Source organism: Lolium perenne, chromosome 3 (genome assembly GCF_019359855.2).
Source record: "Lolium perenne isolate Kyuss_39 chromosome 3, Kyuss_2.0, whole genome shotgun sequence".
Lineage (NCBI taxonomy): Eukaryota > Viridiplantae > Streptophyta > Magnoliopsida > Poales > Poaceae > Lolium > Lolium perenne.
Window position 1 is genome coordinate 306565920 of NC_067246.2, and position 72089 is coordinate 306638008.

General features: G+C 45.2%; 2 protein-coding genes, 1 long non-coding RNA gene and 1 pseudogene across 3 annotated transcripts; 2 read left to right on the forward strand and 2 right to left on the reverse strand.

Annotated features, from left to right (window-relative positions):
* Nucleotides 1-17326: 17326 nt before the first annotated feature.
* On the reverse strand, nt 17327-27706 carry LOC127345344 (uncharacterized). Its single transcript, XR_007878625.1, has 4 exons — nt 26598-27706; nt 25247-25304; nt 20410-20551; nt 17327-17940 (listed from the first exon to the last, which is right to left on the reverse strand). It is a non-coding gene; the product is annotated as an uncharacterized lncRNA (long non-coding RNA).
* LOC139838624 (protein ALP1-like) lies at nt 18121-20402 on the reverse strand. The gene has a single exon (XM_071828615.1). It carries the CDS (start codon nt 19358-19360, stop codon nt 18272-18274), a length of 1089 nt encoding a protein of 362 aa, XP_071684716.1. The 5' UTR covers nt 19361-20402; the 3' UTR covers nt 18121-18271.
* Nucleotides 20670-24478, forward strand: LOC139838692 (uncharacterized; annotated as a pseudogene).
* Nucleotides 27707-60388: 32682 nt separating the features above from the next.
* LOC127345345 (leucine-rich repeat receptor protein kinase MSP1) lies at nt 60389-69961 on the forward strand. Its single transcript, XM_051371811.2, has 9 exons — nt 60389-60614; nt 60750-60934; nt 63314-63426; nt 63533-63606; nt 64209-64332; nt 64443-64524; nt 65038-65196; nt 65285-65366; nt 65826-69961. Exon 9 carries the CDS (start codon nt 65847-65849, stop codon nt 69735-69737), a length of 3891 nt encoding a protein of 1296 aa, XP_051227771.1. The 5' UTR covers nt 60389-60614; nt 60750-60934; nt 63314-63426; nt 63533-63606; nt 64209-64332; nt 64443-64524; nt 65038-65196; nt 65285-65366; nt 65826-65846; the 3' UTR covers nt 69738-69961.
* Nucleotides 69962-72089: the final 2128 nt, after the last annotated feature.

The following is a 72089-nucleotide window of genomic DNA, read 5'->3' on the forward strand; positions in this document are numbered from 1 at the left end:
TGATAGAACCCGAGAGAATGTTTATCCTACCTTTAGATGCTCGTTGGGTTCGACACTCTTACTTATCGAAAAGGCTACAAACGATCCCCTATACTTGTGGGATATCACCGCACTACACTCCTTCACCAACAACCTTCACGTGGCCTTCATCTCTTACTGGTTCGATAAACCTTGGTTTCTTACTGAGGGAAAACTTGCTGCTGTACGCATCACACCTGCCTCTTGGGGTTCCCAACGGACGTGTGCTTTACCATCACAAGAAGCTACTTTCTGGCACCGTTGCAAGCCCTGTCACGTGACAGCAGCTACTTTTCTGGCGCCGTTGCCAGGGATCGGAAGGAAAATTACACCACAGAGATTTCTAACTCCCACGTCAACTGCACGCCAGCAAATACTTTTCTGGCGCCGTTGCCGGGGAGATCAAGACACGCTGCAAGGGGAGTCTCTCACACCCAATCTCTTTACTTTATTTATTGTCTTGCTTTATTTTATTTTCTGTCTTGTTTGCTTTCTTTATATCAAAAACACAAAAAAATTAGTTACTTGTTTTACTCAAAAAATTAGTTTCTTGTACAAAAGTATTTCCGCTTTACTTAATTTGGTTTGCTTTACTTATTTTTATTATTGTTAAAATGAATACTCCTGAGAACACTAAGTTGAGTGATTTCACTAGCACCAATAATACTGATTTCATATGCACACCTATTGCTCCACCTGCTACTACAACAACATTTTATGAAATTAAACCTGCTTTACTAAATCTTGTTATGAGAGAGCAATTTTCTGGTATTAATACTGATGATGCTGCTGCCCATCTTAATAATTTTGTTGAACTTTGTGAAATGCAAAAGTATAAGGATGTAGATGGGGACATTATAAAACTGAAATTGTTTCCTTTCTCCTTAAGAGGAAGAGCTAAAGATTGGTTGCTATCTTTGCCTAAGAATAGTATTGATTCATGGACTAAATGTAAAGATGCTTTCATTGGAAGATATTATCCTCCTGCTAAAATTATATCTTTGAGAAGTAGCATTATGAATTTTAAGCAATTGGATAATGAACATGTTGCCCAAGCATGGGAAAGAATGAAATCTTTGGTAAAGAATTTCCCTACCCATGGACTAAATACTTGGATGATCATCCAAACCTTTTATGCAGGATTAAATTTTTATTCAAGAAACCTATTGGATTCAGCTGCTGGAGGTACTTTTATGTCCAACACTTTGGGTGCTGCAACAAAGCTTCTTGATGATATGATGATCAACTACTCTGAGTGGCACACTGAAAGGACTCCTCAAGGTAAGAAGGTAAATTCTGTTGAAGAAACCTCCTCCTTGAGTGATAAGATTGATGTTATTATGTCTATGCTTGTCAATGGTAGATCTCATGTTGATCCTAATAATGTTCCTTTAGCTTCATTGGTTGCTCAAGAAGAGCATGTTGATGTGAACTTCATTAAAAATAATAATTTCAACAACAATGCTTATAGGAATAATTTTGGTAACAACAACTATATATGCCATATCCTTCTAATAATAGTAATGGTTATGGTAATTCTTATGGTAATTCTTACAGCAATAGTAGGAGTGTACCCTCTGGTCTTGAAGTCACGCTTAAAGAATTTATTAGTACACAAACTGCTTTCAACAAATCTGGTGAGGAAAAGCTTGGTAAAATTGATGTTCTTGCTTCTAAGGTTGATAGTCTTGTTGCTGATGTTGATCTTTTAAAACTGAAAGTTATGCCTAATGAAACTAAAGATATTAAGTCATTTGCTACAGCAAACGCTATCCAAGTTCGAATTAATGACAATATTAGAATGATGGCTGAATTGCATGCTAGGTGGAAAACAGAAGAAAAACTTGCTAAAGAGAATAATGTAGCTAAAGTTTGGACTATTAGTACCACTAGTAATGTTGATGCTTCACATGTTGCTAAACCTCCTACTATCAATGGTAAAATAATTGGTGTTAGCAATGTTTCTACTTCTAATACAAAGCATGCAAAATTGCCTGAAACTGCTGAAACTGTTTGTGATAAAAGTGCTGAAATTTTTCAGAGTATTGGGGACAATGATCCCATTGCTTTAGATCATAATGGTTTTGATTTTTATAATTGTCATATCTATGAAGTTATTAAGTTCTTGTAAAAACTTGCTAGAAATCCTAATGCTAGTGCTATAAACTTGGCCTTTACAAAACATATTACAAATGCTCTCATAAAAGCTAGAGAAGAGGAATTAAAACTTAAAGCTTCTATTCCTAGGAAGTTGGAAGATGGTTGGGAGCCCATAATTAAAATGAAGGTCAATGATTTTGATTGTAATGCTTTATGTGATCTTGGTGCAAGTATTTCTGTTATGCCTAAGAAACTTTATGATATGCTTGACTTGCCACCATTGAAATATTGTTATTTGGATGTTAATCTTGCTGATAATTATATAAAGAAACCTTTGGGGAGAATTGACAATGTTCACATTACGGTTAAAAATAATCTTTTCCCCGTTGATTTTGTTGTCTTGGATATTGAATGCAATGCATCTTGTCCTATTATTTTGGGAAGACCCTTTCTTCGAACTGTTGGTGCTATTATTGATATGAAAGAAGGAAATATTAAATATCAATTCCCTCTTAAGAAAGGTATGGAACACTTCCCTAGAAAGAGAATGAAGATTCCTTTTGATTCTATTATTAGAACAAATTATGATGTTGATGCTTCTTCTCTTGATCTTACTTGATTTACACTTTCTGCGCCTAGCTGAAAGGCGTTAAAGAAAAGCGCTTATGGGAGACAACCCATTATTTTATTTCTGAAATTTTTGTTTTATATTTGAGTCAAGGTGCTTGTTACTACTGTAGCAATACCTTTGTATCTTTACTTTATTGCATTGTTGTGCCAAGTAAAGTCTTTGATAGAGAGTTGATACTAGATTTGGATTTCTGCGCAGAAACAGATTTTTAGCTGTCACGAATTTGAGCTGTTCTCTCTGTAGGAGAATCTAAAAATTCTGTAAAAATTCATGAGTAATCCTCAGATATGTATGCAAATTTCATTCAATTTGAGCTTATTCATCTGAGCATGTTAAGTGCCCCGAAAAAATTCGTCTTTACGGACTGTTCTGTTTTGACAGATTCTGCCTTTTATTTCACATTGCCTCTTTTACTGTGTTTGAGTGGATTTCTTTGCTCTATTAAATTTCAGTAGCCTTGGGTAATGTCCAGAAGTGTTGGGAATGATTGTGTCCTCGCTGAACATGTGATTTTTTGATTATGCACTAACCCTCTAATGAGATTGTTTTGAGTTTGGTGTGAAGGAAGTTTTCAAGGATCAAGAGAGGAGGATGATATAATATGATCAAGAAGAGTGAAAAGTCTAAGCTTGGGGATGCCCCCGTGGTTCATCCCTGCATATTTCAAGAATACTCAAGCATCTAAGCTTGGGGATGCCCAAGGCATCCCCTTCTTCATCAACCACTTATCAGGTCACCTCTAGTGAAACTATATTTTTATTCCGTCACATCTTATGTACTTTATTTGGAGCGTCTGTGTGCTTTTATTTTTGTTTGTGTTTGAATAAATTTTGATCCTAGCATTGCTTGTGTGGGAGAGATACACGCTCCGCTTTTTCATATGAACACTGGTGTTCTTACTTTTACTTTTAATGTTCATGGCGAAAGTTGAAAGCTACTGCATTTATTGCTATTTGGTTGGAAACAGAAAATGCTTCATGTGGTAATTGGTATGTTGTCTTGAATAATTTGATACTTGGCAATTGTTTTGAGCTCTCAAGTAGATCATGTTTAAGCTCTTGCATCATGTGGTTTAAACCTATTAGTGGAGAACTACCGTAGAGCTTGTTGAAATTTGGTTTGCATGATTGGTCTCTCTAAAGTCTAGATATTTTCTGGTAAAAGTGTTTGAGCAACAAGGAAGACAGTGTAGAGTCTTATAATGCTTGCAATATGTTCTTATGTAAGTTTTGCTGTACCGGTTCATACTTGTGTTTGCTTCAAACAACCTTGCTAGCGAAAGCCTTGTACTGAGAGGGAATGCTTCTCGTGCATCCAAAACCTTGAGCCAAAACCTATGCCATTTGTGTCCACCATAACTACCTACTATGTGGTATTTTTCAGCCATTCCAAAGTAAATTGCTTGCGTGCTACCTTTAAAAAATTCATTCCTTGTCTTTGCAATACATAGCTCATGGGAAAGTAGCCTAAAAAACTATTGTAGTAAAGAATATGTCGCTTATGTATCTTAGTTCTTATAAGTTGCTTGTTGAGCGGTAACCATGTTTCTGGGGACGCCATCAACCTGTCACACCTTTGTTGAATATCATGTGAGTTGCTATGCATGTTCATCTTGTGTGAAGTAAGGGAGATTTGCCATGAGTTAAATGGTTTGAGTATGCATATTGTTAGAGAAGAAATTTGGGCCGCCAACCAAAGCCATGTATCATGGTGGAAGTTTCAGCTTGGACATTAATCCTCAAATCTCTTATGAGAATATTATCTGTTGTTGAATGCTTAAAGCATAAAAGAGGAGTCCATTATCTGTTTTCTATGTTGTCCCGGTATGGATGTACTCAAGTTGAGATCTATCAAAATTGAGAGATCAAATGCGATCTATCTCCTTGGACCTTTGTACAGGTGGCATAGAGGTACCCCTTTGTGACACTTGGTTGAAACATATGTAATGCAATGATAATCCATGGAAATCCGAGCTAATTAGGACAAGGAGCGGGCACTATTAGTATTCGATGCATGAGGCTTGCAACTTATAGGAGGTTTTATGCATAACACATATGAATTATTACTACCGTTGACAAAACTGTTTCCATGTTTTCAAAATAAAAAGCTCTAGCACATGAGTAATCCCTGCTTCCCTCTGCGAAGGGCCTTTCTTTTACTTTATGTTGAGTCAGTTTACCTACTTCTTTCTATCTTAGAAGCAAACACTTGTGTCAACTGTGTGCATTGATTCTTACATACTTGCTTATTTGCACTCATCATATTACTTTGTGTTGACAATTATCCATGAGATATACATGTTGAAAGTTGAAAGCAACTGCTGAAACTTAAATCTTCCTTTGTGTTGCTTCAAAACCTTCTATTAAGAATCTATTGCTTTATGAGTTAACTCTTATGCAAGACCTTGTTGACGCTCGTCTTGAAAGTACTATTCATGAAAAGTCTTTGCTATATGATTCAGTTGTTTAGTCATTATCTATTTGTTAACAAACTATAGACCATTGCTTTGAATCACTTCATTCATCTCATATGCTTTACAATAGTATTGATCAAGATTATGATGGTAGCATGTCACTTCAGAAATTATCCTTTTTATCGTTTACCTACTCGAGGGCGAGTAGGAACTAAGCTTGGGGATGCTTGATACGTCTCAAACGTATCTATAATTTCTTATGTTCCATGCTAGTTTTATGACAATACTCACATGTTTTATATACACTTTATATCATTTTTATGCATTTTCCGGCACTAACCTATTAACAAGATGCCGAAGCGTCAGTTCCTGTTTTCTGCTGTTTTTGGTTTCAGAAATCCTACACAGGAAATATTCTCGGAATTGGACGAAACAAAAGCCCACTATCTTATTTTCCACGGAGTCTTCCAGAACACCAAAGAGGAGACGAAGAGGGGCCACGAGGCGGCCACACCATAGGGGGGCGCGGCCCCACCCCTAGCCGCGCCGCCATATGGGGTGGGCCCCTCGGGCGTCCCCCGACTCTGCCCCTTCGCCTATATAATCCTTCCGTCGCGAAAACCCTAGTACCAAGAGCCACGATACGAGAAATGTTACTGAGACGCCGCCGTCGTCAATCCTATCTCGGGGGATTCTGAAGATCGCCTCCGGCACCCTGCCGGAGAGGGGAATCATCACCGGAGGGCTCTACATCACCATGCCCACCTCCGGACTGATGCGTGAGTAGTTCATCCTTGGACTATGGGTCCATAGCAGTAGCTAGATGGTTGTCTTCTCCTCTTGTGCTATCATGTTTAGATCTTGTGAGCTGCTTATCATGATCAAGATCATCTATTTGTAATGCTACATGTTGTGTTTGTTGGGATCCGATGAATATGGAATACTATGTCAAGTTGATTATCGATCAATCATATATGTGTTGTTTATGATCTTGCATGCTCTCCGTTTCTAGTAGAGGCTCTGGCCAAGTTGATACTTGTAACTCCAAGAGGGAGTATTTATGCTCGATAGTGGGTTCATGCCTCCATTGAATCTGGAACAGTGACAGAAAGTTCTAAGGTTATGGATGTGCTGTTGCCACTAGGGATAAAACATCAATGCTTTGTCTAAGGATATTTGTATTGTTTACATTACGCACATTACTTAATGCAATTGTCTGTTGTTTGCAACTTAATACTGGAAGGGGTGCGGATGCTAACCCGAAGGTGGACTTTTTAGGCATAGATGCATGCTGGATGGCGGTCTATGTTCTTTGTCGTAATGCCCTAAGTAAATCTCATAGTAGTCATCATGATATGTATGTGCATTGTTATGCCCTCTCTATTTGTCAATTGCCCAACTGTAATTTGTTCACCCAACATGTTATTTATCTTATTGGAGAGACACCACTAGTAAATTGTGGACCCCGGTCCATTCTTTTACATCTGAAATACAACCTACTGCAATCATTGTTCTCTGTTGATCTTTGCAAGCAAACATTATTCTCCACACCATACGTTTAATCCTTTGTTTACAGCAAGCCGGTGAGATTGACAACCTCACTGTTAAGTTGGGGCAAAGTATCTTGATTGTGTTGTGCAGGTTCCACGTTGGCACCGGAATCCTTGGTGTTGCGCCGCACTACACTCCTTCACCAACAATCTTCACGTGGCCTTCATCTCCTACTGGTTCGATAAACCTTGGTTTCTTACTGAGGGAAAACTTGTTGTTGTACGTATCACACCTTCCTCTTGGGGTTCCCAACGGACGTGTGCTTTACCGTCACAAGAAGCTACTTTCTGGCATCGTTGCAAGCCCTGTCACGCGCCAACAACGTGCTCCTCTATGTGGTCCTTTCCCACAACCACCCCGCACCACCACCTGCTCCCTCCCATTTTTATTCCACATCTGAGTCCCTCTTGAAACCCTAGGAGGCCCTCTCTTCCTCCCTCAGGCGCCGCAACCCTTTTCCTCTCGTTACCTTCTCGTTTTCTTCAACCATCGAGGGCAATGATACGTCTCCAACGTATCGATAATTTCTTATGTTCCATGCTTGTTTTATGACATTACCTACATATTTTATACACACTTTATGATGATTTTATGCGTTTTCCGGAACTAACCTATTGACGAGATGCCGAAGTGCCAGTTCCTGTTTTCTGCTGTTTTTGGTTTCAGAAATCTTAGTAAGGAAATATTCTCGGAATTGGACGAAATCAACGCCCAGCATCTTAGAATCACACGAAGCTTCCAGAACACCCGAGAGCCGCCAGAGGAGGGCCCTGTGGGCCCCAGACGATAGGGTGGCGCGGCCCAGGCCTTGGCCGCGCCCCCCTAGTGTGTTGTCGCCTCATCAACCTTCCGACTCCGCCTCTTCGCCTATATAAAGGTCCCTGACCTAAATCTTCGAGACGAAAAAAGCCACGGTACGAGAAACTTTCCAGAGCCGCCGCCATCGCGAAGCCAATATCTGGGGGACAGGAGTCTCTGTTCCGGCACGCCGCCGGGACGGGGAAGTGCCCCCGGAAGGCTTCTCCATCGACACCGCTGCCATCTCCACCGCCATCTTCATCAACGCTGCTATCTCCCATGAGGAGGGAGTAGTTCTCCATCGAGGCTAAGGGCTGTACCGGTAGCTATGTGGTTAATCTCTCCTATGTACTTCAATACAATGATCTCATGAGCTGCCTTACATGATTGAGATTCATATGAGTTTTGTATCACTACTATTCTATGTGCTACTCTAGTGATGTTATTAAAGTACTCTATTCCTCCTGCACGGTGTAAAGGTGACAGTGTGTGCATCGTGTAGTACTTGGAGTAGGTTATGATTGTAATCTCTTGTAGATTATGAAGTTAATTATTGCTATGATAGTATTGATGTGATCTATGCCTCCTTCATAGTGTGATGGTGACAGTGTGCATGCTATGTTAGTACTTGGTGTAGTTGTGTTGATCTATCATGCACTCTAAGGTTATTTAAACATGAATATCGAATATTGTGGAGCTTGTTAACTCCGGCATTGAGGGTTCGTGTAATCCTACACAATTAGTGGTGTTCATCATCCAACAAGAGAGTGTAGAGTATAGCATTTATTTATTCTGTTATGTGATCAATGTTGAGAGTGTCCACTAGTGAAAGTATAATCCCTAGGCCTTGTTCCCAAATACTGCAATCATCGCTGCTTGTTTACTGTTTTGCTGCATCTGTACTTCCTGCAATATTACCACCATCAACCACACGCCAGTTGTAGCAGCAAGCTATTTTCTGGTGCCGTTACTACTGCTCATATACATTCATACCACCTGTATTTCACTATCTCTTCGCCGAACTAGTGCACCTATACATCTGACAAGTGTATTAGGTGTGTTGGGGACACAAGAGACTTCTTGCTTTGTGGTTGCAGGGTTGCATGAGAGGGATATCTTTGACCTCTTCCTCCCTGAGTTCGATAAACCTTGGGTGATCCACTTAAGGGAAACTTGCTGCTGTTCTACAAACCTCTGCTCTTGGAGGCCCAACACTGTCTACAAGAATAGAAGCACCCGTAGACATTAGGCACTTTTCTGGCGCCGTTGCCGGGGAACGAAGGAAAGCTACACCATTTCCTCCCTCGTCAACCATGCGCCAGTCCTGGGCAGCAAGCACTTTTCTGGCGCCGTTGCCGGGGAGGAAAGGTAAAAGGTACTCACACTCCGGATCTCGGCTACTAAGTTATTTTCCGGCGCCGTTGTAAGTACTCGAAGCTATTTTCTTTAGATCCTGCAATTGCATCTTTTTGTTTCTTGTTTTACACTAGTTTGGCATAATGGAAAGCAACATGGAGCTTTTTATTCTTTTTCCTGAGTTAAGACATGGATGGTTTGATGCGGAAATTAAAAAACCCATGGAACATATTAGTATGAACACTTTGAACACCATTGTTGCTAATGATATGGAAAATTCTAAGCTTGGGGAAGCTGGTTTTGATGAGCATGATATTTTTAGTCCCCCAAGCATTGAGGAGAAAATTTTATTTGATGATACTTTGCCTCCTATTTATGATGATTATAATGATAGTAATCTTTTGGTGCCGCCTGTTATGGAGGATAAATTTGATTATGATTACAATATGCCTCCTATATTTGATGATGAGAACAATAATGATAGCTACTTTGTTGAATTTGCTCCCACTACAACTACTAAAATTGATTATGCTTATGTGGAGAGTAATAATTTTATGCATATAGTTCATGATAAAAATGTTTCATTTGATAGTTATATTGTTGAATTTGCTCATGATGTTACTGGATATTATTATGAGAGAGGAAAATATGGTTGTGGAAATTTTCATGTTACTAAAACACCTCTCTATGTGCTGAAATTTTTGAAGCTACACTTGTTCTATCTTCCTATGCTTGTTAGTTTGCTCTTCATGAACTTGTTTATTTACAAGATTCCTATGCATAGGAAGCATGTTAGGCTTAAATGTATTTTGAATTTGCTTCTTGATGCTCTCTTTTGCTTCAACTCTCATCTTTATGAGTGCATCATTGAAATTACTGAGCCCATCTTAATGGCTATAAAGAAAGAACTTCTTGGGAGATAACCCACGTGTTTGTTTTACTACAGTAATTTTGTTTTATATTTGTGTCTTGGAAGTTGTTACTACTGTAGCAACCTCTCCTTATCTTAGTTTTGTTGCATTTTTGTGCCAAGTAAAGTCTTTGATAGTAAGGTTCATACTAGATTTGGATTACTGCGCAGAAACAGATTTCTTGCTGTCACGAATCTGGGGCTAATTCTCTGTAGGTAACTCAGAAAATTATGCCAATTTACGTGAGTGATCCTCAGATATGTACGCAACTTTCATTCAATTTGAGAATTTTCATTTGAGCAAGTATGGTGCCTCTTTAAAATTCGTATTTACGGACTGTTCTGTTTTGACAGATTCTGCCTTTTATTTCGCATTGCCACTTTTGCTATGTGGGATGGATTTCTTTGTTCCATTAACTTTCAGAAGCTTTAGGCAATGTCCAGAAGTGTTAAGAATGATTGTGTCACCTCTGAACATGTGAGTTTTTAATTACGCACTAACCCTCTAATGAGTTTGTTTCGAGTTTGGTGTGGAAAAAGTTTTCAAGGGTCAAGAGAGGAGGATGATATACTATGATCAAGGAGAGTGAAAGCTCTAAGCTTGGGGATGCCCCGGTGGTTCATCCCTGCATATTTCAAGAAGACTCAAGCATCTAAGCTTGGGGATGCCCAAGGCATCCCCTTCTTCATCAACAATTTATCAGGTTTCTTCTCTTGAAACTATATTTTTATTCGGTCACATCTTATGTGCTTTACTTGGAGCGTCCGTGTGCTTTTATTTTCGTTTTGTTATTTTCATTCTCTGAATAAATGCTTGTGTGGGAGAGAGACACGCTCCGCTGGTTCATATGAACACATGTGTTCTTAGCTTTTAATTTTCATGGCGAAGGTTGAAACTGCTTCGTTAATTGCTATATGGTTGGAAATGGGAAATGCTATATGTAGTAATTGGTATGATGTCTTGAATAACTTGATACTTGGCAATTGTTGTGCTCATGATTAAGCTCTTGCATCATATACTTTGCACCTATTAGTGAAGAAATACATAGAGCTTGCTAAAATTTGGTTTGCATGATTGGTCTCTCTAAGGTCTAGATATTTTCTAGTAAGGGTCGAACAACAAGGAAGACGGTGTAGAGTCTTATAATGCTTGCAATATGTCTTTTATGTGAGTTTTGCTGTACCGGTTCATACTTGTGTTTGTTTCAAACAACCTTGCTAGCCTAAGCCTTGTTTTGAGAGGGATTACTTCTCATGCATCCAAAATCATTGAGCCAAACACTATGCCATTTGTGTCCACCATACCTACCTACTACATGGTATTTCTCCGCCATTCCAAAGTAAATTGCTTGAGCGCTACCTTTAAATTTCCATTCTTTGTCTTTGCAATATATAGCTCATGGGACAAATAGCCTAAAAACTATTGCGGTATTGAATATGTACTTATGCATTTTATCTCTTATTAAGTTGCTTGTTGAGCGATAACCATGTTCCTGGGGAAGCCATCAACTACTCTTTGTTGAATATCATGTGAGTTGCTATGCATGTTCGTCTTGTCTGAAGTAAGGGCGATTTACCAAGAGTTGAATGGTTTGAGCATGCATACTGTTAGAGAAGAACATTGGGCCGCTAACTAAAGCCATGATCCATGGTGGAAGTTTCAGTTTTGGACAAATATCCTCAATCTCATATGAGAAAATTAATTGTTGTTGAATGCTTATGCATTAAAGAGGAGTCCATTATCTGTTGTCTATGTTGTCCCGGTATGGATGTCTAAGTTGAGAATAATCAAAAGCGAGAAATCCAATGCGAGCTTTCTCCTTAGACCTTTGTACAGGCGGCATAGAGGTACCCCTTTGTGACACTTGGTTAAAACATATGTATTGCGGTGATAATCCAGGTAATCCGAGCTAATTAGGACAAGGTGCGGGCACTATTAGTATACTATGCATGAGACTTGCAACTTGTAGGATATAATTTACATGATGCATATGCTTTATTACTACCGTTGACAAAATTGTTTCTTGTTTTCAAAACCAAAGCTCTAGCACAAATATAGCAATCGATGCTTCCCTCTGCGAAGGGCCTTTCTTCTACTTTTATGTTGAGTCAGTTCACCTATTTCTCTCCATCTCAAGAAGCAAACACTTGTGTGAACCGTGCATTGATTCTTACATACTTGCATATTGCACTTGTTATATTACTTTATGTTGACAATATCCATGAGATATACATGTTACAAGTTGAAAGCGACCGCTGAAACTTAATCTTCCTTTGTGTTGCTTCAATACCTCTACTATGAATTTATTGCTTTATGAGTTAACTCTTATGCAAGACTTATTGATGCTTGTCTCGAAAGTACTATTCATGAAAAGTCTTTGCTATATGATTCAATTGTTTAACCATTGTATTTACCATTGCTTTGAATCGCTGCATTCATCTCATATGCTTTACAATAGTATGATTAAGATTATGTTGGTAGCATGTCACTTCAGAAATTATCCTTGTTATCGTTTACCTACTCGGGACGAGTAGGAACTAAGCTTGGGGATGCTGATACGTCTCCAACGTATCGATAATTTCTTATGTTCCATGCTTGTTTTATGACATTACCTACATATTTTATACACACTTTATGATGATTTTATGCGTTTTCCGGAACTAACCTATTGACGAGATGCCGAAGTGCCAGTTCCTGTTTTCTGCTGTTTTTGGTTTCAGAAATCCTAGTAAGGAAATATTCTCGGAATTGGACGAAATCAACGCCCAGCATCTTAGAATCACACGAAGCTTCCAGAACACCCGAGAGCCGCAAGAGGAGGGCCCTGTGGGCCCCAGACGACAGGGTGGCGCGGCCTAGGCCTTGGCCGCGCCCCCCTAGTGTGCGTCGCCTCGTCAACCTTCCGACTCCGCCTCTTCGCCTATATAAAGGTCCCTGACCTAAATCTTCGAGACGAAAAAAGCCACGGTACGAGAAACCTTCCAGAGTCGCCGCCATCGCGAAGCCAAGATCTGGGGGGCATGAGTCTCTGTTCCGGCACGCCGCCGGGACGGGGAAGTGCCCCCGGAAGGCTTCTCCATCGACACCGCTGCCATCTCCACCGCCATCTTCATCAACGCTGCTGTCTCCCATGAGGAGGGAGTAGTTCTCCATCGAGGCTAAGGGCTGTACCGGTAGCTATGTGGTTAATCTCTCCTATGTACTTCAATACAATGATCTCATGAGCTGCCTTACATGATTGAGATTCATATGAGTTTTGTATCACTACTATTCTATGTGCTACTCTAGTGATGTTATTAAAGTACTCTATTCCTCCTGCACGGTGTAAAGGTGATAGTGTGTGCATCGTGTAGTACTTGGCGTAGGTTATGATTGTAATCTCTTGTAGATTATGAAGTTAATTATTGCTATGATAGTATTGATGTGATCTATGCCTCCTTCATAGTGTGATGGTGACAGTGTGCATGCTATGTTAGTACTTGGTGTAGTTGTGTTGATCTATCATGCACTCTAAGGTTATTTAAACATGAATATCGAATATTGTGGAGCTTGTTAACTCCGGCATTGAGTGTTCGTGTAATCCTACACAATTAGTGGTGTTCATCATCCAACAAGAGAGTGTAGAGTATAGCATTTATTTATTCTGTTATGTGATCAATGTTGAGAGTGTCCACTAGTGAAAGTATAATCCCTAGGCCTTGTTCCCAAATACTGCAATCATCGCTGCTTGTTTACTGTTTTACTGCATCTGTACTTCCTGCAATATTACCACCATCAACCACACGCCAGTTGTAGTAGCAAGCTATTTTCTGGTGCCGTTACTACTGCTCATATACATTCATACCACATGTATTTCACTATCTCTTCGCCGAACTAGTGCACCTATACATCTGACAAGTGTATTAGGTGTGTTGGGGACACAAGAGACTTCTTGCTTTGTGGTTGCAGGGTTGCATGAGAGGGATATCTTTGACCTCTTCCTCCCTGAGTTCGATAAACCTTGGGTGATCCACTTAACGGAAACTTGCTGCTGTTCTACAAACCTCTGCTCTTGGAGGCCCAACACTGTCTACAACAATAGAAGCACCCGTAGACATCAGGCAACAACACACAACCATGGCGCCGCCACTCCAGGTTGTCCCTCGCCGAGTCAAGACTACCGGGAGATGTGCCTCGCCGTCCTCATCATCCTCCCCAAAGGAATCGTCCCCACACGCTCCAAATCAGCCGCAAAGTCGCCGATTCCTTCTCCAAGTCTGGCAGGAAAATCATCGATTTCGGCCACTCCGGTCCTCCTCTGCCCTTGCTGAGCACATGTACGTCTTCCTGGTGTTCTACTTGTTCTCTCGAGCCTCTCCTCTTCCACTATTCTGCTCTCTAACGAGCTGCCGACGGTGACCATCGTTTATGCCCGCTGGAACCTCACCGTCGGCGATGCTCCGGTGAGTCCCTAGACTCCGCACCGCCACCATCGGGTTCTCCATGTTCAGGTGCATCCCCGATGCCATCTTCTCGGTCCTGGTTCGCCCTGAATCATCGGATTCATGCTTGACCGGATCTCCCTCCGACATGGCTACCACGCTCGACCCCGCCCTTGCTTGGTTCAAGTTGCTGCGTGCCCTGTAATTGACACAGTAACTGGTGCAGGCGAACTGGTTTGTTCCTTTGGCCTGGATCAATTGATCCGGCGTTCGAATCCTCAATCTTGCAGAAAAACACCATCCTTTTTTTGATATATTCCCTGCCTGACAGGTGGCCCTCGCCGTCAGCCTCCAGCGGCGCCACCTCAGCTTCCCTGCCTTATCAGCGCCCAGTCAGCACATCCTGGCCCCGCGCATCAGGCCCTGCGACTGGCTCTTCCTGGGTATAAAATGTTTCCCTCTTTTCTCTGTTATCTGAAAATTAAAGAAAATGTTTAAATCTTGGTAAATCGTATCTTTTAATCTGTAACTCAAAATAAAAAGTGTTATTTATGAAAGTTGCTCAGAAAAATGAGAGGAACAATAATACGCCATTCATATACTTGTTTGCATCTCGCATCATGTCGCGCTGTGATAGTTTGTGCATTTCACCTCACATATATGTGGAGTATTTCGGACACAGACTAGGGTTTCCCCGCTCCGTTTAACTTTGAAGTAGCGCACCCCTGCCATGTTTTGCCATGCTAATCAACACTTAACTTTGACGGTAGAAAATGCAACTCCAACCTAATTTGTTTGTCCGGGGATTCCTACTCCGATTAATATGGTTAAGTTGCACCGCATCATCGTTGCCATGCCATGCATATCATCTTTATCATGCCGGTTCTTCATCCGTAGTAGTAAGTTTTGCATCCGTTGTTTGTTCCAGCATTTTCTTCTTCCCGGATAGGATCGCGAAGTGGTGTTGTGAGATACGACAAGTTCTCCGGATGATCTTCGACAATCTTAAACAGGCAAGCATTTCCTAAACTCCTGTCTCTGCAGGAGTTGCTCACCTATTTTATTTTGCCTTCTCATTTATGCTATCCTTGAGTTGCGTTCTTTTCACGTGTTCCATCCACTTGTTACCTCAAGCAGCCCATATTTCCTCCACCTCCCTCCTACAACTATGATTTGGTTATCGGGTCTGCCTTACGAGTCGTAGTGCATGCTAGTGTTGTTTTCTCTCGTTACCGTTATGGTTACCTTATCGGGTTATCGGTTGAGGTATCATGGTTACTTGTTAATAAATTGCTAAGAGGAGACATCGGTGGGTCAACTGCTTGTTTTGTGATGGCTCACTTGTGTTTCCTGAATAACTTAGGACCCGGGTTTTTGTTATCTGTTCCGTGACTGAGCGCTCTAACCACACGTGGGTATGCTTACCAGGTCTCCCCTCGACCACTGTCGGAATCTACAGCTTTGTCCAGTGGCTACAATTAGTTTGAACGTTTTGTTTCTCCTGAACGTGCAAGCTTGTTTCTTTATGGTCAGATGATATGGTGCTACTTTTGGGGCCTTGTACCCCATTGTCTCTTGCACGTTCATAGGTTGCAGAGCCGCTGCGAAGTGATCATCCCGCTGGGCACTGATCACCTGGTACTCTGATGCAATAGCTGAGTCCGCTTCGGAGCACGGCCGGACTTCCTTAGTTTGGTGGCTTTCTGGACATTGTTGTCGTGAAGGAGAGTGCGAGACGTGATGCTCCACCTTTTTGCCTTTTGCTTTTGGAGTTGATCGTGCGTGTGGGCACATTTGGGCACCCCTACAGGGTTAAATCTTTTCGAAAAGTCGTGTCCGCGGTTATGGACGACTTGGAGCTGTATGACTCGACCATAGACAAGTTACGCATGTTGTTCATTAATAATAACTTGCGTAGTAAGTTAGCGCAACCTCAATAATAAATGGTTAAAACTTGTCAACCGTGTGAGTGCTTTGTAAGTACTTCCTTTGCAAAGGGGAAACACATCGGATGGGTTATGTTTGCAGAATATATAACTGTTAGTTTATGCGCTCTCTCACCTTCTCTGATAGACGTCTGTTGTAAAATGTCTCTATAGGTTTTTAGTATTTGCGCGCTGCCGCTTAACCCCACTATATTGCCTATGACGTTCCTATTGCGTCCTCTAAGTCCCCTGCGTGCCTCAAGTACAAAGGACGACTGGTTGACGAATGCATATACGTCTTGAAATCTTGTTAAGTACGAACCCGTACTTATTGCTTCTTTGGGACATAACCGGACAGGTATGAAGACATGTTCGATGAAGACGACGTTAGCAAGGTTACCCTTCCGGCTTGGTCTGGGCAGGGTTATGGACGCCACTGGTTATCTTCAGGACTCTTAGTCCAATTTGTATCTTGTCCGTACTCGGATGTATTTGATCTTCTGTATGATTCGGATCTTTGACTTGTATATTCGTATCATGACTCGTTGGAGTCGTTGTTGTAATATATGTTTCTTGTGGGCTCTATTGTAATCATGTGGTAATGTTACTGCTCGTGGTAATTTCTCGGGGATCACGTGTGTGATACGTCGCGCACGTCGTGTCGAAGAGCGTCTATAAATTGATATCGTGGTGATTTCTACGGGATTGGTGGAATCCTCATGGTACCGGTTCCAGGGCCTCACATTCTTGTGCTCTCACGCCTTCATACAAATTATATGGTGTCGGTGGCCCGCCGCATGGCAGGGGACACAGGCAACTAGGAGATCATCACGGCAATGCTTGTGTATCCCGAGAGGGGTGCTCTATCCGTCTGGATCGCGTCGCTGGGCCATGCCCCCTGTCTGCGTGGACACATTCAGCTAGCCTCACTACATTTACGTCGGTCCGCTAGGGATGCCCTAACTTCAAGGACATGAATACATGATATGGGTCAAGCAGTCAAGCTCACAAGCATGAACGAGCAAATAATCTGTATAATTAAGTACAGGTGCAATGTAGGAAATGCGCGTAGAACTTATGTGTTCAGGTCCCTTAGGCCTGTTCTTAACAATGATGTTTGAGCAAATAGAAATGTTGCCAAAAAATTAACCACCACCAATGAATGGGTAGATTAGATCACCATTAAGCCTCGGTGGCAATAATTAAGGAAAAATGTATGTACATGCTTCTTTAGTTTGAGTCACAAATAATTAGTTACAACAGCAAAACAGTCCAACATGGTCCCTTAAAAAAACAGTCCAAAATGGTATATAGGAAGAAACTGTTTATCTCATCAGTCCAACAACACAACAGTCAACAGGCCGCAGTGTAATACAATGAATGCATAGCACACAACAAAAACACCGTCCTGCTAAAGCCCACAAAGGCCCCATCGCGGCAGGGCTAAAATGCTACCGATTATTTAGAAACTTCCTCGTGCCCAGTGAAGAATAAACAGCATTTGTTAGACAATCAGAGTGCAGATGCTCTGGTCAAGAAAACATTCAAAGACTCAGTTGAGGAGTGGTGTTGCCGTGCGACCCTACCTGAAGCTTTCGCCTCCTTGACCAGGCCACCACCATGACCATTTACCAGTGACCACCAATTGAAGATGACCCGTAAATATTATCTGGAGCTCGGCCACTGGACGACGGTAGAGTTCTTCAGACATCAGATCACTCTTTTCGCAGCTCCCAACTTCACCAACTTCTGCAGGTCCTACTCGTACAATTTTGGCAGTGCAGTTAAACGAGACAACCTGAACAAGCAATCCCTCCTGCAGAACCAAAGACCAATGTAAGAGCATCTCTAACAGAGCCCGTAAAAACGCGAACCGAAAAACTACGGGCCGGAAAATGGCAGGCGCAGAAAAAGCAGGGTTTTTCATATGCAACACATAGAACAATGTATCTTAATTAATGAAATAATCATCCAAATTATTACAACACATAACTAATTGTCTGAACCAAATTATTACAACAGTTCTGGGAAAATTGAACAAATGTAAAATGTCTCAACCAAATTACAACAACTTCGGGAAAATTGGACAAATGCACAAATGTCTCAACAATGATACATGTGACAAGCAAATGAATGGAATGGTAGGATCAAAGGCGACGGCCATGTCGCTGCCAGTGGTGCATCTTCAGATCATACACGAGCTGGGCATGGGTAGTGGAATTCTCAATCTGCCGATGTGCCTCAAGGAAAGCTTCAATGCGATCCGGATTGCGTTGGGGTTCCACTCGGGTGCCAACATTGTCATAGAAGCAGGGCAAGCTCAAGTCTCTTTCATCCTCGATGATCATGTTGTGAAGAATCACACAACATGTCATGATGTTGACAAGGGTTTTCTTGTCCCAAAATCTGGCTGGGCCACGAACAATGGCAAACCTTGCTTGCAAAACACCAAAAGCTCTCTCAATGTCCTTGCGAGCTGCTTCTTGAGCCTTGACAAATTCAGCTTCTATTCTATCTTGGGGATCCTTGACAAACTTAACAAAAGTTGCCCAGTCCGGATAGATGCCATCGGCTAAGTAATAGCCCATTGTGTACTCATTGTTCATGACCTTGTAGTTGCAAGTGGGTGCTTCCCCATTTGCTAATTTAGCAAACAAAGGAGACCTTTGCAGGACGTTGATGTCATTGAGTGTCCCCGGCAAACCAAAAAAACAGTGCCAAATCCACAAATCTTGTGATGCTACGGCCTCAAGGACAATGGTTGCATCTTTGCTCTTGCCACAGTACTGTCCATGCCATGCTTTTGGACAATTCTTCCATGTCCAATGCATACAATCGAGACTACCAAGCATTCCAGGCCAACCTCTTTTCTCATTTATCTCCATCAACCGTTTGGTGTCATCCTCGTTGGGAGCTCGGAGATACGTTGGCCCGTACAACTTGATAATCATGCGAGCAAACCTGCGGACTGACTCCGTGGTAGTATCTTCGCCAATTCGAAGATACTCGTCGGTGTAATCCGCAGGGATGCCATACGCAATTACCCTCATGGCAGCAGAGATCTTTTGGAAAGCGCTGAAACCCATCACCCCGGCGGCATTCCTACGTTGCTTGAAGTAATTCGAATGCAATTCGCAGGCTTTGACGATTCGGACGAACAAGCTACGCCGCATGCGATACCTCCTACGGAACAGATGGGCAGGATAGGTAGGTACCTCGGCGAAGTAGTCCTCCATCAGCTGCTGGTGGCCGAGGAGGCGATTCCGCTGGATGTGGTTCCGGCCGAACACGGAGCCGCGCCTCCGATTCAGCAGCTTCGCCGGTCCTCCAGGTCCTTGACGGCGAGGAGGAGCATGGTGGCCTCCAAGTCGTCGTCCTGGAGCAGCTCGTCGAGGTCGGAATCGTCGGAGCTCGACGAATCCGACAGATTGAAATCATCGCCCGAGCTCATCCTCGATTCCGACGGAGCGGCGGCGGCGGCGGTGGGGGCGGCAGCCGGAGTTGGGCGAGGAACAGCGGACGGGGTGCGGGGCGACCGTCGCTACCTCCGGGTTGCGGGGCTCGGGCGAATTGGGCGGGGCGGCGGCGGCGGAGTGTGGTGGCGGCGCGGGGAGCGTGGGGGAAGGAGCGAGTGAGCGGTTGCGTCAGCTGAACCTTCAGCGCGCGCCCTAGATAGGGATCGAGTGTTCGGTTCGCTCGATCGACCCCTACAAATACAGGCCATTTTGAGTTTTCGGTCTCGGCCGAAAAAAGTTTTTCGGTTTTGGCCCTTTTACGGTCACTGATCGGCGCCGTTTTTCGCCCCGAACCCGTAAAACGGTGGTTATTTTTCGGTTTTGGCCCGTTTACGGGCTCTGTTAGAGTTGCTCTAAGTTCACAACTCATTTGGTGGCTGAGGAGGTACCCTATCCACACACAAAAAACACCATCACTATCAGCTCAGCACTCATAAGTTCTGTAACTTTTTTGTGATATAGTAGTGATCATTCCACTTAATCTATGACCATGTCACTACTTACTACATTTGAATTTCACGCATGTTGTTATCCACTAACTAGAGAATGTAAGTGGGCATCATTTTCCAGTTGTGATCTCGTAAAGTCGTAAGTGACAAGTCTAATCACAGACCTAGCTAGCTAACAGGTGCTCTTATAATCACCTTGCCCTTCTTGACTAGCAACGGCAATGTCATGGAGCGTATGTATGAGACAGGTGATGCAATCAAGAAGGCGAGCTTTTCTTCTAAAACCAGCAGAAGGATATGAGGAGGGTATGTAATTCTTACCTTGTTGCCCTTTCAGATTTCCGTAGGCAAACAACCTCTTTGGAGGAAGGGATATGCAATCTTGTAGATGTTGGATATTGTAGCGTTTGCATATTAACAAAGAACAGTTTCTCTGCATCATAGTTACCATCGACCCAAAGACCTAGTAGAACAAGAAAACAAATAAACAAGGACGTTCTGAACAAATAAAATAAAAACAAGGATACATATAAGTAAAACTTAGGACAAGCGTTTAGTTGTGAGATGGGTCTGTTTCAGATATGGAAGTTGGTCCAACAGACACAATTTGGCTTTTTCCTAACCAAAAAATCATCTACAACAGCTTATAAATTGAGAGTAGATAAACCAGTTGTCTTAAAATATATATCTGTTCCACAGGAAATTAGTGAAACTGGCAGATTAATTACCATACAATATGTTCAGTACATACATTACTCTATGACATTTGGAATTAATTAAAGCTTATATTTCTTGTACAGTTCCCAGTGTCATCGATATTCTGGGTTCTGTTGCTGCCTCTTTTGCCCTATGTACTCCATTCGGCATCAGCCAGAACACTCAGCAATAGGTCTGACGTGGATACATTGTTGGCATTCAGGGCAAGCCTAAGCAACCAGCCAGATGTCCTAGCTGCGTGGAACACAACTACTGATTTCTGCTCGTGGCCAGGCATCAGTTGTAGCCATAAGCATAAGCACAGAGTTACAGTGCTTAACTTCACTTCAGAGGGCCTTGCTGGCACAATCACACCATCCACTGGAAACCTCACGCTCTTGAAAATTCTAGACCTCAGCCAAAACAATTTCCATGGTCAAATACCCTCATCAATTGGTCGACTTTCTCGGTTACAATATCTTCACTTGCCCAAGAACTTACTTCATGGTGAAGTAAACGATAACTTGAAGAACTGCACCAATCTTAAAGGCATCAACCTTTCCTCAAATCAGCTCAGGGAGAAATCCCTGCTTGGCTTGGAGGCTTGTCCAGTTTGAAGTCCATAATGCTGATGAAGAACAACTTCACTGGAATCATTCCGCCATCACTTAACAACCTCTCAGCACTGCAGGAGACCGCTTTGCCCTTCAACCAACTTGAGGGTTCCATCCCTGAGGGCCTTGGCAAGATTACTAGTCTCAAGTTGATTGAACTGGGTGCAAACCACCTCTCAGGCATTATCCCTACAACTTTCTTTAACCTCTCCTCTCTTATCACCTTCAGTGTTGCGCAAAATAAGTTGCACGGTACATTGCCCTATGACTTCGGAAATCAGCTCCCAAATCTCAAGAACCTACTCCTTGACTCGAACAGCTTTACTGGAAGCCTTCCAGCTTCTATTGTAAATGCAACTGAGATGTATGAACTAGACCTTGGCTCAAACAACTTCACCGGAAGATTGCCCCCAGAGATTGGAATGCTCTGCCCGGGCATTTTGGTTCTTGGAACAAATCAGCTAATGGCAGCTACTGCTCAGGACTGGGAGTTCATGACGTTCTTGACAAACTGCACTGATCTCCGTGTACTTGACCTCCGGCGCAACATGTTTGGTGGCGCACTGCCAAGCTCTGTTGCCAACCTATCAACACAACTTCAATTGCTTTGGCTTGGATATAATGAGATCTCCGGAAGAATACCATTTGGCATATGCAATCTTGTAGGGCTAAGTGAGTTGCAACTCTATATAAACCAATTTACTGGTGCCTTACCTGACTGCATCGGAAGGCTAAATTTGTTAGAAGCCTTGCATTTGAATGATAATCTATTGACAGGGTTCCTGCCATCCTCCCTTGGGAACTTGACACGGTTACTAGGTCTTTTCACATACAGCAACAAATTTGAGGGGCCTCTTCCAACAAGCCTAAGGAACCTTCAGGAGATAACTGTAGCAAGCTTTAGTGACAATAAGTTAACGGGGCCCTTACCTAAAGAGATCTTTAACCTATCGTCCTTGTCATATATACTGGATTTGTCAGACAATTTTTTTGTTGGCTCTCTTCCATCTGAAGTTGGCAGCCTGACAAAACTTGCAAACCTGTACATCTCTCAGAACAACTTATCCGGGATGCTGCCAAGTGAACTCAGAAATTGTCAAAGCATGAGAGCACTCTGGTTGGATCATAATTCCTTCACTGGTAGCATACCCTCATCTATCAGCAAAATGCGAGGCTTAGAAGAGCTAAATCTTGCCAAGAACACACTCTCGGGTGTGATCCCTCAGGAGTTTGGACTCATGGGTGGCATTAAAGCAATAAATCTTTCACACAACAACTTGTCTGGTCATATCCCAGAAAGCTTTCAAAACATATCATTACTATTCCTGCTGGATCTGTCCTTCAACCATCTGGATGGAAAAGTTCCATCGCAGGGCGTGTTCAGTAACATGTCTGAAATCTTTTTTGATGGGAATCTGGGGCTTTGTGGTGGTATCTCAGAGTTGCATTTGCCACCATGCCTGCCCGAAGCCATGGGGAATGGCTATAGAAAACACCATTTAGTTATGACAATAGCTGCCGCAGTTGCTGGCGTCATTCTGTGCTTGTGTTTGACGCTTGCTTTCTACAGAATGAGAAAGAAAACAAAAGCTCAATCTATAGCCACAAGGGGATTTCAATTGATGGGTGAAAACTATCCCAGAATTTCTTATGCTGAATTGGTCCAAGGAACAAGTGGCTTTGCAATAGACAATTTGATTGGCAGGGGAAGGTATGGATCTGTACAAGTGTGTTTTGCTGCTCAATAATATGACGACCACAGTAGCTGTGAAGGTTTTTGATCTTCAACAGTCTGGCTCTTCCAAAAGCTTTGAAGCTGAGTGTGAGGCGCTTAGTAAGATTCGCCATCGTAATTTGATTAGTGTCATAACTTGCTGCTCAAGCTCTGACACGAATCGACGAGACTTCAAAGCCCTTGTGTTCGAGTTCATGCCTAACGGGAGCCTAGATATGTGGTTACACCTGGATGTACATGCATCACAGCAACTACATGGTTTGACATTGATGCAGAGATTAATATTGCAGTTGATATTGCTGATGGACTAGATTATTTGCACAACAACTGTGAACCACCAATAGTTCACTGTGACTTGAAGCCAAGCAACATTCTTCTCAATGAGGATCTAGTTGCTCACATTGGGGACTTCAGCCTTGCAAAGATTCTTCATGAATCATCAATAGAGCAACAGATCTCTTCCAGGAGTTCTATTGGAATAAGAGGAACAATTGGATATGTCGCTCCAGGTAGCTCGAATTTTATCTAATCTCGTTACCTACTCCACGAACATAAATATTTTTTTGATAACTCAACGGTGGGAAGCAAAAGCCCCCACCTGAAGTCCTTTTCTCACTCTTTATTCCAACGCGAAAACGGCCAGGCCGCTGGGAGGTACAGAGAGGTACAGGGGGAGGTAGGGGTGAGAAGAGAAGTCCAACTCGAAACAGAAACACACACTCATCACAGGGCATTCTCCCGCAGCTGCAGCAGCCACGCATCTACTGAGTGTCGCGAGGCAATGTAAACTCACTACTTTTGGTCTATGCAATGTAGAATATGGACAAGGCGGTCAAGTTTCTTCATGTGGAGATGTATAAAGCTTCGGAAGTGTCATCCTCGAGTTATTTACAGGCATGGCGCCGACTCATGAGATGTTCAGAGAAGGGTTGACCTTGCAGAAGCATGTAGAGAATGCATTTCCAGGGATGCTAATGCAGATTGTAGATCCAGTCCTACTGCCCATTGAAGAAGCTAATGCGAGTAGTGTGCAGGATGGAAGCAACCAAATGGAACATGGCAGCAATGCCATATTCTCTGTCATGCAGGTTGGGCTATCATGCAGCAAGCATGCTCCAACAGAGAGAATGTGCATGAGAGATGCAACTGCAGCGATTCACAGGATAAGGGATAGACATGTTAAGATAACACAAAATGAGGAAGCCCTTATAACTGCGCATAACGCAAGGCCTTTTGCTGAAACAAGTTATGCAGCAGAAACATCCAGGCCTGCCCCCTAAAGTGGAGTCACGCTTAATTAGCTCTGTAGTGGTTATATTTTGCATTAGGCATGCTTTAATTTCTGGCTGGGAATGTTTGCTTAGGATCTTAGGTCATAAAATAAGGCACAGTACAGCAACCACACGTCGTGCCACAAGGATATGCACCTTTTGTACTATTGTCAGGCTACGGTTGTATACATTTTTGAAATCACGAGCACTCGGTGCAGTACACGATAGACTCTTAATAATCCAATTCTATTTGGAGACGTTTTCATTTCTTTGTTCAAAAATCACACATAAGGAGAGGAAGACATTCATGTACAGCTGGGAGGATGATCATGCAAAACAAGCACACTGGCCTGGAAATGCAAAATGGTAATTCAAGTATGCCTACAACATATCGTTGAAGTATTGAGCTGTGAAGCACATTCATGGCGGATTGACAACATGATTTCTCAAACCTACAAACAAGGGAAGCAAAACATAATGTGCACAAAAGCTGTGAAATATGCAGAGAGGTTTTGCAATCCGTTCTCAGCACAGAATTTTTTAGATAGCTGATATATCATATTATCCAGTATCACATGTCGCATTAATAAGTTTTGATACAAAGGTCAGTAGCAACAGTTTGGTATAGTTGTCAAGATATGTTTTTACAACACTGAAATATAGATGACAATCAAGGGGAAGCAACAGTACATCTGGTTTGTATAAAGCATAGCTTGCAAATGTAACAATTAAATCTCGGCAGATTAGATACCACACTAAACCGAGGGTACATAATCTAAGTTCTAACCATTTGATGGGCACAAATCATGATACAACAACATAGCTTTAGTAATACTTGTTACCTTGCTGGACCTTTTCTTTTCACCAAACGCATATGAGACTGTCCCATTCACAAAATACCTACACATAAAAAGAAGCTCTAGTAAGAGCATTTCTGTAGAAGAAATGCTCTAGTGAGACTATAAGACCAACAGAGAGGAGAAAACAAATATAAGTCAAAGAAGGAAATAATCATCAAATATCTAGTAGCTTTGAATTCTACATTTGCTTGCTTACATGCCATAAATATGAATAGAAATGAACAGAGTATGTTTGTTGTGGTTCATTCTGAACCCCAAGAATAAATTTGAAGACATGCTTGGTTGACTCAATAAAATTGTACGGAGTAGATGTTAAGATGACAAGACATGCAAGAAAAGCAGTACCTAGTCAAAGGATGATTACTCGCGATGAGAAATTGTAGGTGCATGCATATAGATTCCAAAAATCCTGCCGTTTAAGAGAATGGTAATATAGCAAGGAGGACGATCTTGCAAGACAACCACAGTGCCAGGTGACACGAAATGTATGATAATTCAACTATGCCCACAACATTTCCCTTGAAGTAAGACTCCTAATTGAAATCTCAACAGTGCAACTGCATGATTAACTATTCATAGTGGACCTAAAGGTCTTGGGCATTATAGTGGATCAATGGACTATCATATATGAAGACACTGGATTTTGCAGAAAGTATTGAGTTCTGAAGCATATTCATGCATAGATGAAAACAGGAGTTCTGAAGCCTACAAACCAGGGAAGCAAAACATAATGTGCACAAAAGAAAATGTTGAATACGCGGACAGGTTTTGCAATCTGTTCATGGGAAAGTAAAATTCTGGATTGCTGATAGTTCACATCATCGACTATCAGATCCGGCATTACCAAGTTTTAGTACAAAGGCTAGCAGTAAAAGCTCCATATAGTTGTGAAGGTATATTTTTACAACACTAAATAGTAGATGCAATCTAGTGGAAGCCAGCTCGCATCTGTTAATTCCTAACTCTATTTTGCATAAGATTCAAACTGTTCTTGCCCAACTAAATGTCTCAGTCACAGGGCACACCTACCTCATAGGCACTAGCCAAAATCACCCAGAATGAATTAAAAAATCAAAATAGAAATTTCAATGAATTGTGTAACGGCCCGTTCTCATGCTTTCTTAGTTCCAACTGTTAAATAGCATGGCACGAGGATGAACAAGTTCATAAGCAAGGCATGGTTTCTTCTCTACTAAATGATAACATTACATATCAGGATTCAGGAATCAAATTATCAGTTTCAGCAGGCGTGGGCAACGACCATACCAGAATCTAATGGAGCAGACAACCAACATCTAGTTAGCCAAAAAAAAAACACTGAAATAGGAATTACCAGCTAAGCAGAGTCAAGAATTTGTTGTGCCATGCACAATTTACCAATCTTCATAGCCTTTTCTTGGTTCAAGCATATCCGATTCTAGTCGGCACTTCACCTCTGCAAGTTGTTGCATAGTCTTCAGCAAGGTGCGGTGCAGGCTGCAGCTTTCTTGTGAGGGCATATGTACTTCTCCACAAATACCTTCTCGGTGAGCTTGGCAACTGTATTGTAGCTTGGGTCACGCTTGACCAATCCATTTCCCTGGAGATACTTCACGGCATAATAGCGTGGTCCGAGCCAGCCCTCCAAGCTATAAGTGAGCAACACCGACCGATAAGCAATGTAGGTTGGGTTCCAATCCCACCTCAGAGATGGGGAAATCTGACTAGCGCTGCAGCATGTCCTTGGGCATTGTTAGCACGTCCGGAGCCTTAGACACAGCAATGCCGGGCTCAGCCTCCGACCACCTGAACGTGTTTTCCAAGTTCTGCACTTTCACAGCAATCTTCTCCTCCCTGAAGAATGCGACAACCTTCAGCGCACGCCTGAATACCCAGAGCCACGGGGCACACCTACGGCTTCTGCACGCACTGCCACACGTTCTGGCTTGCAGGCAAGTATCCGTGGCACAGCGAGGCACAATGAAGCAATACGACAAGCATCTATCCCGCATTTCCCGCAGAATTGGGCTTTACTACCCTATCGAGTCTGCAACTGAGCTGGTGGTAAGACATGATTTGCAGCGGAAGCTTTTGGGGCGAGCGAGAGTGCGATACAAGGCGTTCGATCTCAGAACGCGATATACTGAGACCTGGTGAGCCCGACGACGTTAGGGGCCAGGATTCACTCCACGCCAGCGCAGAGGGTCAACGGGTCCTTGGCGACAAGGGCGGCGGCGTCGGCGCTGGAGAGGCCGATACCGGCGAGGAAGGCGATTAGGCATCGGGATTGGTAGGTGACTGGCGAGGCGGGAGAGAGGAGACAGTTTACTTGGCGTGAGAGGCGGCGAGACACGAGAGGATATGGGTGAGGACGAAGATTCACAGGCGGAGCATGGCGCCGGCGACGGCGTGGCGGCACCGGCGGCGAGTGAGACAGTAGCCGCCGGCTGTTGGTTTCTCACAGCGCAGCGACGCAGCATAAAAGAAGGCCCAGGAAGGAAGTCTCCAGGAGGCCAACTTGTGGGCCTTGAAGCCTTGTCAAACTCTATGCGCTGCAGAGAGCCCATATTAGGTTTGCCCCCAAAAAAGTTGCTTACAGATAGAGATGCCGTAGCATTCTAAAAAAACAAAAGGGTACATAGATACCGTAGGAGTACAAGAACCATGTCAAAAAAGGGTGCATCATTTACTTGGCAAAGCATCATGGCAGGGGTGCAATGTGACAAGGTATCAACTTGTCAATGCCTATGGATTGTAGGCTAGGGTTTAGTTGGAAGTAGAGGGTAAGTAGATCTCGAAGGTTTCAGCCGAAAAGTACTCGACGATTATGAAAACTAGGGTTTGCAGACAATGATTCGATTGATTCTTCGTCCCTCGACTCCCCCTTTATATAGGAGGTGGAGCGAGGGATTCGTGCTATACAAGTTTACAGAGTCCGGGACGGTTTCTAACTCATCCCGCCAGATTACAAACAACACTTCCTATTACAACTCTATCTTTCCTTAGTAAATCTTGGGCTCCCGAATCTTCTTATTCTTCGGGTATTGGGCCTCCAGTAAACCCCGGGTACCATCTTCGGCAGGCCCATTTGGGATGCCTATGTCAGTAGCCCCCGAGATTTTGCTTGAATCGTAGAGTCAGGGAAAATCTCCACTGTTTATTTTTATTCGGAAGCTTTAACTTTTTTATACTTCTTCACATAAAATTCTATATTGTACAGGGATAATGGTAGTTGGGGCTAGTTCATCTGACGGATCAGGTACTAGTTAACTGCTCTAGTGGCAATCCGCAAAAACCTACTTCAAAATCACGTCCCTGGACATGATCTCGGGATACTGGTGTAAACTTCGACAGGTGCCGCTTAAGGTCTTACCATTCTGTCGAGTCCAGTCAAATTTATCGGGTACCTAACGCGTCCGTTAGGATTTTTCTTCGTATCTCGCGATACGGATAAAGGTAACGAGCGCAGTCTTTAGCGATGCCACGCCCAGCAGAACGGATCTGGGGTCTTACCTTCGCAGATTTGCGGCATTCAGAAATTGATCGCAACTTCGGCGTTCTGAGAATATATTGTCGAGTGCTTTTCCGGCTGTTGGAATGGCACATTTTATCGAGTCACATATGACTTATGTTACTCTCCCGATGGGAGTATATGTAGAGTTAACTATAACTCGAAATATACTCTCTTGCTTGTCTATTTTTCCTTTGTTAACTTCATCGGGCACGCGAACAGCGTTCCCGATGGGAGTAACTCTGAGTCTACAACCAAGAACTTGTGCTTGGTTGTAGGCGCAACAGTTTAGGCCTCCTTGTCGCTATATTGTCATTATTTCCCAATATGATCTCTTTCTTCTTCTTCTTTTTTTTAATCTCTCGGGTGCGCGAACAGCGCTCCCGATGGGAGTAGCCCCCGAGGCTACAGCCAAGGACTTGTGCTTGGTTGTAGGCTCCCACAATTTCTATATTGTCATACTCGAAATTTTACTTTTTTCCAAAGTAGCCCCCGAGCATTTGGGCAAAAACTTGTATTTGGTCAAAGGCTCCCGAAGTATTGAATAATTCTTTCTGTCGCCAATCTTCTTTTATTTTTCTTGTCGACATGCTTCCCTTAATCAAATTTACTTCATCCTTCTCGAATAGTCGTAATTTTTCTGCTCTGTGTGTCCATTGTTTCTACCATGTTGACACGTCGTGCAAGTGGGGGACACACGTCCTCCGCTTTTCCTGGCGCACGTACGGTAACGCCTATCTCAGTAAAAATACTGTTTTGCCCTTGTATCTAGAAGATCCATTCTCACCACACGATTTCTTCATCCAACGGCACACTGCCTCACCCGAGTCTTATATAAACCTTTCTTCAACCTCCGTTCATCCCCTCGCTTGCGCCGCTCACCTGTTCCTCTTCGCAAAACTCCCTGCGCCCAACTCTCTCCAATCTTCCGCACGCACACACATTGCTCTGCCCATTGCCGTTGATGCCACCGCGCGCGCGTCTGACTCGCCACAGCACCCCGGAATCCAAGATGGCCGCCGAGGATCTTGAGTGGGAGAGATCCAAAATCTCCAACCAAGACACCAACACGCTGAAGAGGCTTGGCCTCATGAAGAAAGAAGGCGCCATCCGCTTCCCTAGCGAAGAAAGCTACCCCAATCCTCCAATGGAGTACCGGGTTAGTTTTGTTGATCATCTAATCCGCGGCCTTTCGACCCCAATCCACGATTTCCTCCGCGGCCTTCTTTTTGTTTATGGGATTCAACTGCACCAGTTGACCCCCAACTCAATCCTTCATATTTCTATTTTCATTACGCTTTGCGAATGTTTCCTCGGAATCCCTCCCAATTGGGCTCTGTGGAAACGCATTTTCTGCCTCCGCCGCAATGGCTCCCACAACGCCACTTATAACATAGGTGGCGTTGTTATCTCGTGTCCGTACCTTGATGTCGACTACTTCGACGTCAAGTTTCCCGATTCTGTCCAAGGATGGCGCAAAAAGTGGCTCTACATTCACGAAGAAAGTGCCAATTCCGTTGAGCACAACATAATCCCCTTCGACGGAAGTGCCAAAATCCAGCGCCGCCGCTCCTGGGATGCCGAGGCTTCTGAGGAAGAGAAAAAGGCGACAGAGGCACTCATGTCTCGTATTCATCAACTTCAAAACACTCGAGGCAAGGAGCTGTCTGGTGTTCAAATCACTGCCTACTTCCTTAAGATTAGAGTGCAGCCTCTTGTGCTCGCAAAAATCCCCTTTGGACGTACTCTGGTAAAAATGACGCCAACAGAATCTCCGATGATCTGTCCACCAAGGACTTCGAGAAGTTGCTTCGAAGACTTTCTCGTCTGGGCAAAGACCCAATTCCTTCCCCAAGTCGCGTGGAACCGTACAGCTCCACCAATCCACTCCCCGAGGTATTTTGTCTTCCCGAGTTTTTATCTTGTTCTGCATCTCATTGTATTGTCTTCTCTTTAATTTCCTTTTTGTCACTATTTTTACAGAACCATCCTACTATGACTTCCCTTCCTCCTCTTCCTGAGGGTGGAGAAGTCGAAGAAATGGCCATCGTTGCCGAAGATACTCAAGGCTCTTCTGTTCCTGAAAGTGAAGTCGCGGGTTCTCACAAATCTGCGGCTTCTCATGAAAAAGAAGTTGAGTCGAAGCCATGAGTCAACGCAGTCCCTTCCTCCTCGCTGTTTCTCCAAGGAACAAAAGGAAAAGAACTGATGCCGAGGATTCTGGCACCTCTAAGGCTAAAGAAGTTGTTCCTTCCCATCCGAAGGCAGCTTACGATCCTTATGTTGAATCCCTCGTCAGCTCGTAAGTCGTCTTTATCTCTCTCTATTCTTGTACTCGAAATATTTATCTTGTCTTGCTTTTTATACTGCCGATTTTTTGATCAACAGTGATGAGGAGGAAGAAGTACCAGTTACTGACGTGGCTCCTCGGACAAGCACGTCACGTACTGTACTTGCCTCAGACACGCTAGTTGAAGGAGAAGAAACGTCGCCTCCTCAACAAAACGTCGTCACCACTACTCCGCCATCAAGCCCCCGTGCCCCTTCACTAAAAAGGGCAAGGGTGGAAAAGATTGTTGATACTGCCCCTCAGTTGGGCAGTTCGTCGACTCTGCTCTTAGATGATGTAAGTTTGTCGACATCTATATTTTTCTTATTTTGTTTTGTCACACCTTTTCTCTTTTTCATGCCGATGTTTCTCTTACTGTGTTCACGTTGAACAGCCTATGATCAAGGATCTTCTCCGCATCGGTTCCCAATTTATTGGGTACCGTGAATGTGCTAACAGAGCCGAAGGTAACGACTTTCATACTTGCTGTTTTTCCTTAATTTGTCACTCCTGTTGCTCGCCGCGATTTTTGATCTTTCTTCTCTCTATTTTCCATATCTTGACAGAGAAACTTGCAGAGGCCAACGAACGCGCCGACGCACTTGCTCAAAAACTTGAGCAAAGTGAGGCGGCTCGCAAGAAGGCCGAACTCGCCGCTAGCAAAGCCAAGGTCGAAGCCGATGAAGCTAAGGCGAAAGCTGGCAGTGTCGAGGAACCGCAGAAGAAACTTGAGGATGCGACACTGCCTTCGATGAGCACAAAGCTGCACAAGCTTCTCGTGAAGAAGGAATCCTCAAGCGTCTGAAGTCGCAAAGTCGACGTACTCTGAGTAATATTATCAATCCCTTTTATTTTATTGCACTTCCTGTTTCTTGGTTGTTGACTAATGTCTTGTCTTGTGTGGCAGCCCAAACAAACCAGGATTTTGATCTGGATAATCCCGTCAACGATCCTCTCCTTGACGCACTTTCTCTTCTGGAGTTTCACGGGCGCGAAATTCGTGAAGGCGTGGCGAATGCTAGTGCAGGATTGTCGGCGTTGTTCCCTTACTTCTTCCCGAAGAAAGAAGAACCCGCAACTTTCCTTAACCTCGCCAAGATGTTCAATACTTCGGAAGACCTTGGACTGAAGGTGCGCCAAGAAAATATGAAGGTCGCCGTTGAGAACACTCTGTCGCGTTGGTTGTGACGGTCGACAGACTATTGACTGGATAAAAGTTGGCGACACCGAGCAAATAGAGCAGTCAAGGTGGAAGTCACTGATTAAGGCGGCCAAGCCCAACACCAAGAAGATCTTGGCGTATCTCGGGATTAAGCCATCGTCGACTCCTAGCTCGTCAAGGCCGGAGGTCTAGTTGCATGCCTCTGTTTTTCTTTCTATTTCTTTTGCTCCTGTCGCCAAAGTAGTCATTTGGCGACACGTACTTCCTTAGCTCCACTGTAATGCCCTTGTAATTATTCCAAGAAATTAATGAAAACTTCTATCTTTGTTTGGTTGTTTGATGTTGTCTTGTTTAAATTTCAGTTGATATTTGACAATTATACTCCATCTGCCGCTCCTTCCAATGTTTCGCCTTCTTCTTCCCACGCGAGGAGAGCTTTTGCTGATACCGCTCCTGTCGACGATACCTTGTCGCAAGAACTGGATGAACTTCGGCAACAACTTCAGTATGCGAAGAAGCAAACACTTGTGATGATGGAGCAATCTCGTAAGTCATCTGAAGCCGAAAAAATTGCTCTTCAGCAAGCTCACGAGGCCGTGGCTGCTAAAGAAATTGCTGCTTCCGAAGCTGAAAAGGCGACTACTCGAGAAAATTTCATGCTCGAATTAATGAATGAAGCTCTGCGATATGTCGGGTATGCCTGTTTCATCCTCTCGATATCTTCCATCTTCATGCTACCGTCTTTTTAAAGGTTTCCACTTCTTTGTTTTGATAGGTGCCTTTACTGATGCTGCTGCCGAGGAAGAGAGGGTAAATGCTAGGACAACCCTCCTTGTTAATCTTTCCCTGGACCATGGTTCTTTGTTTTGGGCTACCCCAGAAAGGACCCACCAAATTGTCAGATTTCAAGATCGCGCCTCTCAAACTCGTGATTTCCTTGACTTCTGTACCAAGACCTTGTCCATGGTTTACAACTCCATGTTTCCTCGGAACGTCCAGCCAAAAACTCTTCGACTTGATGGAAAGGTTCAGGGATGCTCGCGATATCCATGATTTTGTCAAAGCTCAACTGGTAGCTGGCGCCAGATTTGCTCTTATCATGCTCCAGATCTGCCACTCGAAACTTGACCTTACCCAGGTTGTCGAGAAAGTTCACCAAAAGGTAAAACGTCGGAGAGTTGGTGTTGATAGGATTAACACGAAGGTTACGCCTATAGCCGAAGAAATGATTGAGGACACTGCTTCGGATGGATGCCGAGCTTTTTGCCGATGGCCATTATGCCGATTTTCTTGGTGCTGCTCTGAAGAAAACAGAGTTACTCTTGATGACATATTGAATCAAGATTAGTTATTTTCTTCTTGTAGATATTTTTTGTTTGTAATCCATGACTATATTGTAAAGCAATCATTATATTTCTCTGTTTGTCTAGCCCCCGAGTGTTTCGGTGTGTATTTGCGAGGTTTTGAACCAAGGCATTTATATATTTATGGCGGAGATGAGCCCCCGAGCTTTTTATTGAGTACTATTTTGTATTTCTATTGTCTCACGAGGTATTTGAATACCAAAGCAAGACTTTTCTTTTGTCGATGAGCTATATTTGAAATTCGTCGGAGCAAAGACTTTGATCATGTCGATAAAGAAGAAAAGTTATACTGTCACTATCTTTATTATATTGCAGCACCGCGAGCCCGCCTCATTAAAAACCTTCTCCGGCCCCACTCGGTGCCCCGAAAAAGGAAAAGAGTGCGTCTGAAAACTCGCGGGCGTTTCAGTACATTGAAGTTTTACAAAGACTATATTTCGACTCTAGGCGTAGAACCGCCTAAGTTGCGCCACGTTCCAGGGGTTTGGCTCCTCCACCCCTGTCTTCTTGTCCTTTATCCTGTATGCTCCTCCTCCGATTACCTCCGTGACAATGTAAGGACCAAGCCATGGTGACTCGAGTTTTTCATGACTTTTTTGCGTGAGCCGAAGAACTAGGTCTCCCACCTGGAAAGATCTTGGCCGTAAACGTCGACTGTGGTAATTCTTCAAGTCCTGTTGATATTTGGTTACCCGAGATAATACTTCATCTCGAGCTTCATCAAGTGCGTCAACGTCATCTTCTAACGCTTTTCTCGACGTTTCTTTATCATATTCAGCGACACGTGGAGAGTTATGCTCTATCTCTATTGGTAGTACCGCTTCTGCTCCATGAACCAGGAAAAACGGAGTTTCTGCGTTGTTGTGTTTGGTGTTGTTCGGATGCTCCACAACACGCTTGGTAGTTCTTCTGGCCAGGTATGTCGAGCTTTTTCCAGTGGTCCTAATAAGCGCTTCTTGATGCCATTGCAGATGATGCCATTGGCTTTCTCGACTTGCCCATTGGTTTGAGGATGTGCAACTGACGCAAAGTTCAGCTTGATACCCACCTCTTCGCAATAATCTTTGAATTCATGGGATGTGAAGTTACTGCCGTTGTACGTGACGATGCCGTGTGGCACTCCAAATCTGAAGACGAGGCCTTTGACAAATTTTACTGCGGATGCTCCGTCCTGGTGAATTTATCGGCTTCGCTTCTATCCACTTTGTAAACTTATCGACAGCCTACCAAAGCATGTACTCTTTTCCTCCTGGCCAGGATTTGTGTAACTTGCCCACCATATCAAGTCCCCATTGAGCAAAGGGCCATGATAATGGTATTGGTGCTAGCTCTGCTGGAGAATGAGGATTTGCGGCAAACCTTTGACACGCGTCGCAAGTACTTAATATGTCCTATTAGTCCTCGATTGCTGTCAACCAGTAGAATCCTGCCCGAAAGACCTTGGCTGCGATAGCTCGACTACTTGCGTGGTGGCCACATATTCCTTCGTGTACATCCTTCAGGATTATTCTTCCTTCTTCGGGTGTGACGCACCTTTGCAAGACGCCTGAAATACTTCGCTTATACAATTCTCCCTTGACCACCGTGAAAGCTTTAGAGCGTCGAATTACTCGCCTTGCCTCAACTGGATCGTCGGGTATTTCTTTCCTTAGGATGTATGATATGTACGGTTGCATCCATGGTATTTGTATCACCATGACCAGGTCCTGATCTTCTTCTTCGTCCTCTTGCTTGTCCTTGGTAGCCCCCGAGGGTTTCTTCTCCTTCTTTTTTGATTTTGTCGACTTAGTGGATCTCTCTGTTATCTCTTCCCAGAATACACCTGGTGGGACCGCAAGGCATTGCGACCCGATGTTTGCAAGAACGTCGGCTTCGTCGTTGCTCAATCTACTAACATGGTTTACTTCGCATCCATCGAACAACTTCTCGAGCTCGTTGTACACCTCCTTGTATGCCATCATGCTATCATTGATTGCGTCACATTGGTTCATAACTTGCTGTGCCACCAACTGTGAATCGCCAAAGATTTTCAGTCGAGTTGCTCCGCAGGCTTTCGCCATCTTCATCCCGTGTATTAGAGCCTCATATTCTGCTTCATTGTTAGATGCGTTAGGGAACGTCATCCGAAGGATGTACTTCAATTTGTCGCCTTCAGGTGATATGAGTACTACTCCTGCGCCACTCTCCTCCTTCTAGTCTTTTGGACCCGTCAAATTCATGGTCCAAGTTCTCGACAAATCTGGAGGTCCTGTATTTTGCAACTCCATCCACTCTGCGATGAAGTCCGGCAGAACTTGCGACTTGATTGCTTTTCTTTTTTCATACGTGATGTCCCGAGGGGAAAGTTCTATTCCCCAAAGGGAGACACGACCCGTAGCTTCTGGGTTGTTCAATATATTTGACAAAGGAGCTTCATTGACCACTATGATCGGATGTGCCGAAAAATAGTGACGCAATTTTCGTGCTGTCGTGAACACTCCGTATGCTATCTTTTGGTACTGCGGATACCTTTGTTTTGAGGGCGATAAAACTTCGCTAACGAAGTATACTGGCCTCTGCACGCCGTGGAGCTTTCCTTCTTCTTCCCTTTCGACAACTAGCGCCGTGCTCACTACTTGGGGCGTGGCTGCGATATACAACAGGAGAGGTTCCCTTTCTTTTGGCGCCACCAAGATTGGTGGTGTCGAGATTGTACACTTCAAATCCTCGAAAGCTCGTCGGCTTCTTCGTTCCACTGAAATTTATCTCCTTGTTTTATCAAAGCGTAGAACGGCAACGCTTTTTCTCCCAACCTTGCGACGAATCTGCTCAAAGCTGCGACTCGCCCAGTTAGCTGTTGTATTTCTTTCAACTTTGTTGGCTTCCTCATTGTTACGACAGCTTGTATTTTATCGGGATTTGCTTCAATCCCTCTTGCTGAGACTAGGAAACCCAGAAGTTCTCCTGCTGGGACGCCGAAAGAACACTTCGTTGGGTTCAGTTTGAGGCAGAACTTATCGAGGTTGTCGAAGGTTTCCTTGAGATCCTCAATCAGCGTTGCCCCCTTTTTTGATGTTATGACGACATCATCGATGTATACTTGCACGTTCTTCCCAATCTGTGTCGCCAAACACTTCTGCATCATCCTCTGATATGTTGCTCCCGCATTTTTTAGACCAAAGGGCATTGTTCTGTAGCAAAACACGCCGTAAGGTGTAATAAACGCAGTTTTTACTTCATCTTCTTCTTTCAATCTGATCTGGTTATAACCAGAGTATGCATCCAGGAAGGAAAGACGTTCACATCCAGCCGTGGAGTCGATAATTTGATCGATCCTCGGGAGGGGAAAGTGATCCTTTGGACAATGTTTATTGAGACACGTAAAGTCGACGCACATGCGAAGGACCTTAGTGTTTTTCTTCGGCACCGACACGGGATTTGCTACCCATGTGGCTTACGTAGAATATCTCTTTTATAAATCCAGCTTCTTGTAGTCGATTGATTTCTGATAGCATAGCTTTGCGGTTTGGTTCCGAAAAACGCCGCAAAGGTTGTTTGATTGGTCTCGCTAGTGGATCCAAGTTTAGGTGGTGCTCGGCAAGTTCCCTGGGTACTCCTGGCATGTCAGCTGGACACCATGCGAAGATTTTCCAGTTCTCACGGAGGAACTCGACGAGCGCGCTTTCCTATGCGATATCCATGTCGTTTGCGATAGATGTCGTCTTTTTGGGTCCTGTCGGGTGAATCTGCACCTCTTTTGAATTTTTCTCGCATCGAAAGTTGATTCTTTGTTTGGCCTCCCAACGTCCGGCAAGACGTCGTAATCGGTCATGCTTTTTGACGCCAAGTACTCAGCTTGCATCCCGAAAGTTTCTGACAACCGGTGGAAATCCTTGTCGCACTTATCGGCTAAGGCAAAACTTCCTTTGACTGTGATTGGTCCCTTTGGTCCAGGCAACCTCCACAACAAGTATGTATAGTGCGGCACCGCCATAAATCTAGCATATGCTGGTCGTCCCAACAGAGCGTGATATTGCGACGGGAAATCCACGACTTCGAACTCAAGCCTCTCGATTCTGTAATTTTCTCGGGTCCCAAACTGAACGTCGAGATTGATCTTTCCCAATGGATAACTTGGTTTCTCTGGTGTGATGCCGTGGAACCTTGTGTCTGTTGGTTTCAAGTTTGCTAAGGATATGTTCATCTTCCTCAAGGTGTCGGCATACATAAGGTGTAAGCTGCTGCCGCCGTATATGAACACTCGACAAACATCAACTCCCGCGATAATCGCCGGCAAAATAAGTGCTGATTGCCCTGGTCGAGGAACTTGCTGCGGATGATCCGCTATTGTGAAGCCGATGTCTTGTCCCGACCAATTAAGGTACTCAACCGTTGGTGGAGGCATTTTCTCTGCCATAAACACCGTCGTGAGATTACTTTCGAGCTCTATTGGACGGCCTTCCCTTCGAATCATCGACACCGCTCCGTTGGAGTTAGGATCAACATAGGGTGGTGGTGCAGGTGCTGCCGCTATTCTCGAGCCGATGCCGATTGTCATCGGTAATCGCAGGAGGAGGCGGCAAGTGGATCTCACTCCTGGGTTCCCGAGGATTTCTCCGTGCTGCTCGCGCATTGGCGTTCTCGCATACCGCAACATTGCTCGAAAATTTCGACAGTCCTTCCGCAAGTGCCCCGACCGTCTTTTGCCGTTCTTGTCGAGGAAAAAATGCATCCGGCACGGTCCGTTCATCATCTCTTCAGTGGGACACGAAAGGTCTTGGGAACCTAGGCCCGCTATTTTGCCTGTTGCGTGAATCATCCCCGCGTTATCACCTCGCTGTTCATCGCTTCTCCGGTAATCATCTCTGTTGCTTCCTCCCGTATTTGTCCGAAAACCTGCCGAAATTTGTCCCGGAGCGTCGTAGTTCGGTACGTCCGAGGAAATCTTCGCCTTGGTTGATAGTTTCGACCGCGGTCCTCCTCTCGGCGACTGTGTCGTTTGTTGTGGACAGCGTCTTCTCCATCTGCCCATTTATTTGCTATCTCCATTAACGCGGATCTTGTCTTTGGATTGGTCCTTCCCAAGTCCTCGACAAAATCTCCACGCCCGACTCCTGCAACAAACGCATCTATTGCTCTCTCGTCGGATATATTTTCTGCCGAGTTTTTGATGATATTCCACCTCTCGGATGTACTTCCTCATTGGCTCATCTGGCTTTTGTCGACACGCTCTCAACTCCTCTAACGACGCGGGTTTTTTGTACGTGGATCTGAAGTTCTTGACGAACACATCCTCGAAACTTTTCCAGCTGTCGATGGATCCTGGGGCGAGTTTCTTTATCCAAGATCGTGCGGCTCCACTCAAGTGCACCTGGATGCTTTGCATGGCTGTTGCCCTAGTTCCTCCCGTGAGCTTCACCGTTTCAGCATAGTCGACTAGCCAATCCTCTGGATCTTGGAGGCCGTCGAACTTCTTGAAGTTATCGGGTAACTTGAATCCCGAGGGGACTCGAGTTTTCGGACTCTCCTCGTAAAGCATGGCAAGCCACACATATCTTCGTCGTTCAACTCCGGAGATTGCCGATGATCCCTTCTGCTCTGCCGCGCTCCGTCGACTCTTGCTTGTGCGGTTGTGTCTCTTGCTCCACTTGGCCCTTCGAGTCTTGCCGCTGTTGCTGCTGCAGGTCGTGGACTATTTTGTCTTGCTGCTCCTTCGGGAGGCGTTGATACAAACGCTGTCCCCATAGCTCCAACTCCTGCTACCGCCATATTGTACAGTGTTTCCCTTGGATCACCTGGAGGTGGTTTAGATGCAAGGATAAAAGCATGTGTCGCCATATACCCAGCCTCTGGTGTCTTAGGGATGATGTTTCCTCTTGTATCTATCGACATAAAGGACATGTCGAGGTTTTGGACCAAGTGCTCTCTTTCTGCTTCGGGTATGTGTTGCAGCCTTGATCTTGCTCTGTTTCGCGCCTCCCGATGGCTATCACCCGTGGTTCTAGATTGTCGACTTAGATCTGCCTTTCTCCTGCTGGATGCAGAGGCTGCCTCCTTTCTCCTGTCCAACTCAGCTGTCTATTTTTCCAATTCCCTGGCAGCTCGTGCGAGCCTATATTGATATGCTTGCAGTTCTTCTGGTGTGGCCGTGGTAGCCATTGGTTCTGTGCCGTTCATAGCTCTCGTGGCTCTGTCCCACGCTGCTTGTGACAGTTGAACTCTATCTCGCGGCTCTGGCCCGACGTATTTGTTGCCCAGGCCTTGTCGCAGATTGGAGGGATCAACGTATGGGTTTCCCAGACTGTCGAAAGCCTCAGATGTCTCCTCTTGATCTTCAATGGCATAAATCTGATGATATTTTGTACTCAGATCTACGTTGGGTTTGGTGACATCATCGTTGAGATTGATGAAGACCTTGCCCACTGTGAGAGATTTGTCGATGAAGTTGCCCAGTCCGCAGATGACTCAAACGACATGTCGTTGAAGATCTTGGCGAGTTTCTCTCTTGCTCTGGTGCTGACGTAGCATGTCGCCGAGGTTTCTTCTTCTCCTGACTCGGTTGACGATGCATAGTTTGAGAAATCGGAATCGACCGCCGACGATCCCGACGAAATCGGAATCTCGACACGATACGATCCTTCCTTCTCGACGCGAAAGTGGAACCTTCCGAACGTCATCTCCATGGGCTCCGCCAGATACGCATATGCATCCAAACGGGAGGGTGGGTGAGGAACAAAATCGACAAGACCAGCAGCGATCTGTTTACCTCGATCCATTGTGTTGCTTGCGGTTGACGATGTCGAAGATCTTGAGCGTGCCATCGAGATCAGCTCCTTACGCCTCTAGTTCCCACAGACGGCGCCAATTGACAAGGTATCAACTTGTCAATGCCTATGGATTGTAGGCTAGGGTTTAGTTGGAAGTAGAGGGTAAGTAGATCTCGAAGGTTTCAGCCGAAAAGTACTCGACGATTATGAAAACTAGGGTTTGCAGACAATGATTCGATTGATTCTTCGTCCCTCGACTCCCCCTTTATATAGGAGGTGGAGCGAGGGATTCGTGCTATACAAGTTTACAGAGTCCGGGACGGTTTCTAACTCATCCCGCCAGATTACAAACAACACTTCCTATTACAACTCTATCTTTCCTTAGTAAATCTTGGGCTCCCGAATCTTCTTATTCTTCGGGTATTGGGCCTCCAGTAAACCCCGGGTACCATCTTCGGCAGGCCCATTTGGGATGCCTATGTCACAATGTTTGAAGAAAGGAGCAATTTGGAGAATTGGAGATGGACAGAGGGTCAGTATATGGGACGACCCTTGGATACCAAACAATAGTTCAAGAAAGATACTCACGCCTAGAGGAAACTGTCTCTTATCTCATGTCCATGAACTTATTAACCAGATCATTTTGCAGTGGGATGAAGAACTTACACGTGATAATTTCTGGGTGGTTGATGCAAACAGGATTCTTTGGATTACACTTACAGAGGGGATGGATGATTTTGTTGCTTGGCACTATTCAAAACTTGGCTTATTCTCAGTAAAATCTGCATATTATGTTGAATGGGAGCACCAGCATGGACGGAAATTGCAACGAACATCTGGGATGGGATCATCGGAGATAAATCCTATTTGGAGGAAATTATGGAATCTAAATATTCCGGCAAAGATTAAAATCTTTAACTGGAAGGCATTACATAGCACTCTTCCCTGCAGATCAATATTGGCTAACCGGCATATAAAAGTTTCAGCTCAATGTCCAATTTGTTCGCAGGGAGCAGAGGATATTCGACACGCCTTATTTACCTGTAGGCGTGCGGCGGAAGTATGGCAAGCAATTGGGCTAGACAATTTCATAAATGATGCCCTGGCTATTGATAGGTCAGGGTCTGCCTCACTTGAGCATTTGATCGGGTTGGCCGGGTTGGCAAGGAAGAAGTCACCGGTGGTAGGGCAACCTGAGCTAGAGACAATGTTCACAGTGGCTGCCTGGTACATCTGGTGGGAACGAAGGCAAGCAGTTAAGGGAGAAAATATTCAATCTCCACAAAGAACAGCAATGTCTATCACGGTTCTGGCATCTAACTTCTCAGCTGCAGCTAAATCAAAAGGTGAGAGTTGTATTAGAAGACACGGCTGGGAAAGACCATCCAAAGGTTTAATCAAATTAAATGTGGATGCGTCATTTGATGAGAACACAAAGACAGGTGCTAGTGGTGCGATACTTCAAGATTCCAAGGGCTTCTTCTTAGCAGCAAGCAATCGTTTTATTGCTTATGCGGATGGTGTGGACTCAGCGGAGGCGATAGCTTTGAAGCAGGGCTTGGAATTGGCGCAATACTGGGGCTGCAATAAGATCATTGTCAACTCTGACAGTTTGACAATTGTGGAAGCCATGAAGAGCGAAGATCAGTTCCTAGGTCCGTCAGCTGCAACTTTAAACGATTGTGTGAATTTAGTGAAGGACTTTGTAATGGTAACATTTCAACACTGTCCCCGGGAGGCAAACGGGGCTGCTGATGAATTAGCTAGGCATGCTGTTTGCTCCACTCCGGGGCTTTGGCAAGATGAACCACCTGATTTTCTTATGCCTCAGCTTGTAAAAGACCTCACTATTATTGAGTAATAAAGGTTACTATTCTGTCAAAAAAAAAGAACCATGTCAAAAAACTAAATCCAACTATATCCGTCAGGTAGAACACGAGTCTCGATAGTAAAATCATAAAAGTATGGAGAAGATGGAAGTGATACGTCTCCGACGTATCGATAATTTCTTGTGTTCCATGCCACATTATTGATGTTATCTACATGTTTTATGCACACTTTATGTCATATTCGTGCATTTTCTGGAACTAACCTATTAACAAGATGCCGAAGTGCCAGTTGCTGTTTTCTGCTGTTTTTGGTTTCAGAAATCCTAGTAACGAAATATTCTCGGAATTGGACGAAATAAACGCCCAGGGTCCTATTTTGCCACGAAGCTTCCAGAAGACCGAAGAGGAGACGAAGTGGGGCCACGAGGTGGCCACACCATAGGGCGGCGCGGCCCAGCCCTTGGCCGCGCCGACCTATAGTGTGGGGCCCTCGTGTGGCCCCCTGACCTGCCCTTCCGCCTACTTAAAGCCTCCGTCGCGAAACCCCCAGTACCGAGAGCCACGATACGGAAAACCTTCCAGAGACGCCGCCGCCGCTAATCCCATCTCGGGGGATTCAGGAGATCGCCTCCGGCACCCTGCCGGAGAGGGGAATCATCTCCCGGAGGACTCTACGCCGCCATGGTCGCCTCCGGAGTGATGTGTGAGTAGTCTACCCCTAGACTATGGGTCCATAGCAGTAGCTAGATGGTTGTCTTCTCCCCATTGTGCTTAATTGTCGGGTCTTGTGAGCTGCCTAACATGATCAAGATCATCTATCTGTAATTCTATATGTTGCGTTTGTTGGGATCCGATGAATAGAGAATATTTGTTATGTTGATTATCAAAGTTATGTCTATGTGTTGTTTATGATCTTGCATGCTCTCCGTTATTAGTAGATGCTCTGGCCAAGTTGATGCTAGTAACTCCAAGAGGGAGTATTTATGCTCGATAGTGGGTTCATGTCTCCGTGAATCTGGAGGAGTGACAAGAACCTCTAAGGTTATGGATGTGCTGTTGCCACTAGGGATAAAACATTGGTGCTATGTTCGAGGATGTAGTCACTGATTACATTACGCGCAATACTTAATGCAATTGTCTGTTGTTAGCAACTTAATACTGGAGGGGGTTCGGATGATAACCTGAAGGTGGACTTTTTAGGCATAGATGCATGCTGGATAGCGGTCTATGTACTTTGTCGTAATGCCCAATTAAATCTCACTATACTCATCATAATATGTATGTGCATGGTCATGCCCTCTTTATTTGTCAATTGCCCAACTGTAATTTGTTCACCCAACATGCTGTTTATCTTATGGGAGAGACACCTCTAGTGAACTGTGGACCCCGGTCCAATTCTCTATACTTGAAATACAATCTACTGCACATCTTGTTCTCTTTGTTTTACGCAAACAATCATCATCCACACTATACATCTAATCCTTTGTTACAGCAAGCCGGTGAGATTGACAACCTCACTGTTTCGTTGGGGCAAAGTACTTTGGTTGTGTTGTGCAGGTTCCACGTTGGCGCCGGAATCTCTGGTGTTGCGCCGCACTACATCCCGCCGCCATCAACCTTCAACGTGCTTCTTGACTCCTACTGGTTCGATTAAACCTTGGTTTCTTACTGAGGGAAACTTGCCGCTGTGCGCATCACACCTTCCTCTTGGGGTTCCCAACGGACGTGTCAACCACACGCATCAAGCAAATTTCTCGGCGCCGTTGTCGGGAGATCAAGACACGCTGCAAGGGGAGTCTCCACTTCCCAATCTCTTTACTTTGTTTTTGTCTTGCTTAGTTTTATTTACTACTTTGTTTGCTGCACTAAATCAAAATACAAAAAAAAAATTAGTTGCTAGTTTTACTTTATTTGCTATCTTGTTTACTATATCAAAAACACAAAAAAAATTAGTTACTTGCATTTACTTTATCTAGTTTGCTTTATTTACTACTGCTAAAATGGGTACTCCTGAAAATACTAAGTTGTGTGACTTCACAACCACAAATAATAATGATTTCTTATGCACACCTATTGCTCCACCTGCTACTACAGCAGAATTCTTTGAAATTAAACACTGCTTTCTTGAATCTTGTTATGCGAGAGCAATTTTCTGGTGTTAGTTCTGATGATGCTGCTGCCCATCTTAATAATTTTGTTGAACTATGTGAAATGCAAAAGTATAAGGATGTAGATGGTAATATTATTAAATTGAAATTGTTTCCTTTCTCATTAAGAGGAAGAGCTAAAGATTGGTTGCTATCTCTGCCTAAGAATAGTATTGATTCCTGGACTAAATGCAAGGATGCTTTTATTGGTAGATATTATCCCCCTGCTAAAATTATATCTTTGAGGAGTAGCATAATGAATTTTAAACAATTAGATACTGAGCATGTTGCACAAGCATGGGAAAGAATGAAATCTTTGGTTAAAAATTGCCCAACACATGGACTGACTACTTGGATGATCATCCAAACCTTCTATGCAGGACTAAATTTTTCTTCGTGGAATTTATTGGATTCAGCTGCTGGAGGTACCTTTATGTCCATCACTTTGGGGGCGGCTACAAAGCTTCTTGATGATATGATGATTAATTACTCTGAATGGCACACGGAAAGAGCTCCACAAGGTAAGAAGGTAAATTCTGTCGAAGAAACCTCTTCCTTGAGTGATAAGATTGATGCTATTATGTCTATGCTTGTGAATGGTAGGACTAATGTTGATCCTAATAATGTTCCGTTAGCTTCGTTGGCTGCTCAAAAAGATTATGTTGATGTGAATTTCATTAAGAATAACAATTACAATAACTCTATGCCATATCCTGCTAATGGTAACTCTTATGGTAGATACGCTTCACCTAATGAGGAAAAGATGTTAGAAATTGAAAGATCCACCAAGAACTTTATGCAATCACAATATGAGCAAAATAAATTGTTTACTAAAACTATGAATGAGCAATCTACCTTGTTGAAGAATATAGGAAATCAATTTGAAAATCTGAATATGGAAATCTCTGGGTTGCAAACTAAACTTGCGAATGCTGAAAACCGAATCTCATATATGTCTGCGTCACAATCTTCTTTAATTAATAAAATGGCTGCTAAACCTGAGGATATAGATAATAAAATTACTACTACAGCAAATGCCATCCAAGTTAGAATTAATGAGAATATAAGATTGATGGCCGAATTGCGTGCTAGGTGGGATAGAGAAGAAAATGAAAAACTAGCTAAAGAGAAAAATGTAGCTAAAGTTTGGACTATTACCACCACAAGTAATGTTGATTCTTCACATGTTGCTGCACCTCCTACTATTAATAATAAAAGAATTGGTGTTAGCAATGTTTCCACTTCTAATGCAAAGCGCGAGAAATTGCCTGAAACTGCCAAAACTGCTGAAACTGCCTGTGATAAAACTGCTGAAATTTTTTCCAACATTGGGGATGATAATCCCATTGATTTAGATTATAATGGTTTGAATTTTGATGATTGCCACATCTCTGAAGTTATAAAGTTCTTACAAAAACTTGCTAAAAGTCCTAATGCTAGTGCTATAAATTTGGCTTTCACGCAACATATTACAAATGCTCTCATAAAAGCTAGAGAAGAGAAACTAGAGCGCGAAGCCTCTATTCCTAGAAAGCTAGAGGATGGTTGGGAGCCCATCATTAAGATGAAGGTTAAAGGTTTTGATTGTAATGCTTTATGTGATCTTGGTGCAAGTATTTCTGTTATGCCTAAGAAAATCTATAATATGCTTGACTTGCCACCGCTGAAAAATTGTTATTTGGATGTTAATCTTGCTGATCATTCTACAAAGAAACCTTTGGGGAAAGTTGATAATGTTCGCATTACCGTTAACAATAACCTTGTCCCCGTTGATTTTGTTGTCTTGGATATTGAATGCAATGCATCTTGTCCCATCATATTGGGAAGACCTTTTCTTCGAACTGTTGGTGCTATCATTGATATGAAGGAAGGTAATATTAAATATCAATTTCCTCTCAAGAAAGGTATGGAACACTTCCCTAGAAAGAGAATGAAGTTACCTTTTGATTCTATTATTAGAACAAATTATGATGTTGACACTTCGTCTCTTGATAATACTTGATACACACTTTCTGCGCCTAGCTGAAAGACGTTAAAGAAAAGCGCTTATGGGAGACAACCCATGTTTTTACTACAGTACTTGGTTTTTATTTTGTGTCTTGGAAGTTGTTTACTACTGTAGCAACCTCTCCTTATCTTAGTTTAGTGTTTTGTTGTGCCAAGTAAAGTCGTTGATAGTAAAGTTCATACTAGATTTGGAATACTGCGCAGAAACAGATTTCTTTGCTATCACGAATCTGGGCTGTTTTCTCTGTAGGTAACTCAGAAAATTATGCCAATTTACGTGAGTGATCCTCAGATATGTACGCAACTTTCATTCAATTTGAGCATTTTCATTTGAGCAAGTCTGGTGCCCCGATAAAATTCATCAATACGAACTGTTCTGTTTTGACAGATTCTGCCTTTTATTTCGCATTGCCTCTTTTGCTATGTTGGATGAATTTCTTTGATCCATTAATGTCCAGTAGCTTTATGCAATGTCCAGAAGTGTTAAGAATGATTGTGTCACCTCTGAACATGTTAATTTTTATTGTTCACTAATCCTCTAATGAGTTGTTCTAAGTTTGGTGTGGAGGAAGTTTTCAAGGATCAAGAGAGGGAGATGATACAATATGATCAAGGAGAGTGAAAGCTCTAAGCTTGGGGATGCCCCGGTGGTTCATCCCTGCATATTCTAAGAAGACTCAAGCGTCTAAGCTTGGGGATGCCCAAGGCATCCCCTTCTTCATCGACAATATTATCAGGTTCCTCCCCTGAAACTATATTTTTATTCCATCACATCTTATGTGCTTTTCTTGGAGCGTCGGTTTGTTTTTGTTTTTTATTTTGTTTGAATAAAATGGATCCTAGCATTCACTGTATGGGAGAGAGACACGCTCCGCTGTAGCATATGGACAAGTATGTCCTTAGTTTCTACTCATAGTATTCATGGCAAAGTTTCTTCTTCGTTAAATTGTTATATGGTTGGAATTGGAAAATGATACATGTAGTAAATTGCTATAATGTCTTGGATAATGTGATACTTGGCAATTGTTGTGCTCATGTTTAAGCTCTTGCATCATGTACTTTGCACCCATTAATGAAGAAATACATAGAGCATGCTAAAATTTGGTTTGCATATTTGGTCTCTCTAAGGTCTAGATAATTTCTAGTATTGAGTTTGAACAACAAGGAAGACGGTGTAGATTCTTATAATGTTTACAATATGCCTTTTATGTGAGTTTTGCTGCACCGGTTCATCCTTGTGTTTGTTTCAAAAAACCTTGCTAGCCTAAACCTTGTATCGAGAGGGAATACTTCTCATGCATCCAAAATCCTTGAGCCAACCACTATGCCATTTGTGTCCACCATATCTACCTACTACATGGTATTTCTCCGCCATTCCAAAGTAAATTGCTTGAGTGCTACCTTTAAAATTCCATCATTCACCTTTGCAATATATAGCTCATGGGACAAATAGCTTAAAAACTATTGTGGTATTGAATATGTACTTATGCACTTTATCTCTTATTAAGTTGCTTGTTGTGCGATAACCATGTTTCTGGGGACGCCATCAACTATTCTTTGTTGAATATCATGTGAGTTGCTATGCATGTTCGTCTTGTCTGAAGTAAGGGAGATCTACCACCTTATGGTTAAGCATGCATATTGTTAGAGAAGAACATTGGGCCGCTAACTAAAGCCATGATCCATGGTGGAAATTTCAGTTTTGGACAATATCCTCAATCTCAAATGAGAAAATTAATTGTTGCCACATGCTTATGCATAAAAGAGGAGTCCATTATCTGTTGTCTATGTTGTCCCGGTATGGATGTCTAAGTTGAGAATAATCAATAGCGAGAAATCCAATGCGAGCTTTCTCCTTAGACCTTTGTACAAAGCGGCATAGAGGTACCCCATTGTGACACTTGGTTAAAACATGTGTATTGCGATGATCCGGTAGTCCAAGCTAATTAGGACAAGGTGCGGGCACTATTAGTATACTATGCATGAGGCTTGCAACTTGTAAGATATAATTTACATGATACATATGCTTTATTACTACCGTTGACAAAATTGTTTCATGTTTTCAAAATCAAAGCTCTAGCACAAATATAGCAATCGATGCTTTTCCTCTATGGAGGACCATTCTTTTACTTTCAATGTTGAGTCAGTTCACCTATTTCTCTCCACCTCAAGAAGCAAACACTTGTGTGAACTGTGCATTGATTTCTACATACTTGCATATTGCACTTATTATATTACTCTATGTTGACAATATCCATGAGATATACATGTTACAAGTTGAAAGCAACCGCTGAAACTTAATCTTCCTTTGTGTTGCTTCAATGCTTTTACTTTGAATTATTGCTTTATGAGTTAACTCTTATGCAAGACTTATTGATGCTTGTCTTGAAGTACTATTCATGAAAAGTCTTTGCTTTATGATTCACTTGTTTACTCATGTCATATACATTGTTTTGATCGCTGCATTCACTACATATGCTTTACAAATAGTATGATCAAGGTTATGATGGCATGTCACTCCGTAAATTATCTTTGTTATCGTTTTACCCGCTCTGGGACGAGCAGAACTAAGCTTGGGGATGCTGATACGTCTCCGACGTATCGATAATTTCTTGTGTTCCATGCCACATTATTGATGTTATCTACATGTTTTATGCACACTTTATGTCATATTCGTGTATTTTCTGGAACTAACCTATTAACAAGATGCCGAAGTGCCGATTCTTTGTTTCTGCTGTTTTTGGTTTCAGAAATCCTAGTAACGAAATATTCTCGGAATTGGACGAAATCAACGCCCGTGGTCCTATTTTGCCACGAAGCTTCCGTAAGACCGAAGAGGAGACGAAGTGGGGCCACGAGGTGGCCACACCATAGGGCGGCGCGGCCCAGCCCTTGGCCGCGCCGACCTATAGTGTGGGGCCCTCGTGTGGCCCCCTGACCTGCCCTTCCGCCTACTTAAAGCCTCCGTCGCGAAACCCCCAGTACCGAGAGCCACGATACGGAAAACCTTCCAGAGACGCCGCCGCCGCCAATCCCATCTCGGGGGATTCAGGAGATCGCCTCCGCACCTGCCGGAGAGGGGAATCATCTCCGGAGGACTCTACGCCGCCATGGTCGCCTGCGGAGTGATGTGTGAGTAGTCTACCCCTGGACTATGGGTCCATAGCAGTAGCTAGATGGTTGTCTTCTCCCCATTGTGCTTAATTGTCGGGTCTTGTGAGCTGCCTAACATGATCAAGATCATCTATCTGTATTTCTATATGTTGCGTTTGTTGGGATCCGATGAATAGAGAATACTTGTTATGTTGATTATCAAAGTTATGTCTATGTGTTGTTTATGATCTTGCATGCTCTCCGTTATTAGTAGATGCTCTGGCCAAGTTGATGCTAGTAACTCCAAGAGGGAGTATTTATGCTCGATAGTGGGTTCATGTCTCCGTGAACTGAGGAGTGACAAGAACCTCTAAGGTTATGGATGTGCTGTTGCCACTAGGGATAAAACATTGGTGCTATGTTCGAGGATGTAGTCACTGATTACATTACGCGCAATACTTAATGCAATTATCTGTTGTTAGCAACTTAATACTGGAGGGGGTTCGGATGATAACCTGAAGGTGGACTTTTTAGGCATAGATGCATGCTGGATAGCGGTCTATGTACTTTGTCGTAATGCCCAATTAAATCTCACTATACTCATCATAATATGTATGTGCATGGTCATGCCCTCTTTATTTGTCAATTGCCCAACTGTAATTTGTTCACCCAACATGCTGTTTATCTTATGGGAGAGACACCTCTAGTGAACTGTGGACCCCGGTCCAATTCTCTATACTGAAATACAATCCCACGTAATATCTGTTATATCGTTTTCTGCAAACAATCATCATCCACACTATACATCTAATCCTTTGTTACGCAAGCCGGTGAGATTGACAACCTCACTGTTTCGTTGGGGCAAAAGTACTTTGGTTGTGTTGTGCAGGTTCCACGTTGGCGCCGGAATCTCTGGTGTTGCGCCGCACTACATCCCGCCGCCATCAACCTTCAACGTGCTTCTTGACTCCTACTGGTTCGATTAAACCTTGGTTTCTTACTGAGGGAAACTTGCCGCTGTGCGCATCACACCTTCCTCTTGGGGTTCCCAACGGACGTGTCAACCACACGCATCAGGAAGCAACTGTCTTTATTTCCTCACTGAACCAAATTCATTCTTTTAAATAGCCGACTTAGACATAAGAAAACTCGGTTGATTTATTTATATCTAGCAAAAAAAATTGAAACAAGGCAAAATATTTTGCCATTTTCATTGATTAAGGACAAGGGGTTTTAGAGGTCTTACAAACCAAGCTTGACCATAGCCAAGCCGATACATAAAAGCCTACTCTCGGGCATAACACTACTCAACGCTTTTGCCCCGGTTAGGCACCACATTGTCACCTCGTCTTTAATTTTCATAACTAGCATATTAGACGTTATGAAAGTGTTGCGGAAGACGTGGGTGTTTTTTTCTTTCCAAATTTCCCATGAAACCAACATGGCAAGCAAAGCCATTGCCCTTCTCGCTTGCCCTCTCTTGTGGATTCCATCAAGCCACCATGTTTTCACCGTGCTCATTACTTGCCAATCCCTTGGTTCAACATCATGTAGGCCAAGCCAAACTTATAAAGATGACCAAACTCTAACTGTGAACCGGCACTTGAAGAGAATGTGGTCGACCGACTCTTGCACTTGATTACAAAGCTTGCATAGCCCACAATTAAGCCAACCTCCTTTTTGAAGCCTATCCTCCGTCCACCCCCTATTTTGTAGAATCAACCAAGCAAAAAAAAAATTGCACTTTGGCGGCGCCAACGGCTTCCAAACAGTAGTGGGGAAAGGGGATATGGCGAGATTCTCAAATTGCATGTTGTAAGCAGTCTTGGTCGAGTAACACCCATCATTGGAAGGCTTCCACGTGATCTTGTCGATGTTGTCATTTTCCAAATGAACATTTTGAAGCATTTCCCGTAGCTTGGAAAATTGGAAAATGTGCTCCACGGAGAGGCCACTTTGCATATTGATTTGCGAGACCCAATTTTTTTTTCTCCAAAGCTTTCTTGACCGAACATTTCCTCTTTTTTGAGAGGTCGACGATGAGTGGAGCAATGTCTTTTGGGGCCAATCCTTGGAGCCAAGACACATCCCAAAAGGAAGCCCTTTCCCCATTTCCTATTGTGACAGTCGTTGCCTTCCCAAATAGGTCCATATCTAGCAAAATCATCCATAATGAGCTTGCAACATTAATGGTACTTTCGTTCAAAAAAATAGATGTCGCACATTTGTCTAAATTTTAATGTAGACCCAAGCATCTAAATTTAAATAAACCTAGAAACTTTTGAGTTGTTAAATTTCATAACCTGATTTGAAATGTACTCGTAGCACAATGAAAAAAAAGAAGAGGACAAGTTCAGCGTTGGTACTGTTGATAGGCCAAATCTAGAGCTGAACTTGAGGTAGCTACCATGCACAGCTGAATCGGTTTCTGTTTCCCTACAGCCGTGTTTCGAATTTGTTGGATGGGATTAGGCGGTAGACAGTGTTTGCGGTTTGCGTGGTACTGTACCTGCGAACTTGTTGATGCATCACATTTGCGCCCATGAGGCATCGCAACAGCCCCCTTCTTCTGACACCGGAGACGGGCGCGCAGAGAGAGATAACAAGCGACACCGCAGCAGATTCGATTCCGTCTACGATTCAACTGATCAACTCATCCTCCACGCAATGGATGGGCCATGCTCCGGGGCCTCTGCCCCTTTCCCGTGATCGCAGTTGCACAAAGAGGGCCCCTGTCTGTCGAAGCTTACCGTGCACCCTGCACAAAGCCATTATCCGTGGAACTGGAACAGCTTTCTTCACTTGCTTCCAGCTTAAGGCCTGCGCGCCGCATCTTTCAGACAAACAAAGATACTCCATTTGATCCATCAGCTCTCTGCTGCTGCTGCTGCTGCCTCTTGTCCAGTAGCAGATCCACCAGCTGCAGCTCTTTAACCAGCCCATTTGATCTTCGCACGCATGCAGCTCGCTGTAAAAAATGGGTTTACGTTTAAACGATGGTGTTTGCCATTGGATGGGGAACGAAATCACAAGTGCAAGCGCACTTCCATTCATCATTGGATAAATAAAAGCAGATCGATCGATTGTGTATACTATCTAGCTAGCCCCCATGGGTCAGGGCATCTCTAACCGCGCGACCCAAACGGACGCGCTGGGTCGTTCGGTCTGGGCCGTTTGGGTGGCCGAGCGGATACGCGGACAGCGGCCCGCGTCCGCGTGTCCGTTTGGGTCGCGCGCTGTGCCCAACGCGCGGACGCAACGCATAACCGTAGAAACAGGAAAACAAACAAAAAAAATGTGAATTTAAACGAAATTATATTGAACATATGCCCTATTTTGGGCAAATTTATACATAGCCCTATTTTGGGCAAATAAAACTAACAAAAGAAGCCCCTATATGGGCTTTTAAATTTAAACTAATATTTAAAAACCCTCTATTAGGGTTTGGTCGGCGGCGCGGTGGCCGCCGGTGCGCCGCCTAGCCCCTGTGGGCGTCGTCGGCGACGTCGTCGACGTCCCCGGCGGCGAGGCGCTGTTGTGGCTCGACCGCGCCGGGGACTCCGGCCACGGAGACCACAGGGCCTCCTCCCACGGCGAGTGGGGGTCCGGAGCCACCCGAGGCTGCGGCGGCGCACGGAGCGCCGCCTCCTCCCCGAGGAGGCGCCGTCGCCCTCTCTCGCCGGCGCGGCGCCCGGCCTCCCGCCGCCGCCGCCGGTCCGTGCGGCGCTGTCCTCTCGCCGCCGCTGCTCGGCGGCGCTCCTCGTCGGCGCGGCGCCTGGCCTCCTCCCGCCGCGCCGCCTCCTCCTCATCCTCTCGTCGCGCCTGGATGGCCTGGGCGTAGAGCTCCCAGCCCTCCGCCTCCTCCACCTCCCGCCGCGCCGCCTCCTCCATTTCGGAGGTGCGAATGGCCGCATGGAGGTGCGGCCATTTCGCCTCCTCCTCCGCCGCCGAGATCATCAGGGCGGCGCGGAGGTCCGGGTCCTCCTCCGAGGACTCCGGCTTCGGCTCGAGGAGGAGAGGCGGCGGTTGCGGCAATGCCGCACCGCCGCGGGCGGCCTCTCCGATGTGGAGGCCGCGTTGGTTTCCTCCCGACGGCCGCAACGCCGGCGGACGACGGCGGCTACTGCTCGCCTCATCGTCGTTCGCTCCGGGAGCGAACCGTCGCTTCGGGGCCATGGCGGCGGTTTTGCTCGGGGAGTGGAGTGGGGACTGGAGTGGAGGGCCGCATCCTCCGGTCCCCATTTAATAGTCTCCCGGTCACCGACAGGTGGGCCCAAGGGAGACGAGGCGACCAGGGGCCGGGACGCGAGCGGACGGCGCGTGCCATCCGCGGCCACGCAAACCTAGCCCAGATTTGGCTCGGGTTTGCGTCGTTCCGGACGCCGCGGCCGTCCGCTTTTGCGGTGCGTCCCCGCGCTGGGCCGCGTTTCTATCCGACTCGAACTAAACGGACGCGCGAACGCGGTTTGGGTCGCGCGGTTGGAGATGCCCTCAGCCATCCGTCCCACCACGGGTCTACGGCTCTACGCATGCCTAAGCTACCCGCCTGCCCGCCTGCTGCGTAAATGGAGGCCAAGGCATCCGATCAGGCATGGAAAGTCGATACGTGAACAGTGTCCAGATGTCCAATGCTATTATGTACGCACGCGTCGTGCGGTGTCGCACCGTAAGAAAAGTACACTCCTCAGTTTCAGTTTAATAGTCCTATGTGTATCCTAGGTCGTTAATTTGACCAACTTAATATAAGATATATATTAAAAAATATTAAAAAAATTAATATATATTTTTAATGGTATATTTTTGTGTTATATAATTTATATTATATAGATCAAATTAACGATCTAGGTACACGCATGCTTAGTAAACTGAGATAGAGGGAGTATTTCGAATCCATCCAAATTAATTTTGAACAATTGAATCCAGGTCTAAATTAAAGTTCAGGGCTGTTTGGTGAACCGTCGCCTAGAATTATCCATGGCCATGGGCAGCCGCCCCGAAATTCCCGGGCCTAGGCCTAAAAAAGTTGGCCCGATGGCTGGGCCGAGCCTGGGTAGCCCAAAAAGTTTAAATAAGGAAGAGGTCCGGACAATGGCCCTCTAGCTCGGCAGGGTTTTCGGTCTTTTCGACCTGGACTGGGTCTGGATTTTGTGCATAAAGCTCTTCTCAGCCTGGCCCCGACAGATGCCTAGGTATACATGAAATACCCATTGTCTCGTTGACTAGACGAGCCCGCATGTTAGATACCCTGCTATCTAAAACCATCTCTATTCCCATTTGGAAAATATGGGAAGGGGCATGATTGTGTCGTACAATGGCGGGGATGTGCAGCAACATGGACATTACGAATTTAGGACTCGTCTGTCCTTCCCCTCTTGGCCGCGACCGATGAGGAAGAAGTGCGTGGCAACGACTCCAAATTCCGAGGCTCTAGGTGACGCGTGCTAGACATGAAAAAAGAACGTGGGGCTTCCCACAAACATGCAGATGACGACGCATTCTAGCACCACCGCAGGGCCACGGTCGATGCTTTCGTGCTCCTCGCCGTCCCCGTGAACCCGCACGTCAAGCTACTACACTGCTCGACGGTGGCACACCCATGGGCTGAGTCCATAGATAGAACAACCTCAGAGAGCTAGGGACCCCACAGTTTGAAAAAAAAAACTGCCACTCGACATCTGTCAACTTGGTCAAACAGGTCCACGGCTCGATTTAGATAGGGATACAATTGTCCAGACACAAATTTAAAGCTTGCAGCTTATGTCGTCGAACCTTAAAATAAAGATTTTATTCCCGGATGTGGCGTTTTCGAGGCTGAGCTACATGCATGTACAATAGCTCTTTATTTCCAAACACTCTATTATATTTAAAGTTTCAAAAAAAATCTGTAACAGCTAGCCAATGATGTATACCGCAATAGTGTAAAATCTCAATGCAAACTAATTTATATTCTAGGCACACGAAAATAACAAAATATAACAAATTTTATAGTATTGAAATGTGCATTATTCACTATAAAATTTGTCAGAAACTGTTTACAAATAAAGGGCTACATGCCTCCGTTTGAAGTGTTCATTTTATTCCCGCATTACATATCTAGGTTAACACCAAAGTGCAATCGATGTGGGCAATGTCGAGTCGCGTCGACAAGTCGACATGTGTTCTCCGCCGTCGCTAATCATCATCGCGTTGAAGGGGGAGATGGGGAGCAAGGGAAGGAGAACAATCATGCAGGGCAGAGGTGGTACGTACCTGATCCATGCAAATTTGGCAGTCAAAGAAGCAAAAGGTGGCTAGCTTTGATCCGTCTGTTCAAAAAAGAGAACCAAGAAAAGGTGGTCGCGTTTTCTGTTGCGCCCGTATGATTTGCTCGTGTCATCTCGTCCGTGCCATCATGAGATGCGAAACAGGAGAGATCATCAGCCAAGCCACCACTGCGCGCTAAACGTACGTACTGAGATGTGGACCAATGGTACGTGATCTGATTCCACTTTGAGCTGGACCGTACCACGACGCGTGGCGTGCGCCCCTATCCCCTAGCTACTGTTGGATCGACTCGTCCCTCTGAGTACCGACCGGCCGGAAGTCCGGGTCTGACCTGAAGCGACACGACACTCGACTTGACCTGGCTAGCGGATGCACGGCACGGCAGCGGTACGCCATCGTGTCCGTCCGTCGGGACAACGGACGGCCGGATCTTTTCTTCCCGTGATCGTAGATCGGCGCTAGCTGAATGCAGCATGGAACTCCGGCAGGTCGCGATCGCCGCTCCATCCGGCCGGCGGGTACGTGGTCCCGGACCCTAGCCCGGCACGTCGCTGCTACTGCACGGGTTCAAACTCTCAAAGTGGTGGAGGTTTAAGGGCATCTCCAACCGCGCGACCCATCCCGCGCCCGCGCGTCCGGATGGGTCGAAACGGACAAAAACCCGGCCCAACGCGGGGACGCACCGCAAAAGCGGACGGCCGCGGCGTCCGGAACGACGCAAACCCGGCCCAAATCTGGGCTAGGTTTGCGTGGCCGCGGATGGCACGCGCCGTCCGCTCGCGTCCGCGTCACGGTCGCCTCGTCTCCCTTGGGCCCACTGTCGGTGACCAGGGAGTCTAATAAATGGGGACCGGAGGGGATCCGGCCCTCCACCCGGGCCCCCACTCCACTCCTCGAGCAAAACCGCCGCCATGGCCCCGAAGCGACGGTTCGCTCCCGGAGCCAATGACGACGAGGCCGCCAGCTAGCCGGCGTCCGCCGCCGGCGCTGCGGGGCGGAGGAACCGCGGCGGCCTCCACATCGAGAGGCCGCCCGCGGCGGTGCGGCATTGCCGCAACCGCCGCCTCTCCTCATCGAGCCCAAGCCGAGTCCTCGGAGGAGGACCCGGACCTCCGCGCCGCCCGATCGTCTCGGCGGCGGAGGAGGAGGCGAAATGGCCGCACCCTCCATGCGGCCATTCGCACCTCCGAGATGGAGGAGGCGGCCCGGCAGAGGTCGAGGAGGCGGAGGGCCGGGAGCTCTACGCCCAGTGCCCGCCAGGCGCGACGGGAGGAGGAGGAGGAGGCGGCGCGGCGGGAGGAGGCCGAGGCGCCGCGCCGACGAGCCGGCGCCGCCAGAGGAGTGCCGCCGGCTGGAGGAGGCGGCGCCAGAGGCTGTGCGCGCCGCCGGGCAGCGAGAGAGGCGGCGGCGCCTCCGGGAGGAGGCGGCGCGGGTGGCTCCGGACCCCCACTCGCCGTGGGAGGAGGCCCCGTGGTCTCCGTGGCCGCGATCCCCGGCGCGGTCGAGCCACAACAGCGCCTCGCCGCCCGGGACGTCATCCACGACGACGACGTCGCCGACGACGCCCACAGGGGCTAGGCGGCGCACCGGCGGCCACCGCGCCGCCGACCAAACCCTAATAGAGGGTTTTTAAATTAGTTTAAATTGAAAAGCCCATATAGGGGCTTCTTTTGTTAGTTTTATTTGCCCAAAATAGGGCTATGTACTAAATTTGCCCAAAATAGGGCATATGTTTAATATAATTTCGTTTAAATTCGATTTTTTTTTGGTTTTCGTTTTTCTCCGGTTTATGCGATGCGTCCGCGCGTTGGGCGCAGCGCGCGACCCAAACGGACACGCGGACGCGGGGCGCTGTCCGCGTGTCCGGGCGGCGACCCAAACGGCCCAAAACGGACGGTCCAGCGCGTCCGTTTGGGTCGCGCGGTTGGAGATGCCCTAAATGCCTGGCAATGGCTATCTTCGGCTGCCCACTCCCTGCCTGCGCTCGAGCTCGTGATCGATCGTCCAGACTCACAGTTGACTTGGGCTTCGTGAACGTGTGCACGCACGGCGGCGTCGCAGCTAGCCATCTGTGCGGCCTATCAGTAGCAGGCAGGCGACGAGAATGGGAGGTTGGATCGTACCGCCCACTCGTGAATCGGGATAGGCTGCTCACCAAGAAATAATACTCCGTAACTAGGTTCCACCCGATTCTTATTACTTGTGATTTATCCCCGTATATATCTAGATATATTTTAGTTTATGTTGTTCATTTGTTCTGGCTCCGGCGACAATTAAACTTGGTACCCTCTTACATGCCGTTTCCCACCAAGTTACTACCTCTAGACGCAAATAATCAACGCGCTCACCCGCTGATGACATGCGCATGCAGCCCTCGCTCCGCGTCGATTAAATCCAACCGGAGAAAGTACTTAGGTCATTAAGGGTTATTCTAAAGTAATTCGCAAAAAAAGGGTTATTCTAAAGTAGATGCTTTATTTTTGGTAACCTTCTAATACATGTAGTGTACGGAGTACCTAATTAAAACACCACGTTTCTTAGTATAGTTAAAATTGGTTTTGGGCCAATGATGAAAAAAAATCATTCCAATATGTTGATACGGTTGTAGGTCAAAATTAACATAGACCAATTTGGATTTGGCATGTATTTATATATTGATGCTTGTGTTGCTAAGTTAAGAATCACAGGTAACTAGTTCACGGTCATTTTGTGTAGACAATGTCGGTTTTGTGTAAATACTTTGAGCTAATAGCAGGTCATGTTTGAATCCTACTTTCTCGTTGCCAAGTCAGAAGGTTCTTTAAAAACACGACATTATTTTGGTGACACTCTACAAGAGCGTTTGGTATGAGCCATCCTCTCGTTTTGTTCATGCATCTTTGCCCCTTTGTTCGCATTCTATCCTCTCGGTTTGTTTCGTATTTATCACCAAGCTAATATTTATCTTTTTTTTTGGCTCATCATCATGTTCCTGTTACTAGTTGGATTTACAGTATGGTTTGCATGTTCCCTCAAAAAAAAAAAAAAGTATGGTTTGCATGCTTTTTTTTTTTGCTATATAGCTAGCGACCAATTATTATTTCATATGAGGTCTACGTATTATTGTGTCCCTCATTCCTTTGCTCGTCACTTATTATGTTAAAACAAGTATGCCATGGTACTAAGACCTAAATCTTTTTAAAGCATGATTGTCTTTGAGTGACGCCCTACAAGAAGGGTTATGTTTTTGACGGACATAAACTTGACTATAACGATGAGGATGAGGCAAGGAAAGTGACCGCTTAGAACACGCTAAAAAAATGTGAGATACAAAACGAGATTTAGTAACTCACTACTACAACCTGCAAAACCTTACCACATATGGAACAAACAAGGCATATTATTGATCTTGAATTGTTTGTTTGTTTTTAGCAATAAAACCGTTCGGTTCTAGCAAAATAGTGTCGATTTTTTATGGACGGTGTTTGTAGAGAACACTTGAGATGCAATCATTCCTACTAAAAATGATACTACTAAACTAATATTAAGACAAAAATAAGAAGAAGGTATTAGCTGACACTTACAACCCCCAATCTTCTCACATACACAAACAAATACGTGGGTTGTGCATGTACCACGTTCGGATGAAAATACACACCCTTGAAGACAAGTGGATTTTCTTTGCGAGAAGGATATCAATCTGGATTGGTGGACATGAAAAGAGGAATAGTACCACACTGCCCATCATAGCCAAAATACAAAAATAACTACTAATTATAAATCGACTTTTTCAGAAGTATATGAGACCACAAAAGGATATGATAGCAACTCAGCACAACAAAATCTTATCACCCATAGACAAACAATGCACATTATTGAGTCTGGAACACTTTTATTTTTCGAATGGTCACCGAGGGACAAGCCCCACCTGAATTTTTATTAAAAAGGCTTAGACTAACCCGGGGAAGGAGAGCGCCAAGATAGTTTTTTACTGAGATTTGTTACAATGACAACTGCAAACCCCCCACACATTGAGCAGAACAAGATGCTACCGTAAAACGTCAAGCGGATATTATGAAGGCGTCGCGAGCCAAACACCGACGTTGCTCCTTTTGCCGGGAGGGAGGCGGACGCTACAAAGGTTAACTTGAACTAGAAGAAAAATATTTTTGATGGGACAATGGTAACCATGGCTTAAAAGCTACTAATTGCAAATTGCATCTTTTTGCAGAAATGTTGTATACTCCCTCCGCCTCAATTTAACATGCGCGTGTGTAGTTTAGGACAAAGTTTGACCATTTATTTGGTCAACAAAATATAAATTATACGTCTGCAAATCTATACCATTAGATTCGTATTCAAAAAAGTATGAAATACTATAACTTTTTAACGTATATTTCATGTTTAATTGACCAAAATAATGGTCAAACTATATTTTTTAAAACGACGTACGCGCCTGTTAAACTGAGACGGAGGAAGTATAGAGCATCCGTAACACAAATACTGCACTAAAACAGAAGGTAAGACAGAACAGGAAAGCAGTAACTCACAAAACTAGAAACCCAAATTATATACTCCTATGGAAACAAACACATGCCACGGTAGGAAAAGAGAAAACGCGCCCTTGAACACCGGTGTCTTCTTGTTGCGAGAAGAAAGTCGCGGACGCCAAGAAAGCAGGGCCGAGGGGAGAGTGGAGAGAGAGACAAGAAGAAGACACGCACGCCACCTTTCTTTGGCTTTTCTCCCCACCCAAAACCGCCTCGCTCGTCCTTCTCTCCAAACCCCCAGCGCAGACGCAGCGCAGTGCGTGACTGCTCCTCCCACTCGCTGCCCCGCCGCCGCCGCTCACCACCCACCCACGCCTCTCTCCTGCTCCGCTCCGCCCTCCCGGACCGGACCCCCGCAGGAGCACCGCGCCGACATTGCGGGAGACCCAGGTGCGTTGCCGTTGCCGCTCCGTCGCGTGCGTACGTCGGCGCGAGCTCCTGATCGTCCTCGATCTCCGCGTCGAATTTCCCGTTCGCCGACCTCTTCACCCCCGCCCTCCTTTCTGACGCATCTCCCTTGCGCAGTCCCTGCAGGAGCACGCTGCGGCGGCGCGCGCGGCCCGCTCTCCGTCCCTCCGCTCGCCCGCCCACCCCGCGTCGTCGTCGTCTCGCAAGCCCCGCCCCCCCCGCTGGAGCACGGCGCCATCCGCGCGCGCCGCCGCCGCCGGTGAGCCAGCCACCGCGCGCGCCGACATTGGGAGACCGCCAGGGTGAGTCGATCGATCACCGCGCCCGTCCCCCAACCCTGTTCGCAGCGTTCTCGTTTTGCTCCTTGTGTGCGGCCGGCCCGCGCGGCACGTCGTGCGACGCGACGCGGCGCGATCGATTCGCCGCTGCATTTACTGATTTTCCTGCGGCGAGGGGGGTTTAGGAAAAAGTATTATCCAACGGGAAGAGTAATTACGGACTTCCACTTATTCGAGCAGAAAGCCTTAATCCACTTCCATTTTTACATGTTTTTTGTTTGTGATTTCCCCCTCACCTACACTACTCCATCCTTATCGTGTTAAAAATCCCGTTCGTTCTCCCTAGTACCTTTTTTTCCCTACCTTGAAAAAGTTTTTACACAGCTTTCTGTTCCTCCAGATTCCGCCCCCGGTTAACATTAAGGCTAGAGTGGAGGTCTCCCTTTCCCCTCCCCGTGAACAGTGTTCTGTGGCGAATCGAGGGCGACCCAGGGTTTCCACCGCTTCCGCCGGAGAGACGCGGGTTCCCTCCCCCTCCGCCGGCCGCTCCGGCGGCGGGAGGGTGGGGGAACCCCGGATCTCGGCCTGTGAATAGGGTAGGGGTAGGTTTCGTCCCGGTCGGCGGCGTTGTGGAGGCGGTGATGTCGTCGGCGTGGTGTGTGGTGTCCGTGAGCTCCCCCTTCTGCGTCGGCGTCCAATGGGACCTCGCCGTGGCTCGCGTGTCTTTTGGTGGCCGGGGATCTGTGGATCCCTCGGTCTGTGCAGTGGCCGTGCGTGGACATCGTGCCGGAGGCGGTGTCCACGGTTTGGTCTTCCGGTCTTCTGGCTCCGTCTCCGTGGCGACGAGGTTGTCTCCGTCCTCGTCGTGGAGCCTGGAAGGCCTGCTTGCAGGTGGAGCGGCCCCAGGTCTTCGTCTTCTTCGCCGGCCGGTGAGGGAGGCGACCTCCACGCTTCGGTTCAACTCTGCTTTTCTTCGTCTTCGTCGTGCGAGCACGTTGCGGCTGAGAGCGGCGACTTCCCGTCCGCGTTGATACCGCCGGAAGATACCAAGGCTTCGCCGGCTCCAGGAGGGAGCGGGCATGGTGGTGCGGCGGCGCGTCTCCGCTCCGCGTCGATGGCTGCAGTAGAGCTCTGCCCCAAGGACTTCCTTGTAATTTCTGTGTTGTATGGGGTGTGTTGTAACCTGAGCTGTGGCTAATAGATCTGGGGGTGTTTTCGCAAAAAAAAAAAAAAGATTCCGCCCCCGGTTTCGCCGTCGTGGCGTCGAGTCAATTCAATTCAACTCGGCCCCCTTCGTGCTGTCTCGGGCTACCAACTGCCGTATAGTAGGAGTAGTACTTTTGTGCGCACACTTTGTTTTCGACAGGCTTTGTGCGCACACTTGAATGCAATCGAACTACATTTAATATACAGGTAATCGTACTCCGTTGGTCAGCCCTCCTCACGGTCCCATAAACAAATCACTCCCAAAGATGGCCCAGATCCCAGGGCGGAATAACAACATCCCCAGCTTCTCCGCCCAGTTGCTCGGCTACAGACGTACTGTACTGTAGGATAGGATCAATGGAGCAAACATTCTTGGTACTAGTACTACTCTAGTTCTTCACAGTTTGATTAGATTAGGAGCACTGGTAAAATTGGGCCAAGAAACACGAAACGAATATATTTTTGCAGTTAGGCCCCTCAAGTCTGTATCCTTGGCAGCGATGGCCGTTCTGTATCGGTGCAGTCCCAATCTCTGTTCCTCCTGGCTGCTGGCTCCCTGGTCCAAGAACCAAAATCAGAGAGCCTGGATGGAGGACAGAGGCTTCAGAGATTCTTGTGATGGGGGAGCACGATTTGACGTGGTTGTTGCCATTTAATCCGCAGCGGTGTACAGGCACCACTACTGCTGCTCTGTTCAGCTTGCGTACGCGTCGTCACGTGCTGAATCTTGTGGGGAAGGGGATGTGTGTGGGAGTAGGCTTTCTTGTGCCCTGGGGTCCGTTGCTTTCTCCTTCCTCCCTGTGCAGGAGCCTCCCCCAGTCCCCTCCTGCATTTATGATGATGCTCCATGCTTAATTTTGTGCCATCTGATTTGACGTAAAGCTGCGCTCCTAGCATTAGCATTTTTATTTTCTTGTGGAGTGACTTGTGAGTTTTGTGCCCTGCTTTCTCGGCTTTGTTTCCCTAACTTACTGCTTTCTCCTTTGCATTTCCTGGGTCTATTAGAGACTGTGTTCTTCCTTTGACTACCCGCATTGCCCTGAGTCTCTTTTGCTTAGATGACTCATATTGTTCTTCACCTGTCTCTGCAATGTTCATTCAGTAGGATCAGCTTGATCGCGTACCCATTGTTTGATTGCTATACCTTGAGCGAAGAATTACGTGAAGCTGACTGCTGTTTTTTTTTTCCTTCTTCAGGGTTTCAAGGCGTATTGCTAAGGGGAGCCTATTACTTTTGTTTGTTCTGAGTTGATTCGTCTGTTTCAGCCAAACGATAGAGAGCGTCGTGGTTGAAAAGGTAGCCAGATTAGGTACCTGCTTGAGCTGTATGCCCGTAGAATATCCGATTGATCTTTACATGCAAGTATCATTGAACTTTACCAAGTTTTATAATGACGCTGTATTGACTTGTTGCAGGATTATGTTCTGAACTCCTAGAAGCTTTGGTTCCTGGTCATCTACATTCTACTTACAAGACTACAACTCACAAGGTATGAACACAAATGTTGCCTCTTTCTGTTGTGTGCTTTGTCCATGAGTACAAAGTTGTGTATGTGCCAGCGTGCGTGTAATAAGCCGGCCCATACATTTGCTGCAATGGGTATGTCTGGGGTGCAAAATGGCCACCAGGAGTGGTTTGAGCACGTGCCTGTCATTGTAAGCAGGGCCCTGTATGGCGATTCTGTCTTCCAAGTCAATGAAATTTCAGCGATCTAAGTAAAAAAAAAAATCCAGCGATTATTTCATATTTCACTGCCAATGTATGTTGACTAACAAGCTCATCTTGGTAGAGTTAGATTATTATATTTCAAATTCTTAAATCAGAGAGCTGCATATATAGCAAAAAGAAACTCCCCCAGCAGGGACGGTTGATAGTTATTACTGGTTCTTCCTCCTTTTGCTCTGTTGGAAGTGTACACAAGTTTTGAACACCTCCATAGTCTCTCCTGAGCTGTAGGATATGCTTGCTTATGATTTCTTCACCTGTTTTGGCAATGTTGACTGAAGTAGGATAGGCTTTCCTGTGTACTCATTCTTTTACCTTGAGCTGAGAATTACAGGACACTGACCGCCGCCTTCTCTTTTTCTTCAGGAGTTCAGGGTGTATTTCTGAGGGGGGCGTTTACTTTCGATTCAATTGAGTTTCGTTGGCTGCATTACTGTTGTTACTTGCCAGCAGCAAAGATGCAAAGATAGAGAACACCATGGTTGAGAAGGTATCAGTTTAAAAGTCCCTAAGCTTGTATGCATGTTCTTTTGATAGACTTTACCTCCAAGTATTAAATTTTACCAAGTTCTATGCTGACTCGGTATTAACTTGTTGCAGGATATGTACTGAGTAACGAGTTTGCAAAGAAGCATCGGTTCCTGGTCATCCACATTCGACTTACAAGACTGTAACTCAGAAGGTATGAACATGAATATTTGTTCGGTTTCTGGTCCGCATTTCGTGGAGGGCCTCTGTCTGCACTTATGATGCTGCATGTTTAGTTTTGTGTCATTTAATTTGATGTAAAGCTGCACTCCTAGCATGTAGCAGCAGCCTTATTTATTTCTGGGAAAATAATGGAGTAACTTATGATTCTCATGATGGATGGATGTTTCATGGACTTCCCCTGCTTGTTCGGCTTTAGGGACGGGTGTTCGTAACTTCTGCCGCGGTTACTGCTTTCTTCTTTGCATTTCCTGGGTCTGTTACGTTGGTGTGTCGTTCCTTTGAACCACCGCCATAGTCGCGAGTCTCTTGGATTAGATGCTAAGGGACATTGCTAGGTCAGAATATTTGTAACTCATGGTTCTTCACCTGTCTCGGCAATGGTTATTGAAGTAGGATGGGCTTGCTTGTGTGCAGTGTGCACTCATTCTTATACCTTGAGCTGAGAATTACATGAAGCTAACTGCTGTCCTTTGTTTTACTTCAGGAGTTTATGATGTATTTCTGATGGGCTGTATTACTTTCGACCCAGTTGAGTTTCGTCTGCTGCATTGCTGTTGTTACTAGCCAGCAGCAAAGAGCCAAAGATAGAGGGCGCCATGTTTCAGAAGGCATCAATTTATGTCCCTGGTTGAGCTATATTCATGTATGCATGTTCTTTTAATTGATCTTTACCTCCATGTGTTATTGAACTTTACCACGTTCTATACCGACTCGATATTAACTTGTTGCAGGATATGTACTGAGTACTGAGTATGCATAGAAGCTTTGGTTCCTGGTCATCTACATTCTACCCAGAAGACTATAACTCGCAAGGTATGAACATAAAGTTATTCTTTCTTCCATGTGCTAAATACATCGAGCAACTGCATCGTTTTTCATTCCAACTGTATGTTGACTGACAAGCTCATCTTGGTAGAGTTAAATTATTATATTTCAAACCTGAAATCAGAGAACAACAGCAGGGATGATTGATAGTTTCTTCCTCCTTTTGCACTGTTGGAAGCATGTTTTGAACATCTCCATGGTCAAACCTCGAATCTTTTTGGCTTTAAGCCTTGAACATCTGGTCTGGTCCAAACAAATGAAACCCTGACTATTCCTTCGATGGTCTTTTCTCATAATCTAAGGAAAACTTGGGTTTTATTTTGGTCTCCATCTCCTATAATATCTCATTTTTTGAGCCATTATATAGTGAACAAAATGAAATTTTGACATATTGTATGTTACATGGTTCTTTGGGAAGCTACTGACATATTCAATCTCTTTATGCAGATTGAACTTTACACAATTCCGATGAACAGAATAGCAATGGGATCTCAAAGTTTCTGTCTTCTCATTCTTCTTCTAGTCATCCCCAGCTGTGTCTTGTCGGAATCAAGTGATATAAGTACTTTGTACACTCTGCGGCACTCAATTGCTGAAGAAAAAGGTTTCCTTCGCAGCTGGTTTGATTTAGAAATTCCCCCATGCAACTGGTCAGGTATAACTTGTTCGGGACATAATGTTGTGGCCATAGACTTGTCCTTCGTGCCACTCTATGTTCCATTTCCCTCATGCATCGGGGCATTCGAGTTACTTGTTGGGCTCAACTTCAGTGGATGTGGGTTTACCGGTGAGCTTCCAGATGTCTTGGGGAATTTGCAGCATCTTCAGTACCTAGATTTGAGCAATAACCAACTTACTGGGCCCCTGCCTGCATCTTTATATAATTTGAAGATGCTGAAGGAAATGGTGCTTGACGGAAACCAACTATCTGGACAACTGAGCCCTGCAATTGGTCAGCTGCAGGACATCACTAAGCTGTCTATGTCTATGAATTCCATCTCTGGTGGTCTTCCTACAGAGCTGGGAAGTCTACAGTACCTTGAGTTCCTGGACCTTCAGAATAACAGACTGAATGGGTCGATACCAGAAGCATTTTGTAATCTGTCTCGGCTTTTGCATCTGGATCTAAGTCAGAATAACCTCTGTGGATCAATATTTTCTGGAATAAGCTCGTTGATAAACCTTTTGACACTCGATCTGTCCTCAAACAGCTTTGTGGGGCCAATACCTAGGGAAATTGGTCAACTAGAAAATCTGAAACTGCTTATTTTGGGACAAAATGGTTTCACAGGAACCATTCCAGAAGAGATTGGCAACCTGAAGTGGCTTGAAGTACTTCAACTCTCTGTTTGCAAGTTCACAGGTACCATTCCTTGGTCGATCGGCGGTCTTGTAAGCCTGAAGGAACTGGATATATCAGAGAATAACTTCGATGCTGAACTCCCACCACCTATCGGTCGGCTTGGAAATCTGACACAGCTGATTGCAAAGGGTGCAGGCCTCAAGGGGAGCATACCGAAGGAACTAAGTAACTGCAAGAAGATTACCCTCATTAATCTATCGTTCAATGAGCTCACTGGCTCTATCCCCGAACAACTTGCAGAGTTGGATGCTATTGTGGCCTTTTCCGTGGAAAAGAACAAACTATCTGGCAATATTCCAGGCTGTATAAGGAACTGGACAAATGCAAGATCAATATCGTTGGGGCAAAACTTTTTCACTGGACCTTTGCCATTGCTGCCATTACCGCATCTGCTTAGTTTCTCTGCTGAATCCAACCTTCTCTCAGGTTCTGTCCCTGCCAAGTTATGTGAAGACAACTCCCTACATTCACTCATACTGCATGATAATAATCTTACTGGGAGTATTGAGGAGACTTTTAAAGGATGCAAAAATCTCACTGAGCTGAACTTGCAAGGCAACCGTCTTCATGGTGAGATACCAGGGTATCTGGCTGAGCTCCCTTTAGTTACTCTGGAATTGTCCCTGAATAACTTAACGGGAATGTTGTCTGAATCGCTGTGGGAGTCATCAACACTTTTGCAGATATCTATCAGCAATAATCAGATTACAGGCCAGATCCCCCATAGCATTGGGAGGCTGTCCAGCTTGGAGAGGTTGCAGATAGACAATAACTATTTGCAAGGACCCATCCCTCCATCTGTTGGCGCTCTACGGAATCTCACAATTTTGTCGCTGCATGGCAATGGGTTATCTGGGAACATACCAGTAGAGCTCTTCAACTGCCGAAACCTTGCCACGCTGGACCTGAGCTCTAATAATCTGTCTGGGCACATCCCAAGGGCCATATCTAACCTGATAATGCTCAATAGCTTGAGTTTGTCTTATAACCACCTCTCTGGTGCTATTCCTGCTGAGATATGTGTGGGATTTGAGAATGAGGTTCACCCTGACTCGGAGTTTGTTCAGCATAAAGGTCTTCTTGATCTGTCATACAACCGCTTGATTGGTCAGATTCCAACAGAAATAAAAAAGTGTTCTATGCTCAAGGTGCTAAATCTGCAAGGCAATTTACTGAATGGCACCATTCCTTCAGAGCTTGGTCAGTTGACGAATCTTACAATCATCAATCTGTCTTTTAATGGACTGATCGGACCGATGCTTCCTTGGTCTGCACCATTGGTACAACTCCAAGGCCTTATGCTATCAAATAACCACCTAGATGGCACCATTCCTGCTGAGATAGGCCAAGTTCTTCCCCAAGTTTCTATGATAGACTTGTCCGGTAATCTACTTACTGGAAATATACCCCCGTCTATGATGTGCAACAAAAACCTAAACCGCCTGGATGTCAGTAACAACAATCTCTCTGGAAAAATTATATTCTCTTGTCCCAGGGACATAGAATCCTCGAGCGAACTGGTTTTCTTCAATTTAAGCAGTAACCATTTCTCAGGGACCCTAGATGAGTCTATCTCGAACTACACACATCTGTCTTCTATTGATATCCACAACAACAGCCTCACTGGAAGCTTACCACCAGCACTCTCTGATCTCAGCCTTTTGAACTATCTTGACCTCTCAAGCAATGATTTCTACGGTTCCATCCCTTGCGGTATCTGCAGTATATATGGCCTCACATTTGCCAACTTCTCTGGTAACCACATCAGCACATACAGGTCAGCAGATTGTGCAGCTGGAGGTGTTTGTTCCACTAATGGCATTGATAATAAGGTGGCTCATCCATCTCATCGAGCTCGAAGATTATTGATCATTTGTTCCCTGTCACTTGCTGTCGTCATCATGTTAGTTCTTCTGGTAGTTTATCTGAGAAAGAAACCACTAAGGAGCAGATCAATAGTTTTTGTATCTGCCAGTAAGGCCAATGCTACCATTGAGCCAACCTCATGCGATGAACTCCTAGGAAGGAAGTCACGGGAACCTCTGAGTATCAATCTCGCAACATTTCAGCATTCACTGCTAAGGGTCACCACAGAGGATATACTGAAAGCCACAAAGAATTTCAGTAAAGAGCACATCATAGGCGATGGTGGCTTTGGCACTGTGTACAGGGCAGCACTCCCTGAAGGCAGGAGAGTTGCGATCAAGAGGCTTCATGGTCAGTTCCAAGGTGATCGCGAATTCCTAGCTGAGATGGAAACCATTGGAAAGGTGAACCATCCAAACCTTGTTCCCCTACTTGGCTACTGTGTTTGTGGCGAAGAACGGTTCCTGATCTATGAGTACATGGAGAATGGGAGCCTTGAGATGTGGCTGAGGAACCGAGCAGATGCAGTTGAAGCACTTGGATGGCCAGATCGTCTCAAGATCTGCCTCGGTTCTGCCCGTGGGCTTGCTTTCCTCCATGAAGGATTTGTGCCCCATATCATCCACCGGGACATGAAATCAAGCAACATTCTGTTGGATGAGAACTTCGAGCCGCGGGTCTCCGACTTTGGCCTCGCAAGGATAATCAGCGCATGCGAGACCCATGTCAGCACTCTCCTTGCTGGTACATTTGGATACATCCCCCCAGAGTACGGCATGACAATGAAGTCCAGCATGAAAGGCGACGTGTACAGCTTCGGTGTTGTCATGCTGGAGCTGCTCACAGGACGTCCACCCACAGGGCAAGAAGATGTTGAAGGAGGTGGAAACCTTGTCGGATGGGTAAGATGGATGATGGCACGTGGCAAGAGGAACGAGCTGTTTGATCCCTGCCTACCTATCTCAGGCGTATGGCGGGAGCAGATGGTGCGTGTCCTCGCCATTGCCCTGGACTGCACCGCTGAGGAGCCGTGGAAGAGGCCGATCATGCAAGATGTGGTGAAAGGACTCAAGATGGCCCAGACAATGGAGTGCGGACCTCTGGTAGTGATGGTTTCCAGGGGCACATAGCGCTGAGCTCGAAGCACCATTCTTCTTGATAGTGATGTGATGTAATAACAGGCTAATGGTAGGTAACTTGTAGCTGTAGAGTAAGGTCGCTGGAGATTGTAGCAAGAGAAACTAGTGTTCCTCATTTTCAGGCTGTAGCTGGCACAAAAGCTATTGTATGTTCATCCATGTATTGTCTTTGTCAGGTCTCATCATGGCAGCATGAGTGTTTTACAATCCTAGAACTAGGCTGTGCTGAAAGTTTACTTCTCTTCTAAGTATTCCAGATATTGCTGATCGAGACCCTCATATTCGTCTGATGCGAGGTTAAGCCCTTTCCATCTGACGTTGTTCGAAAGTTTACTGCTGGTTCTGCTTTGACTGAAATATATTCTGTGATGTAGTACTTCATAGAACTGCTAAAGCTTCTTTTTTCTGCTGTCCTACAGGCAAGCACTGCTCCAATTGTAGTGGTAGAATTCAAGCAGAGCCTCTCTGTTTTGTCAGGAAACTGCTAAAAGTAAAATCTTCACATATTAGTCTGATGATTCCGGACGCATTTTTGTTCACATTTCGTATCATCTATCATCATATCAGCACAGAACTCTTTTTCAGTTTGATGACTGGTGATATCTGCTGATAATATGCGCAAGGATTTCAGCGAGCAAGTGACATCTCTGCAATTGTAGATAGCAGATTGGCCTGTTGCGGAGTTACCTCACAAGTTCTAAATAAATTGGTGCCTGAAGCTGATGAGATCCAGCAATGAGATCGACAGGCTGAGCCGCTCAGGTGCACCGGATGCGCGAACAATAGATCAGGCTGACTAGCAACTTGCAGCAAAAAAATGAAATAAAAATGGGTGAACATCACCGTTGTTCTTGCCATGCAGAGAGCTGGGGCGTCTCTGCGCTGGAGGCGATCGGTCAGTTATTCGTCTCGACTCCGAAGCAGACGGGCAGCTGAGTCCACGAGTGAGCTTTGCCAGTTGCCACTGGTCAATCAACGACATCGCGAAACTCCAACACGTCGATTCGGCAGATCCTTGCCGAAATTTGTTCCTTCAAATCCCCAATTTTTCCTCTCAAATTCGATGCTGTGCTATCCACTGAAATCCAGGAAGGAAGCCAGGGGACGTGCCCGCGTCACGGCATTGAGCTACTGGACGCGGACGAGCGGCGCCGGGCGGTCTGGCTGTGTGGGCGTCCTAGGAAAGCGTGCGTATGCACCAGTTTTTTTAGTCCCATACTGCTTGGGTATGCTTGGACGAACCTGTTTAAATAGACACCAATCCGTGTGTTGATCGCCGGCGGGCGCATTGCAGGGGCTGAGTTCCATGACGTGCAGAATGTGCAGAGGAAAGGCAAAGCTTTTGCCTCGTTTCAAAAAAAAAAAGAATGTGCAGTGGACGAGCCCTTCGCCGGTGCTAACGCATCGACTTGGTATTCCCTGGACGCACTCCTGAACCTGGCGGGAGTGACGCGCTGCTTGCGTGCCAGGCAGCAACGGCACCTGTTGTCTAAGGGTGGAACTCGCTCGGTCCGTGCGTTCCATCCCCGGCCACCATAAACCTTTATTTTTTTTGTCTCTCATCAATCTCAACATCCCCGGCCAGGCAAAGCAACAGCTTGGGAATTCTGTGATCTTGCATTCTCTCTCTCTCTCTCCCTTGCCTGAGGTAATGCAAACCAAAAAAGAAAAAAAGACAAGCTTTGCCCGTGTTATCAGCCAGGCACCAAACGAGCTAGTTGAACGTAGCCTAGCTTGGAAAGTTTAGCAAAGGATACACACAAGACTAGGAAGGTGCCAACTGCCAAGGTGGTGCCAAACTGGATATTGTAGTATACGAAACAATTCTACTGCATCTGATCCTGCAAAGTATTTTCTGCGTTACTTTTGCCAGAAGACTAAATAACTGTGCAGCTGCAGCACGAAGACCACGGAACAGTGCTCTGCTACCTGTTGTCCCATGCTCTATTCAGGGTGTTGTGAAGTGTATATGTGGATTGCCTAGCCCTTTCCATCAGTTCGGACTTTTGGTTCAAGTGGCTAGTGCATGAAGCTTAACATGGTATCAGAGCCTCAGGTCTCAAGTTCAAATCCTAGCTTTCACATGGTTTTCGCAATTAAGCCTAAAAATTGCTGTTGCCCCCCTCTTTCCACCGCTGTTTCGGTGTGATCTTTCTTCTTTCACGTGTTGACTTTCTCTTCTCCCGTCACACGTGAGTGGGGATGTTGTGAAGTGTATATGTGGATTGCCTAGCTCTTTCCATTAGTTCGGACTTTTGGTTCAAGTGGCTAGTGCATGAAGCTTAACATGATATCAGAGCCCCAGGTCTCAAGTTCAAATCCTAGCTTTCACATGGTTTTCGC

Excerpts from the sequence above, each read along its gene's own strand:
- LOC139838624 (XM_071828615.1), bottom strand. The coding sequence starts at position 19,360 with ATGGAGGACTACTTCGCCGAGGTACCTACCTATCCTGCCCATCTGTTC.
- LOC127345345 (XM_051371811.2), top strand. The coding sequence starts at position 65,847 with ATGAACAGAATAGCAATGGGATCTCAAAGTTTCTGTCTTCTCATTCTT.